The sequence below is a fragment of the Anomaloglossus baeobatrachus genome, chromosome 7, assembly GCF_048569485.1.
Source record: "Anomaloglossus baeobatrachus isolate aAnoBae1 chromosome 7, aAnoBae1.hap1, whole genome shotgun sequence".
Lineage (NCBI taxonomy): Eukaryota > Metazoa > Chordata > Amphibia > Anura > Aromobatidae > Anomaloglossus > Anomaloglossus baeobatrachus.
The window spans coordinates 156,330,392-156,402,480 of NC_134359.1; positions in this window are offsets into that span (position 1 = coordinate 156,330,392).

Consider the following 72,089-nt stretch of genomic DNA (forward strand, 5'->3'; position numbering starts at 1 on the left):
AAAAAAATTTGGAGAAGAAAGGGAACGGCACATGATCCAAGGCACACCACATCCTCTGTAAAACATGGTGGAGGCAACGTGATGGCATGGGCATGCATGGCTTTCAATGGCACTGGGTCACTTGTGTTTATTGATGACATAACAGCAGACAAGAGTAGCCGGATGAATTCTGAAGTGTACCGATATATACTTTCAGCCCAGATTCAGCCAAATGCCGCAAAGTTGATTGGACGGCGCTTCATAGTACAGATGGACAATTACCCCAAGCATACACTCAAAGCTACCCAGGAGTTCATGAGTGCAAAAAAGTGGAACATTCTGCAATGGCCAAGTCAATCACCAGATCTTAACCCAATTGAGCATGCATTTCACTTGCTCAAATCCAGACTTAAGACGGAAAGACCCACAAACAAGCAAGACCTGAAGGCTGCGGCTGTAAAGGCCTGGCAAAGCATTAAGAAGGAGGAAACCCAGCATTTGGTGATGTCCATGGGTTCCAGACTTAAGGCAGTGATTGCCTCCAAAGGATTCGCAACAAAATATTGAAAATAAAAATATTTTGTTTGGGTTTGGTTTATTTGTCCAATTACTTTTGACCTCCTAAAATGTGGAGTGTTTGTAAAGAAATGTCTACAATTCCTACAATTTCTATCAGATATTTTTGTTCAAACCTTCAAATTAAACGTTACAATCTGCAATTAAATTCTGTTGTAGAGGTTTCATTTCAAATCCAATGTGGTGGCATGCAGAGCCCAACTCGCGAAAATTGTGTCACTGTCCAAATATTTCTGGACCTAACTGTATAATAATTGCAAAAAATGCTGTAACTTAGTGGCATCCAATAAGTGGCTGTTGTACTCCATTTGTGCCCCACTGGTGCCAAGCTATTTCCAGCACCTCTGCATTACACCCTCCTGCACATTTTTACAAAGCCATTTTAATTTTAAAAAGTGCTGGCAGTTAGTGACATCCCAAAAAGTGGCTGTTTTACTCCATTTGTGCCCCACTGGTGCCAAGCTGTTTCTAGCACCTCTGCATTACACCCTCCTGCTCTGTTTTTAATAAGCTATAATAATAGCAAAAAATGCTGCAATTTAGTGGCATCCCAAAAGTGGCTGTTGTACTCCATTTGTGCCCCACTGGTGCCAAGCTATTTCTAGCACCTCTGCATTACACCTTCCTGCTCTGTTTTTAATAAGCTATAATAATAGCAAAAAATGCTGCAACTTAGTGGCATCCAAAAAGTGGCTGTTGTACTCCATTTGTGCCTCACTGATGCCAAGCTATTTCTTGCACCTGTGCATTACACTTTCCTTCTCTGTTTTTAGTAAGCTATAATAATAGCAAAACTGCTGCAACTTAGTGGCATTCAAAAAGTGGCTGTTGTACTCCATTTGAGCCCCACTGGTGCCAAGCTATTTCTGGCATCTCTGCATTACACCTTCCTGCTCTGTTTTTAATAAGCTATAATATAAGCAAAAAATGCTGTATCTTAGTGGCATCCAAAAAGTGGCTGTTGTACTCCATTTGTGCCCCACTGGTGCCAAGCTATTTCTAGCACCTCTGCATTACACCCTCCTGCTCTGTTTTTAATAAGCTATAATAATAGCAAAAAATGCTGCAACTTAGTGGCATCCAAAAAGTGGCTGTTGTACTCCATTGTGCCTCACTGCTGCCAAGCTATTTCTTGCAACTCTGCATTACACCTTCCTGCTCTGTTTTTAATAAGCTATAATAATAGCAAAAAATGCTGCAACTTAGTGGTATCCAAAAAGTGGCTGTTGTACTCCATTTGTGCCCCACTGGTGCCAAGCTATTTCCAGCACCTCTGCATTACACCCTCCTGCACATTTTTGCAAAGCCATTTTAATTTTAAAGAGTGCTGCCAGTTAGTGACATCCCAAAAAGGGGCTGTTTTCCTCCATTTGTGCCCCACTGGTGCCAAGCTGTTTCTAGCACCTCTGCATTACACCCTCCTGCTCTGTTTTTAATAAGCTATAATAATAGCAAAAAATGCTGCAACTTAACCCCTTCACGACCTTGGACGGATCTATCCATCATGGATCGTGTCCCGTTAAGCCCCGCCCCCTGCCGCGGGCAGGCGGCGGGGGTCGGCACACCTATCAGCTGTTTTCAACAGCTGACGTGTGTGCCTGCTAGCCGCGGGTGGAATCGCTTCCACCCGCGGCCATTAACCCCTTAAATCTTGCTGCCAAATCTGGCAGCAAGATCTAAATGCGCGCGGCCATGTTTTTTACTTACCGCTGCCCTCACCGGAAGTCACGTGCGTGATCACATGACTATCGGTGGTTGCTATCGTAGCACAGGGTCATGTGACGACGCCTGCAGCTTCGAAGTTTTACTTTCGTTTTTCCACGGCCGGGAGCAGAGGGAAATAGAAAGTGACTATTTCTGCTGTTTATAGCTGTATAGCTGTGATCAGCAGATAGCGATCAGCGATCGGATTGCTGATCGCTATAGCCCCCTAGGGGGACTAGTAAAATAAAAAAAAAAAATACTAAAAGTTCAAATCACCCCCCTTTCACACCATTGAAAATTACAGGGTTAAAAAATAAATAAATATACACATATTTGGTATTGCCGCGTTCAGAAATGCCCGTTCTATCAAAATATAAAATCAATTAATCTGATTGGTAAACGGCGTAGTGGCAAAAAAATTACGCAAAATGCAATAACAGGCGATCAAAACGTAGCATCTGCGCGTAAATGGTACCATTAAAATTGTTAGCGCAAGACGCAAAAAATAAGCCATCATTGAGCCATAGATCCCAAAAAATGAGAACTCTAAGTGTTTCGGAAAATGGCGCAAAACGTACGCCACTTTTATTGGACAAACTTGTGATTTTTTTTTAACCCCTTAGATACAAGTAAACGTTTACATTAGAGATGAGCGAACCGGTCGCGGTTCGGCTCGAGGTCGCTTCGCCGAACGGAGCTCCCGTTCGAGTTCGGTTCGTCGAACGTTCGACGAACCGAACTAGAACCAATAGGCTATAATGGGAGGCAAACACAAACACATAAATATGCATTATAAATGTACACAAACAGTTAATAAACATTGCCATAACACTTACCGGTCCCCGCGATTCCTTCTGCACTCTGTCTCCTGCCGCTATTCCATCCGATGATCGCTGAATCCTCACGGTGACCGGCACTGCCAGCAGGGATGCAGGACCTATCGTGACGTCAAAATAGCCATGTGACCAGTCACGTGGCTATTATCTCATTGGCTACAGACTGGTCACATGACTATGACGCGTCATGTAGGACCTGCGAGTGCATCTCTCCGGTACACGATGCACATTTGTGTATCACTGTGTACCGGCAACGTGCTTTAGCACACGGTCGACTCCCCGTTCCGTTAGGGACCGGCTGACACAGCCGGTCATTAACGGAGATCACCGTTGCCATAGCAATGCAGTTAGCGGTGACGTCACCGCTAACTGCGGCTCCGGGAGCACCGTTGCTATGGTAACGCGTCTGTTAGCGTTACCGCTAGCAGCACTGATCACTCACGGAGTGAAGGCTGCACGCTGCTTCTCGTGCAGCTTTCACGGAGTGAATGCTCCACGGGAAGCAGCGTCTTCCCCCATGCAGCAGTGATGTAGCAGAGCTGCATTTGTTGAACGAGAAAGACAGAAGAGCAGGATCGTGGAGGGCTGACAGGGGGTAATAAAGATGGAATCTCTAATGTGTCTGTGTATTTATTTCTATTAAAGTATTTTTTCTCTGTGTGGTGTCTTTTTTTTAACCAATTATTGGAGATTCTTAATGGCCGGGTCAAACGTGCCTGACATTAAGAATCTCTGGCTTAATACTGGCTAGTAAAACAAAGCCAGTATTAACTCATTATTACCCAACAAGCCACCCGGCTCCAGGGCTGTTGGAAGAGTTGGATACAGTGCCAGATGATGGCGCTTCTATGAAAGCACCATTTTCTGGGACGGCTGCGGACTGCAATTCGCAGCAGAGGCGCCCAGAAACCTCGGGCTAACCTGTGCTGCGGATTCCAATCCCCAGCTGCCTAGTTGTACCCGGCTGGACACAAAAATGGGGCGAAGCTCACGTCGTTTTTTTTTTTAATTATTTCATGAAATAAGTGAAATAATTAAAAAAAACGGGCTTTTCTATATTTTTGGTTCCCAGCCGGGTACAAATAGGCAACTGGGGGTTGGAGGCAGCCCGTGGCTGCCTGCTGTACCTGGCTAGCATATAAAAATATGGCGAAGCCCACGTCATTTTTTTGGTGGGCAAAAAACTTCTGCATACAGTCCTGGATGGAGTATGCTGAGCCTTGTAGTTCTGTAGCTGCTGTCTGCTCTTCTCCATACAGACAGACAGCAGCTGCAGAACTACAAGGCTCAGCATACTCCATCCAGGACTGTATGTAGAAGTTTTTTGCCCCCTGAAAAGATTATGTGGGCTTCGCCATATATTTGTATGCTAGCCGGGTACAGCAGGCAGGTACGGCTGCCCCCAACCCCCAGTTGCCTATTTGTACCCGGCTGGGAACCAAAAATAAAGGGAAGCCCTTTTTTTATTATTTCATGAATTTCATGAAATAATTAGAAAACAAATGACGTAGGCTTCGCCCCATTTTTGTGTCCAGCCAGGTACAACTAGGCAGCTGGGGATTGGAATCCGCAGCACAGGTTGGCCTGAGCTTTCTGGGCCCCACTGCTGTCTGCAGTCCGCAGCCGCCTCAGAAAATGGCATTTTCATAGAAGCGCCATCTTCTGGCGCTGTATCCAACTCTTCCAGCACCTGCCTGCTATACCTGGCTAGCATACAAAAATATGGCGAAGCTCACGTCCTTTTTTTATAGTTTTTTGGCAAAAAAAATAAAAAATGCTTCCTTGGATTTTCCATTGCCAGTGAAAGTAACACCAAGCAGTGGGGGTAGCAGCCAGTAGCTGCTTGGATTACCCTTAGCTAGCAATACAAAAAATGCAGCGGGAGCCCATATATATTTTTTAAATTATTTATTTAAATAACTAAAAATAAAATGGGCTTCCCTGTATTTTGATTGCTGGACATCACAGTGCTTTAAAAATAAATCTTTAAAAAAATGACGTAGCGCTCCGCGGTATTTTTGATTCTCAGCGCAGATAAAGCAGACAGCTATGGGTTGCCACCCCCATCAGCCTGCCGTTACCTTGGTTGGCAATCAAAATACAGGGAAGCCCATTCACTTTTTCTATTTAAAAAATAGTTAAAAAAAAAGACGTTGGGTCCCCCCATTTTTGATAGCCAGCTAGGGTAAAGCAGACGGCTGTAGCCTGAAAACCACAGCTGGCAGCTTTACCGTGGTTGGGGATCCAATGTGGAGGTCCCCTCAGGCTTTTTTTTATAATTATTTTATAAATATTAATAATTACACAATAAAAGTAGGGTCCCCCCCAAATTGGATCACCAGCCAAGGTAAAGCGGACAGCTGTGGTCTGGTATTCTCAGGGTGGGAAGGTCCATAGTTATTGGGCCTTCACAGCCTAAAAATAGCAGTCCGCAGGCACCCCAGACATGGCGCATCCACTAGATGCGCCAATCCTGGCGCTTCACCCCAGCTCATCCCGTGCCCTGGTGCAGTGGCAAACGGGGTAATAAATCGGGTTGATACTAGCTGTAAAGTCACCTGAGATCAAGCCCAGCAGTTTGTGATGTCATGGCGTCTATTAGATACCCAACATCATAAACTGTCAGTACTAACAAAAAAAAAATCGACAAAAGAAATTTATTTGAAAAAACAGTCCCCAAAACATTTCCTCTTTCACCAATTTATTGTAAGAAAAAAAATAAAGGGGTCCCACGACGACTCTGGACCGTCTAGAATATGGGGGGGGGACACTCAGGGAACGTATCCCCCATTTTCTAGGAGTGCAGACTCTTCATGTGAGGAGTGTGGGTGCAATGAATCTGCACTCACTCTTCTCGGGTCCACAGCAGCAGAGTCCATGTCGTAATGGTTGCTACCAAAGCTGCAATGTCCTGCTCATGAGGTAAGGGCATGCCTAATCAGGAGAACTACTGTAGAGGAAGCTCTGCTCACTGGTATATAGGTGCTCAGAGGTAATAATAGATAAAATTAGTGAGTAACCTCGGCACTCTAAATCTCCCAGACTAAGTCAGTATGTCACAACGGATAGTAATGCAAAATCACTCTTTATTGGTCCGTATTAAGAAAAAAACATTTTTTCATAAGCATATATGTTTTTGTCCAAAACAAGTTACAAATGACGTTTCGGCCTGAGCCTTCGTCAGATTGGACTTATCTGCATGTAATCATGAAAAATGACAATAATCAGTATCACATAAGAGTGAGAGAACAATAACATAAACTCGAACAATGTAGAGGTACAATTGGGATGCAGCAAAAAAATTGCAACACAGCAAGAAATGAAACACATGATACAAATGTCATAATACAGTACAAGGACAATATAGTAATGACAAATATGGGGTCAGAGTAGGCTTAGACAGCTCTGGTACGAAAGAGATGTCAATCATAAAGTAACATGTGCAGTAGGTGTAGAGCTACACTATGCATGGCAGAGCTAATGGGTAGACCGACCATAGAAAAAGAACGGCGAAAAAGTGGAGAAAAAGTGGAGAAAAAGTGGAGAAACAGTGGAGAAAAAGTGGAGAATAAGTGGAGAAAAAGTGCAGAAAAAGTGTTGAAAAAGTGTAGAAATAGTGTAGAAAAAGTGGAGAAAAAAATGGAGAAAAAGTGGAGAAAAAGTGGAGAAAAAATGGATAAAAAATGGATAAAAAGTGGAGAAAAAAGTGGAGAAAAAGTGGAGAAAAAGTGGAGAAAAAGTGGAGAAAAAGTGGAGAAAAAGTGGAGAAAAAGTGGAGCACCCTTTGGTGCCTTTCATGTGGCACTAAGGGGTGCTTAGCTTTGTATTTAGCCAAAAAAATGAAGAAAAAAAAATGACGTAGGGTTCCCCCTAGTTTTGTAGCCAGCTAGGGTAAAGCAGACGGCTGCAGCCTGCAGACCACAGCTGGCAACCTCACCTTGGCTGGTAATCCAAAACTGAGGGCACCCCACGCTGTTATTTTAAATTAAATAAATAATTAAAAAAAAAACACGTAGGGGTCCACCCAAAATTGGATCACCAATCAAGGTAAAGCAGACAGCTGGGGTCTGATATTCTCAGACTAGGAAGGTCCATGGTTATTGGACTCTCCCCAGCCTAAAAATAGCAGGCCGCAGCCGCCCCAGAAGTGGCGCATCCATTAGATGCGCCAATCCTGGTGCTTCACCCCAGCTCATCCCGCGCCCTGGTGCGGTGGCAAACGGGGTAATATATGGGGTTAATACCAGATGTGTAATGTCACCTGGCATCAAGCCCTGGGGTTGGTGAGGTCAGGCGTCTATCAGATACCCGACATCACCAACCCAGTCAGTAATAAAAAAAAATAAACGACAAACACATTTTTATTTGAAAAAACACTCCCCAAAACATTCCCTCTTTAACCAATTTATTAGAAAGAAAAACAAATCCAGGTCTGGTGTAATCCAAGAGGTTGCCATGACGATCCACACTGTCCCAGTCAATGAAGAGCAGAATGTTCCCCATTGGCTGGGAGAGCAGTTCAGTGACCTGAGCTAACATCAATGGGTCAGCCCAGGTCACTGCAGGGCATGACAAGTGCTGCTGTCAGCGAGGTACATTACCTTCGCTGATCTCCAGCACACTGACAGCACCTGTCACTGAGTTCAATGACCGCCGCCTTCACAGCCAAGTATCGCGAGAGGCCCGTGACGTCACTGCTAGTCAGTCTCGGGTCGGAAGCGAGAGAAGGTGATGTGACAAGCGGCGGCCATGGAGGACAGTGACAGCGCTGAGGTCGGGATGGCGGGACTTCATCACCGCAGGTAAGCCGAGCAGGGCCATGTGTGTGTGTGTGTGTGTATGTGTGTGTGTGTGTACGTGTGTACATGCCGCGGGCAGGAGGGGGCGGAGCGAGGTGAGTGGGGAAGTGTGGGCTTCCTGCACGTAACTAGGATAAACATCGGGTTACTAACCAAAGCGCTTTGCTTGGATACCCGATGTTTATCTTGGTTACCAGCTTATGGCAGGCTGCCAGGATTGCTCCCTGCATACTGTAGCTGTAAAAAGCCCTGCTTTTTGCTGCTAGAACCGTTCTCGAACGTATCTAGAACTATCGAGCTTTTGCAAAAAGCTCGAGTTCTAGTTCGATCTAGAACAGCCCCCAAAATCACTCGAGCCTAGAACTGGAGAACCTCGAACCTCGAACCGCGCTCAACTCTAGTATACATGTTTGATGTCTGCAAACTCGCACCGACCTGAGGCATCACATAGATACATCAGTTTTACCATAAACTTAACACTGTGAATAAAACATCCCAAAAACTATTGTGCGATCACAATTTTTTTGCAGTTTTTAGACACTTGGAATTTTTTTGCTCTTTTCCAGTACACTATATGGTAAAACCTATGGATTCATTTAAAAGTACAACTCTTCCCGCAAAAAACAAGCCCTCTTTTGGCAAGATTGACGGAATAATAAAAAAGTTACGGCTCTCGGAAGAAAAGGAGCTAAAAACAAAAACGAAAAACGGAAAGTGCCCGGGGCTGAAGGGGTTAATGGCATCCAAAAAGTGGCTGTTGTACTCCATTTGTGTCCCACTGGTGCCAAGCTATTTCTAGCACCTCTGCATTACACCCTCCTGCTCTGTTTTTAATAAGCTATAATAATAGCAAAAAATGCTGCAACTTAGTGGCATCCAAAAAGTGGCTGTTGTACTCCACTTGTGCCCCACTGGTGCCAAGCTATTTCTAACACCTCTGCATTACACCATCCTGCTCTGTTTGTCTTAGGCTATAATAATAGCAAAAAATGCTGCAACTTAGTGGCATCCCAAAATAGGCTGTTTTACTCCATTTGTGCCCCACTGGTGCCAAGCTATTTCTAGCACCTCTGCATTACACCCTCCTGCTCATTTAGCTACTCTATTTTTATAGAAAACTAATGGAATTCCTTGCTGCATTTCATCATTAGGAGGGATAGAAAGTGAGGCTTCCTTTACTGTCCTGGTACCCACAGAACACGGCCACTGTACCCACCAGCCCACTTTTTCAACGCTATTTTTTTTGCCCAAAGAGCTGATTCTTTTTCTGCCATCATAAAATTGTTTGGAATACTAAGTTATTGTTCCTTTGCTGCCAAGCAAGGTGCAACACATGTGCATTCTACTCTCCTTTCCATTTGTGGAACTCAATAATTAACTGCAGGTAGTCCAGCCAATCTTTGACGAAGGTGCAGGCGTTGATATAAAGTTTCCTTCATCCAATGGTGGTTCTCTCAATGTCTCACAGCTCAACAATACCATCTGTTTGCACTTAAAAAACAAGTGACAACCTGCCAATCACACTCCCGCTTACGGGTAACGGGGTGGAAGTTCAGTGTGAAAAAGCATGTGTGACTGCTGTCCCCACAGTCACAGAGGATGAAGAGCATGCAGATGCACGTGATGGGGCAGGCGGTGGTTGCACAGCCCCGCTGGGCCGCATTGTAGCACAGTGAAATTCCCATTGCGACTTATGCTTCATTTTAAGTCTTGTATTTGTTGGGATCCACAGTATGCAGCAAAACCACGCAACATGAAAAGCACTGTTTGCAGTTGGGTTCATAAATGATTTTTCCACTTTCCCAAAACAAACAATAAGAACCATGCATTAAATTGAAATAATAGAACAATCTATTCAGTTGCCTACTGCTTGCTAAGCCCTCTGCGTAGCAGCAGTAATTGTTTGTGTGTGTGTGTGTGTGTGTGTGTGTGTGTGTGTGTGCGAAGACAACTTACTAGTGGTGCATCACAAGAGCTTCCCAGTTACCTACCTAAACATAGACAAAACACATCACCCACCCTGAATACTCTTGTTAGCTGAAGCCTCACAGATAAGGCAGATGATAACAGTGTGAATGCAAACCACACAGCTCTGCAACACAGTCATGTAAATCTTGAAAATCAACATTCAATGCAAACATGTGTCGCTGTCCCTCTATGATTTAAACTGTACGTGACAATTTGACAGTGCAGAGGCAGCAAGTGTGATAGTCTATATAGTTGTCCTTCCTAGAACAGATATGTGTTTTCATAATAAAACAAAGTGTTGCGTGCACGTATTACTGTCTGGGCACAGCCTACCGTACCCGGGTTCTGTGATGTCCAGTTGCCATAAATACAGACTTTACGCTCCTATCATGGTTAACAGTATAGACAGCACCGGTAGAATGTTGGTCTGTGGCACAGGATGCTGCTCACTGGCGCTACGGTGCTCCTCACCAAACTCAAAAATGACTCCCCTCACAATTGAACGAAGTGTTTCCGTGGTTGCTCCTTGCTGTAACACACACCTTTATTTTTCATTCTGTTCATAGACAGCATCTCAAAGTCTACACCCGAAGATCGTTTTGCTATTGCTATAGTGAACAAACAGACAAAAGCAGCTCCAAAAAAACTGCAGCCCTTTGTGTGTAGTCTGCAACAATGCATGCAATGAACGGCAAATAAGCATGTTGCATTGACAGTGGCTAAAGCTGAGCAATACATCCTCACGCTATCAATTCATATCCATGGGACACTTCACAGTGGTAGTACTCAAAGTTGAAATTTTTTGACTTCTACTTATTGATTGTTACAGATTACATGACTTGCGTGATCCTTTGCTATGTCCAAAAAATTACCAGGCTAGACAAGGCTTACAGCCCATGCGAACTGCATAGCCAACATGACTTATTCACATAGGCAGAGTTGTGGCCGAGGATTCAGTTGTTGACTTGCTTCCAGTACTTTGTCTTTGTCCATGAAGACACAATGTAAACTCGTCGTCAGTAGCATCCTCCTCCACCTCCACTGTTGACGTCATGGATTGGCTCACTTTGGTTTGACAGTAAGTGGTGTCTTCAACCTCATCATCACGTGTGTGTTTTCATTCCCCTCGTCCTGAGTCCTCCATGACAACCTCTTCCTGCCCTGACCCAATAGTAAAGTTGACGTTACAATAAGGTATCTGATTCTCGTCATCATGTTACCCATTGTCTCCACCAGGATGATGTACGGTTTGGAAATGAGGGTGTACATTATGATCAGCACCTTCTTCATCAGGTCCTGGATCTAACTCACAAACCTTCTGGCCATCTGTGCAGATCATATCCCCTGTCTCCTATAACTCGCTGCCTCAACACGTCAGATTATCTGCTACAACCGCAAGCTTCAAACGGAACCTGCAAAATAATCTGTTCATAAATTACTAGAACCATTAAATGACACCACCACGGTGCGGAGCTTCTGCCCAACCTCCACCCCACCTACTGTCTACTTCACAAAATACTTTACAATGTAATCCTGCAAGGGCTGAGTCCTCTGCCCTCTGTACCAGTCTGTCTATTGTTACTTGTATATGTATTCTGTATGTAACCCCCTTGTCATGTACAGCACCATGGAATCAATGGTGCTCTATAAATAAATATTACTCATAATAATAATACTAATAATAAGAACTTCTTTGTCTGTACTCACTGGAGCTTTATAGCAGACCTCTGATTCCCAGGCTACAGTGTGACTGAACGGCTCTGCAGACTCAACCATCTCTGTTACCCCTTATTCAGCAGTGCTGGTAGAAACTTGAGAGCAGTTATGAAGCAAGTGCGATTGGGTTTCCAGCACTGTGGAATGTAGTATTTGTGATATTGAACTTGTGGTGGAGGAGAGCCCACTTTATTACGCACTTCACATCCATTGAAGCAGCTGCTGTTTGGGTGCCTCCTCTACTTTTGTTAACGATGGTCATGTCCGTGAAAAAAAGATAATATCACATTATCTACGGGAAGAAGTACACCTATTATTTTAGCTGTTATTTGTTGTTACGAATTGGTGCCGCCGTAAACGCAAGCAACCTGCTGCGGTTCCAGTTGCGCCCAGGCGTCAGCTGCCATTTAGGGCTGTGCCTCAGGTTGTCCAGCTGGCTGCTTTCTCAACCACAAGTAAGTGTGGAGAGGCGACCAGTGCGCATACGTGTGCCGATTTACCTGTTGTGAATGTTAATTATGTTGTGGCTGCTGGGAGGCTCCCTCTGGTGGCCAGGAATGGTTTGGACTTGGACCAGGTGTGTTGTGCAATGGGTGTTTCCTTTGCTAACTCTCTGCTTATTTAAATCCTGGTCTGATTGCAGGCTGTTGCCGGATGTCAGTTGTTCTTTGTATCTCCAGCCTGCTTCATCCTGCTCTACACCACATCTATCCCAGATAAGTGCTTGCTCTTTATTTATTGTCTGGTTCTTTTGCTTATCTGGGTTTGTCTTTTGCTGTGGTTGTTTTCAATTTATTTGCATGCAGGGATTTTCCCCCTCAGTGGTTTTTTGTTGAACTCCCTGCAGTTCTGTGTGGAGTATAGCTCCTTTGAGTCCATGTGTTTGTGCCTTGTTGAAACTTATGATTCCTGTTTTCTGTTCATTGGTATGACAAGGGCACCTGGTATAGGACGGAGTTCAGATTGTGCGATCTGAGGGCCTTTTTGTACTACCAGGAAGTTGGTATTTTGCAGGGTTTTTCTCTGGCCACCATCAGTCCCTGTCCTGTCCTTTCCTATTTTAGTCAGCGGGGGCCTCACCTTTTGCTAATCCTGTCATCTACCTGTGTATTGTGTTTTTCCTATATCACCGCAGTCTTTGAATATGGGGGGCTTGTTATTCTTGTCTATTTTCTGAGGCAGAGAGTTATTCATCTTTCCTACCTTTAGGATAGTTAGTAGTGATGAGCGAGTACTAAAAAGCTCGGGTGCTCGAAGCTCGGGCCGAGCCTCCCAAGATACTCGTGTACTCGGCCCGAGCAACGAGCCCAATGTTATCCTATGGGAGACCCGAGTATTTTTGTGAAATGACCTCCCGGCAGCATGGAGAAACCCTAAAAATGGCACAAAAGTCTCAGAAGAGTGCTCAAATGACATGGCAACAGCATGGGGAAGACCCCTTGAAGCATTTATCACTCAAAAGTCACAGCTGTGAACAATTTTGTCCGCGTTTTACGCCATTTTTACGGACTCACCAGAAAACCTTCCAAAATGACCCCAAAATGATTTTTCATGGCAGAAATGTTAAGGGCACATACCCAATAGTGAGATAGAGCTGGTGTATGTTACTTTTTGAGATTAATACATGAAAGATTTTACGTGAAAACATTGTGTGGCACTCCGATGTCCCTGAGAAGAGACGTACATGAAGGCCTCTTGAGTCTAATGTGCCCATTTTGAGGAAGTGAGTCTTTGTAGTATTTTCCTTTGCCAGGGCAGTCCAAAATTGTGAGGTTCACCAATGTCCCTGGATAGAGACGTGCATGATGGCCTGTAAACCTGAAGTGCCCATTGTAAGGAAGTGGGTCTATTTTAGTATAGCCCTTTGCCAGGGCAGCCAAAAATTGGGAGGCTCCACATTGTCCCTGGATAGAGACGTGCATGATGGCCTGTAAACCTGAAGTGCCCATTGTAAGGAAGTGGGTCTATTTCAGTATAGCCCTTTGCCAGGGCAGCCAAAAATTGGGAGGCTCCACATTGTCCCTGGATAGAGACGTGCATGATGGCCTGTAAACCTGAAGTGCCCATTGTAAGGAAGTGGGTCTATTTTAGTATAGCCCTTTGCCAGGGCAGCCAAAAATTGGGAGGCTCCACATTGTCCCTGGATAGAGACGTGCATGATGGCCTGTAAACCTGAAGTGCCCATTGTAAGGAAGTGGGTCTATTTTAGTATAGCCCTTTGCCAGGGCAGCCAAAAATTGGGAGGCTCCACATTGTCCCTGGATAGAGACGTGCATGATGGCCTGTAAACCTGAAGTGCCCATTGTAAGGAAGTGGGTGTATTTCAGTATAGCCCTTTGCCAGGGCAGCCAAAAATTGGGAGGCTCCACATTGTCCCTGGGTAGAGACGTGCATGATGGCCTCAAAACATTAAGTGTCCATTTTAAGGAAGTGGGTCTATTTCAGTATAGCCCTTTGCCAGGGCAGCCAAAAATTGGGAGGCTCCACATTGTCCCTGGATAGAGACGTGCATGATGGCCTGTAAACCTGAAGTGCCCATTGTAAGGAAGTGGGTCTATTTTAGTATAGCCCTTTGCCAGGGCAGCCAAAAATTGGGAGGCTCCACATTGTCCCTGGATAGAGACGTGCATGATGGCCTGTAAACCTGAAGTGCCCATTGTAAGGAAGTGGGTGTATTTCAGTATAGCCCTTTGCCAGGGCAGCCAAAAATTGGGAGGCTCCACATTGTCCCTGGGTAGAGACGTGCATGATGGCCTCAAAACATTAAGTGTCCATTTTAAGGAAGTGGGTCTATTTCAGTATAGCCCTTTGCCAGGGCAGCCAAAAATTGGGAGGCTCCACATTGTCCCTGGATAGAGACGTGCATGATGGCCTGTAAACCTGAAGTGCCCATTGTAAGGAAGTGGGTCTATTTTAGTATAGCCCTTTGCCAGGGCAGCCAAAAATTGGGAGGCTCCACATTGTCCCTGGATAGAGACGTGCATGATGGCCTGTAAACCTGAAGTGCCCATTGTAAGGAAGTGGGTGTATTTCAGTATAGCCCTTTGCCAGGGCAGCCAAAAATTGGGAGGCTCCACATTGTCCCTGGGTAGAGACGTGCATGATGGCCTCAAAACATTAAGTGTCCATTTTAAGGAAGTGGGTCTATTTCAGTATAGCCCTTTGCCAGGGCAGCCAAAAATTGGGAGGCTCCACATTGTCCCTGGATAGAGACGTGCATGATGGCCTGTAAACCTGAAGTGCCCATTGTAAGGAAGTGGGTGTATTTCAGTATAGCCCTTAGGCAGGGCAGCCAAAAATTGGGAGGCTCCACGTTGTCCCTGGGTAGAGACGTGCATGAGGGCCTCAAAACATTGTTCCCATTGCAAAGGAGCGGGTCTCCTGTCGTTGTAATGTCCATTCTGCAAAGAATGGGCGAAAAAATTTACCACTGGGGGTATACCTGAAACAAAGACCTAACTATTGTAACGGTCATCATGATGGCGCATGAGGAGAAGGAGGAGCAGTCCAGCGATTATTCAAAGTCGAGAAGTGTACCCATGGGTGAGTGGAGGTACATGGCAAACTTTAAACTCCGCTCTCATTTGCTGGTGGTGTGGTGAAGTCTGGCCCAATCCAACCCTTGTTCATCTTTATCAGAGTCAGCCTGTCAGCATTTTCAGTTGACAGGCGGGTGCGTTTATCTGTAATGATTCCACCTGCGGCACTAAAAACACGCTCTGACAAAACGCTAGCAGCAGGGCAGGCCAGGACTTCCAAGGCGTAGAGAGCCAATTCATGCCACGTGTCCAGCTTGGATACCCAATAATTGTAAGGCACAGAGGAATGTCGGAGTACAGTTGTTCGATCTGCAAGGTACTCCTTCAGCATCTGGGCAAACTTAGGATTTCTTGTGGCACTACCCCGCACCTCAGGGGCTGTGGTACGTGAGGGGCTGAGAAAACTGTCCCACATCTTAAAGACTGTTCCCCTACCTCTGGCGGATTGGACTTGTGCCTCTCTCGGCTGTACGCCTCGGTTGTCCACTGATTCCTGACCTATGCCGCTAGCGTTTTGTGAGGGGAATGCTTTGCCTACTTCCGTGAGTATGGCCTTCCGAAACTGCTGCATTTTGGTTGACCTCTCCTCCACGGGAATAAGAGACAAAAAGTTCTCCTTGTAGCGTGGGTCTAACAGTGTTACCAACCAGTAATGATTGTCGGCCAAGATGTTCTTAACGCGAGGGTCACGAGACAGGCAGCTTACCATAAAGTCAGCCATGTGCGCCAGACTCTTAACAGCCAGGACTTCAGTAGCCTGACCAACAAGATGACTGAACATGCTGTCCTCCTCCTCCTCCTCCTCCTCCTCCTCCTCCTCATCTACCCTGTCCTCTGGCCAGCCACGCTGAATCGAGGATATGACTGGTGTGCATGTCATATCCTCAATTTGGCCGGAGAGTTGCTCCATGTCTTCATCCTCCTCCTCGTCATAGTCCTCCACTGCACGTTGTGATGAGACGAGGCTGGGCTGTGTGTTATCACCCACACCCACTACTGTTTCTTGCTGCAACTCATCGCGCTCCGCCTGCAATGCATCATGTTTGTTTTTCAGCAGGGACCGTTTTAGAAGGCAGAGTAGCGGTATGGTGACGCTAATAATGGCGTCATCACCACTCACCATCTTGGTGGAGTCCTCAAAGTTTTGGAGGATGGTACATAGGTCTGACATCCATCTCCACTCCTCAGGTGTTATGTGTGGAGTTTGACCCATTTCCCGACGGCTTAGGTGATGCAGGTACTCAACAACTGACCTCTTCTGCTCACATATCCTGACCAACATGTGCAGAGTTGAATTCCAACGCGTGGGGACATCACACACCAGTCTGTGAGCCGGAAGATGCAAACGGCGCTGAAAGCCGGCAAGGCCGGCTGAAGCAGTAGGTGACTTTCGAAAATGTGCAGACAGGCGGCGAACTTTTACCAGCAGATCAGACAGCTCTGGGTATGACTTTATAAACCGCTGAACCACGAGGTTGAGCACATGGGCCACGCATGGAACATGTGTCAGCTGGCCTCGCCTCAAAGCCGCCACCAGGTTCCGGCCATTGTCACAAACGACCTTTCCTGGCTTTAGGTTCAGAGGTGTGAGCCAGTGATCTGCCTGCTGTTTCAGAGCTGTCCACAGCTCTTCTGCATTGTGGGGTTTGTCACCTATGCAGATTAGCTTCAGCACAGCCTGTTGCCGCTTCGCCGAGGCAGTGCTGCAGTGCTTCCAGCTTGTGACTGGTGTGGAGGGCACAGTGGATGAGGATGCGCAGGAGGAGGAGGAGGCTGAAGAGCATGACATTCCGGAGCTGTAGAGTGTGGGTGAAACACTGACTGAGGTAGGGCCTGCAAACCTTGGTGTGGGAAGGACGTGTTGCGTCCCTCGCTCAGACTGGGTCCCAGCTTCCACAATATTAACCCAGTGTGCCGTCAACGAGATGTAGCGGCCTTGCCCACAAGCACTTGTCCACGTGTCTGTGGTTAGGTGGACCTTGGGTGAAACAGCGTTGTTCAGGGCACGTGTGATGTTTTGTGACACGTGGTTATGCAACGCGGGGACGGCACACCGGGAGAAATAGTGGCGGCTGGGGACCGAGTAACGTGGGACAGCTGCCGCCATCAGGTCACGGAATGCTTCTGTCTCCACCAGCCTAAAAGGCAACATTTCCAGCGCAAGCAGTCGCGAAATGTTAGCATTTAGAACTGTGGCATGTGGGGTGTTGGCAGTGTATTTGCGCCTGCGTTCAAAGGTTTGCTGAATGGATAACTGAACGCTGCGCTGGGACAAGGACGTGCTTGATGATGGTGTTCTTTCTGCGTAGGCAACTGCAGGTGCAGGAGTGGAGGAGGCTTGTTCGCAGGCAGCATGGACAGAGGATTGGCTCGCATGCACAACCAGCGAAGACGTAGCAGTGACATCAGCAAGCACTGCTCCTCGACTCTGTTGTACTTCCCACAAAGTCGGGTGCTTGGCTGACATGTGCCTGATCATGCTGGTGGTGGTCAGGCTGCTAGTTTTGGTACCCCTGCTGATGCTGGCACGGCAGGTGTTGCAAATGGCCTTTTTTGAATCATCTGGATCCAACTTAAAAAACTGCCAGACTCGTGAAGACCTAACATTTGTACAGGCACCTTGTGTCGTCGTGTTGTTCCGGGGAACGGTTGCCTGACTTCTGCCTGGGGCCACCACCCTGCTTCTTACTGCCTGTTGTGATGCTACGCCTCCCTCCCCCTGTGCACTGCTGTCCTCGCTCTGCATATCCTCCTGCCAGGTTGGGTCAGTTACTGGATCATCCACCACGTCGTCTTCCTCTTCCGCACCCTGCTCCTCCTCCTGACTTGCTGACAATTGTGTCTCATCATCGTCCACCACTTGTTGAGACACGTTGCCAACTTCGTGAGAACGTGGCTGCTCAAATATTTGGCCATCTGTACAGACGATCTCCTCATGACCCACTTCAATATGAGCTGGCGAGAGGCCAGAATGTGTGAATGGAAACGTGAACAGCTCTTCCGAGTGTCCAAGTGTGGGATCATTAATGTCCGAGGAGGACGTGTACTCAGCCTGGTGGTAGGAAGGAGGATCAGGTTCAGAAATGTGCGGTGCAGTATCACGGCTACTGACACTTGACCGTGTGGAAGACAGAGTGTTTGTGGTGGTGCCAATCTGACTGGAAGCATTATCCGCTATCCAACTAACAACCTGTTGACACTGGTCTTGGTTCAAGAGCGGTGTACTGCTGCGGTCCCCAAGAATTTGGGACAGGACGTGCGAGCGACTAGATGTGGCCCTTTGTTGTGGCGAAATTAGAGCTTGCCCACGACCTCGGCCTCTGCCTGCACCACCATCACGTCCACTTCCTTGTTCCTTGCCAATGCCCTTGCGCATTTTGCAATGCTGTGCACTGCTGACGTGTATATTCACTACTTGTGCGTTATATCAAAGTTTCTGGAAATTGCACACAAGTGCACCTGTACGCTGCCACCGACAGGCACACACGTGCGGTTTTTAAATGCAAGCACGGACGCAATAATAACCTAACACAGGTTTTAGGAGCAAAAATTAAGAACTCTGACACTATCAGCCACTGCTGACTGACGTGTATTATACACTACACTTGTGCGTTATATAATAGTTTGGTAAACGCACACCAGTGCACCTGTACGCTGCCACCAACAGGCACACACGTGCGGTTTTAAAAACCAAGCACGGACGCAATAATAACCTAACACAGGTTTTAGGAGCAAAAATTAAGAACTCTGACACTATCAGCCACTGCTGACTGACGTGTATTATACACTACACTTGTGCGTTATATAATAGTTTGGTAAACGCACACCAGTGCACCTGTACGCTGCCACCAACAGGCACACACGTGCGGTTTTAAAAACCAAGCACGGACGCAATAATAACCTAACACAGGTTTTAGGAGCAAAAATTAAGAACTCTGACACTATCAGCCACTGCTGACTGACGTGTATTATACACTACACTTGTGCGTTATATAATAGTTTGGTAAACGCACACCAGTGCACCTGTACGCTGCCACCAACAGGCACACACGTGCGGTTTTAAAAACCAAGCACGGACGCAATAATAACCTAACAGGTTTTTTTGGGGAGCGACAATTACAGTACAGACAAGTCAGACACTATCTGGACTGTTTTACACTGTGTACACCAGCCCCAGATATGAAGGCTGGTATACGGTCACCACTACCCTGCCTGCCTGCCTGCCTGTATACTGCTACAATAGTCCTGACAAGGACTCTTTTGGTCACTAGCCTGTATTCAGACCTGGCTATACCCTGCCTGTATATAGCAACAATAGTCCTGAGAAGGACTCTGCTACTGTACTCCGACCTGGCTATACCCTGCCTGCCTGTATACAACTAGAATAGTCCTGAGAAGGACTTTTGGTCACACTGTTTGCAGCCCTGCAACTGAAAAAGCTATAAAGGGCCGCAAAGCTTTCCCTGAATCAGCGACACTCTCCCTACACTCACTGTCAGAATAGCTGTGAGCAGAGCACAGCGCGCCGGCCTATATAAAGGCTCGGTGACGCTGTGCAGGCCGGCCAATCACTGCAATTCCACAACTAACAGGGCTGTGGCATTGCAGTGGTCTGCCAGCCAATCCCTGCATGAGGGCTGGCTCTCAAAAGAGCGCCAACATGCAGAAATGAAGACCACGAGTAAAGCACGAGTATCGCGAGATTACTCGGTCCCCGCCGAGCAGCCCGAGTACAGTGATACTCGTGCGAGTACCGAGTAGTGACAAGCATGCTCGCTCATCACTAATAGTTAGTTCTCCGGCTGGGTTCGCAGTGCACAGGATGTTAGTTCACCCCTCGGCTACTTCTAGTTGTGATGGTTAGTAAGGGGATGGCGGTCAGATTAGTTGCCAATGTTCTTGTCACCTTTTGCCAATGATTTGTGGTGGTCTTCCATGGTTCCGGATTATAACAGTACATCCGGCAACAGTAAATTTAAAGGGTACTCTTAAGAAGGGAAAAAAAAAAAAAAGCGCTGCTGAGAATTTTTTTTGGTGTTTTTCCTCTTCTTCTTTGGGTTCTGTGGAAGATTTCTTTTGTCTAGCATGGATGAATTAGATGAGCGTGTTGCTCATCTTGATGCTAAGGTTCGTCGTATAGAGTCTTATCTTGCTCAGACTCCCCTTGCAGAGCCTAAGATTCCTGTTCCTGAATTTTTTTCAGGAGATAGGTCGAGATTTTTGAGCTTCAAAAATAATTGTAAATTATTTTTTGACCTGCGCCCTAAGTCCTCAGGGAATCCCGTACAGCAGGTTAAGATTGTCATCTCCTTGCTGCGTGGTGACCCCCAGGACTGGGCCTTCTCTTTAGCGTCTGATGATCCGATTCTCAGTGATGTGGACTCCTTTTTTCAGGCCTTGGATTTATTATATGACAAACCCAATATTGTGGACCAAGCAAAAAAATTTCTTGTTGTCCTTAACTCAGGGTTTGGATTCTGCAGAAATGTTTTATCAGAAATTTCGAAAATGGGCGGTCCTTACCAAATGGAATGATGATGCGCTTGCGGCTCTTTTTCGGAAGGGTGTTGCTGATTCTGTGAAGGATGTAATGGTAGGATTTCCCGTCCCTTCTGGTCTTGATGCCTCTATGACCTTGGCCATTCAGATTGATAGGCGTTTATGTGAGCGCAGGAAGATACCTGCTGGTTTTGTGCTTGTGGAACAGCCTTTGGGGCCTATGGAGTGTGATAGGCTCCTTTCTAATGCTAGTTGGCAGGGGTTCAGACGGAAGAATAGACTGTGTTTCCATTGTGGAGACGCTTCTCATAACATCTCTGTCTGCCCTAAACGTGAAAGGAGATTGGCTACTTCTGTTACTGTGGGTTTTTTGCAACCAAAGTTTCTTTTGTCTGTCACATTGATTTGCTCATTGTCTTCCTTTTCTGCATTTGCCTTTGTGGACTCAGGGGCAGCGCTCAATTTGATGGATTTTGGGTTTGCTAGGGATTGTGGTTTTCCCATGATTCCTTTGCAAACTACTATTCCTTTGAGGGGCATTGATGCTACCCCTTTGTCAGAACATAATCCCCAATTTTGGACCCAGGTGCCTATGAGAGTTGCACCAGCGCATCAGGAAACTTGTACATTTTTAGTATTGCATAATCTACAGGATACCTTGGTACTGGGATTTCCGTGGTTGCAGACCCATAATCCGGTTCTTGACTGGAGATCCTTGTCGGTAGCTAGTTGGGGTTGTCAAGGTGTGCATCAGGACCTTTCCGTGTTATCCACGTCTGCTCAGGCAGTTGATGTTCCGGCCTTCTTGTCTGATTTCCGTGATGTATTTAATGCCCAGGAATCTGATTCTCTGCCCCCACACCGGGACTGGGACTGTGCCATTGAGTTGGTGCCCAGTTGTAAATTTCCCAAGGGGCGGATTTTCAACTTGTGTGTGCCCGAACATGATGCCATGTGGTCATACATCAGGGAATCATTGGAGAAGGGGCACATTCGGCCCTCATCTTCTCCTTTGGGTGCCGGCTTCTTCTTTGTTGCTAAGAAAGATGGGTTGTTGAGGCCTTGTATTGATTACCGTCTTCTTAATAAAATTACGGTCAAATATCAGTACCCTTTGCCTCTGATGTCTGATCTGTTCTCTAGAGTGAAGAGTGCCAAATGGTTTACGAAACTGGATCTCAAGGGTGCTTATAATCTCATCCGTATTAAGGAGGGTGATGAATGGAAGACGGCTTTTAATACTCCTGAGGGGCATTTTGAGTACCTAGTGATGCCTTTTGGGCTCACTAATGCACCCTCCGTCATCCAGGCCTTCATGAATGATATTTTTCGGGACCTTATTGGTAAATTTTTGATTGTGTATTTGGATGACATCTTGATTTTTTCTGATGATTGGGACTCTCATGTTGGGCAAGTACGGGATGTTTTTCAGATACTTAAGGATAATGCACTGTACGTTAAGGGGTCAAAGTGCCTCTTTGGGGTGCAAAGGATTTCCTTTTTGGGCTTCATCCTGTCTCCCTCCGCTATCGAAATGGACCCGGTTAAGGTTCAGGCTATTTACGACTGGGTGCAACCGACTTCTCTAAAATCCCTGCAGCAGTTTTTGGGGTTTGCTAATTTTTACCGTAAATTTATAGCCAATTTTTCTGCCATTGTCAAACCTCTGACAGATTTGACAAAGAAGAGAGCTGATGCTGAGCATTGGACCCCCGAGGCAATTGTGGCCTTCCAGGAGCTTAAAAGGCGATTCACTTCTGCCCCAGTTCTGCAGCAACCTGATGTGTCTCGCCCATTTCAAGTTGAGATCGATGCCTCAGAGATCGGAGCAGGTGCTGTTCTGTCTCAACGAGACGCTACTTCGGGTAAACTTAAGCCCTGTGCCTTTTTCTCTCGGAAGTTTGCTCCTTCTGAACGGAATTATGATGTGGGGAACCAGGAATTATTGGCTATGAAGTGGGCATTTGAAGAGTGGAGGCATTGGTTGGAGGGGGCTAGGCATCAAGTTGTGGTGCATACGGACCACAAGAATCTCATCTATCTGGAATCGGCCAAGAGGTTGAATCCTCGGCAGGCCAGGTGGGCTTTGTTTTTTACCCGGTTTAATTTTGTGGTCTCTTTTTGCCGGGCACGAGGAATGTTAAGGCCGATGCCCTTTCCAGGAATTTCTGCACTGACTCTTTGGAGGTTGTCGAACCGTCTACTTTCCTTAATGATGGTGTAGTTTTCTCGGCTATTTCGCCTGATTTGCAGTTGGCACTGGCGGAATTTCAGGGGGATAAACCTGAGAGATGTCCTACAGGGAAACTGTTTGTCCCAGACCAATGGAGAGACCAAGTTGTCTCTGAGGTTCATTGCTCTGTTTTGGCGGGTCATCCTAGCATATTTGGTACTCAGGATCTTGTGAGACGCTCTTTTTGGTGGCCTTCCCTGTCCCGAGATGTCCGTCGTTTTGTGCAGTCGTGTGGAGTTTGTTCTAGGTCCAAGCCCTGTTGTTCACGTTCTAGTGGGCTATTATTGCCTTTGCCTGTACCTAAGAAACCTTGGACGCACATCTCTATGGATTTTATTTCAGAGCTTCCCGTCTCTCAGAAAATGACTGTGATTTGGGTGATCTGTGACAGATTCTCCAAGATGGTCCACTTGGTTCCCCTATCTAAGTTGCCGTCTTCATCAGAGTTGGTGCCTTTGTTTTTCCAACATGTTGTTCGTTTGCATGGTATTCCCGAAAACATTGTTTCTGACAGAGGGGTGCAGTTTGTATCCAGGTTTTGGAGGATTTTTTGCTCCAAATTGGGTGCTCAGCTGTCTTTCTCATCGGCGTTTCATCCTCAGACCAACAGTCAGACTGAAAGGGCTAACCAGACCCTGGAGACCTATTTACGGTGTTTTGTTTCTGCGGATCAGGATGACTGGGTTTCAATTTTGCCTTTGGCTGAATTTGCCCTTAACAATAGAGCTAGCTCTACCACATTGGTGTCCCCCTTTTTCTGCAATTTTGGGTATCACCATAGGTTCCCCTCAGGGCAGCTTGAGGCGTCTGACTGTCCGGGGGTGAATTCGGTGGTCAACAGAATGCAGCAGATTTGGGGGCAGGTAGTGGATAAATTGTTTCAATCCCAAGAAACTGCCCAAAAGTTTGCCAACCGGCGTCAGACTGTTGGTCCCCGGTTTAAAGTAGGGGACATGGTGTGGTTGTCCTCTAAAATTATTCCTATGAGAGTTCCATCTCCTAAATTTAAGCCCAGATTTATTGGACCTTATAGGATTTCAGAGATTATTAACCCTGTATCTTTCTGTTTGACTCTGCCTGCGTCATTTAAGGGTCACAATGTCTGCCATAAGTCCTTGTTGAAGAAACATGTGGAGCCAGCAGTTCCTGCAGCAGCACCTCCTGACCCTGTTTTGGTACTTTGGTAAGGGGGGGTACTGTTGTGAATGTTAGTTATGTTTTGGCTGCTGGGAGGCTCCCTCTGGTGGCCAGGAATGGTTTGGACTTGGACCAGGTGTGTTGTGCAATGGGTGTTTCCTTTGCTAACTCTCTACTTATTTAAATCCTGGTCTGATTGCAGGCTGTTGCCGGATGTCAGTTGTTCTTTGTATCTCTAGCCTGCTTCATCCTGCTCTATACCACATCTATCCCAGATAAGTGCTTGCTCTTTATTTATTGTCTGGTTCTTTTGCTTATCTGGGTTTGTCTTTTGCTGTGGTTGTTTTCAGTATATTTGCATGCAGGGATTTTCCCCCTCAGTGGTTTGTTGGGGAACTCCCTGCAGTTCTGTGTGGAGTATAGCTCCTTTGAGTCCATGTGTTTGTGCCTTGTTGAAACTGTTATGATTCTTGTTTTCTGTTCATTGGTATGACAAGGGCACCTGGTATAGGACGGAGTTCAGATCGTGCGATCTGAGGGCCTTTTTGTACTACCAGGAAGTTGGTATTTTGCAGGGTTTTTCTCTGGCCACCATCAGTCCCTGTCCTGTCTTTTCCTATTTTAGTCAGCAGGGGCCTCACCTTTTGCTAATCCTGTCATCTATCTGTGTATTGTGTTTTTCCTATATCACCGCAGTCTTTTAATGTGGGGGGCTTGCTATTCTTGTCTATTTTCTGAGGCAGAGAGTTATTCATCTTTCCTACCTTTAGGATAGTTAGTTCTCCGGCTGGGTTCGCGGTGCACAGGATGTTAGTTCACACCTTGGCTACTTCTAGTTGTGATGGTTAGTAAGGGAATGGCGGCCAGATTAGTTGCCAATGCTCCTGTCACCTTTTGCCAATGATTTGTGGTGGTCTTCCATGGTTCCGGATCATAACATTTACCCCAGCCGCAGCTTAACTCCAGGGTTTCGCCTACTGAGTATGCTCAGTCTGACTGTGTTATTCCTGAGGCAAAGTCTTAATTTTGGGCTACAGCGCATGCTCGTTTGGACGGTGCCTGAGTCATTCTGTGACCTGCGGCTCAACACACTTACACAGGGCCCTGGGGATTGACTCACTCTCGGGAGGCCACTAAAACTAACTGCACCCAACATCAGCCCCAGGTGTCCCCTTACACTGCAGTGGCAGTCCCCACTGACCGCAGTACCGAGAGTGGCATCACGAAAATACATATAAAGATGCAACCTAAGTGTGACCAGAATCTTCCTCCACGTGGAGTCCCTGAAGGTAATGCATCAACACAACACCTGTGGAGCTTCACACAGACTGAGAAAAGCCTCATTGCACAGGTACTTGCACTCCGTGCCGGGTCTAAGTCCTGTGTTGTGCCTAGAGAGCATGCTGAAGCGGATAGTCTTTTTTTCATAAACTGTATTTCATGCTACTGAGCATGCTCAGGCACTTACTGCATCAGAGGCTAGGTCGGGTAATGAACTCTCTGGCCCTGCCCCTGATGTGGGGGGCCCATATAGACCACAGGGCATCAGGTGTCCTGACAATTTGGCCAGGCCACTCCCAACAGGCTTGCAGAGGCCCGCCCCTATGACTTGTCACCTCATTGTTGTTGGTCAGACAATGACTGTTGAGGTGTTTTGGTTGTGGCAGCCATCAGGTCATCATACAAGTGGCAGTTCAAAATATGACGCTAGTTATGCCACTCATGACGTGTCACTCTGCTTTTGTCTCCAGGAGGTGCATTGTGGTCCACCCTGGTTTGGGGTAGACCTAGGTTATAAAAGGGGCTGGAGCCAACAAGAAGGTGACCAGTCTTCTATTATGCTACGAAACAGCACATCTCCATATGTTGAACACATTGCGGTTTTAGGCCAGAGGTAGGCAGGGATAGGTCATCGATGCAGGCCGCCACCACAGTTGGTAACGCAGAACGTTTAGGAACAGCTCCTGTCCTACCAGTCCTGCTAGTGCAGCCCAAAGGCATAAACAGACCTGCACCTGCTGATGCACCTGCTGTCCACAGGTGTGTCCCCTACGCACACGGACAGCGTACCCAATGGCCCCTGTGTTGTTAACAGGGAGTTCCGGGGCTGGGTGGTCGTGTGAACCCTGTCACGCTAACAGGGCTCCCAGCCTCCAGATCCGAGTGGCGTCTAACTCGGTTCAGGCTACTATTTGTTTGAGAGTCAACGTGCTCTGTATTCTCCACCTAACCTTCCAGTTGCCAACCTCTCCTTTTCCATCTGTGAGGACGGTGGACACCGAATGGCGATTGGGATATCTACCTTTCTCTTTCTTTCCTTCTTAATATTTTTTATATAGCGGTAACATAGTATATACCACCTTATCCAAATCTGCCAGTCCCACCATACCAGATGTTGTTTCTTCAGCAAATTTTAATGTTGCTTAACCACCAAACCCACGGACACAAACTTTTTTACCCTTTCCAACACACCTGTTCCCCTTTCCACCAGCATCTATCCTTTTTCAACTCAGTTTGTATATGACCAAAAATGCAACTCTGCAGAGACACCGTACTCAACGCCGTCTCAGCACAGCAGCCAGCACTCGGTCCCTCAGATGTGGACAAGTAAGACCATTTCCTCCTATCGATGAAAAAGTGTTGAGATTCATTCTGTGCACCATTGGTGTTTAGTGGAAAAGCAGATGTAAGATTGCGTAACAACTTCTGCTGATACTCCTGCATACGTGCGTCCCTTTCTATGGCAGGAGTTATTTCGCAAAATTTTGTGTTCTACTGGGGATCTAACAGTGTGGAAACCCAGTAGTCAGCATGACTTGGAATTCGTACAATCCGAGGGTCATGTTGTAGGTAGTGCAGCAAGAAGGCGCTCATGTGTCTTGTGCATCCAGGAGGAACAAGTCCTTGGTGTGTTGGTGGCGGAGAGGTGAGAATCGTGCCTCCTTCCTCTGCCCTCTCCCCACAACCTCGCAGAACCGAAATGTGAGTAAGCTCTCACTAATCTGCTGAGTCTTCCATGCCCATCGCCAGTTCGTCCTCCATTTCTTCCTGGGCTCCTGCACCTTCCTCAACTGTTTTGCTGATACTATGGGCCCTTGATAATCCCTCTCCCCCACCATACCATGACTGCCGCCAAGGTGCCACTGACCGTCTGGACCTTGTAGATCTTGTTATCCCTTCCGCATATGACTCCTCCAGTACTTCCTCCCTTCCTCTTGGACCAACACCTGACTCCAAATAATGCTTCCAGTGTGCTCCATCACGTAGATGACCAAAATTGTCACGCTGAAAATGTCATCGCCAGTGTTAAACATCTGCGTCGACATTTGTAAACTGTGTAGAACGGTGCATATGTCCTTGATCTGACACCACTCCAGCAGTGTGATCTGCACTACCTCTGGATCAAGTTAGCCCACATTATAACGTATTTCAGCAGGGCTCTGCGGTTCTGCCATGTGCAGATTCAAATTCCTGTGTGTCGGAACATCGCATTTCAGACGTTTAACCGCCAGACCTTAAGATTTCAGGAGCGATGAAAGTTGTTGAGCTACTGGGTGCGAACGATGGAAGTGAGCACATAGCGAGCGTGACCGCTGTACAAGGCCATGTAGGCCGGGATGGTGTTTTAAAATTGCTGGAGAATCAGATTAAACACGTGAGCCATACAAGTCACGTGTGTCACATTGCCCTGACGAAGGCATGCTGCCATGTTTGCATCATTGCCGCACACGGCTGTTAAGTCATCACCGGAGTCCGCTACATCAATTTATACTCCTGTCGCAAGGTGACAACGTGTTCCTTTCGTGCATAGTGCTGATGATGGGAGAGGCGTCGACGCCAGCGGCGCAGGTGGACGCAGGTTATGCTCACCCACTGGGCTGCGTTACCTTGACATATGCAGAACCAATGGCTGAATGCAGGTGGTGGGTATCTCACAGATGAAGTACCATCATTCAGCTACAACCAATGGGAAGACACAACACCCTTTTTTAGGCCCCTCCTGTCTGAAGACCACTGCCAGACTTAGCTATAAACCTCTGGTTACTGTTACTCCCAGTTTAGTTTTATGAGTTTGTGTGCTTGTTACCTGACTATTTTCCTGCTTGCTGTTTAGGTACCTCGTTGGCCAATTTGCATTTCACCTCTGCTTGTTTTCTGATTAAGTCCTGTCCCTCCCATTCTGTTCCTCTTCCTCAATTAATGTTTTGACCCTGCATGACTACTATTCTCTGGAACTGCAGCCTTCCACAGGTATTGATCAACTAGGGCCCTGTGTCATTCAAAATCACTGTATAGGGGTTAAAGGGTTTCAGGGTTCTGGGGGTCCAGCTTGGTGAGTGGGTTCCCTCTAGCCTATCCTTTACAGCCGTCTGAGTGTGTCGATCCAGGCAGGCATTACACCATGCCCTCGACAGAAGGACATGTAGGACGGGATAGTGTTTTAAAAACTGCTGGAGATTCAGATTCAACACGTGAGCCATACAAGGCACGTGTGTCACATTGCCCTGAAGAAGGGCCGCAGACTGTTTTTCATCATTGTCGCACCCGGCATTCCCTGGCTGCTGGTTGAGTGGAGACAACCATTAATGAAACTCGGTCTCACTCTACAGAGCTAACCGTCCACAACTCCTCAGCGGTGTCTCACATTTCCCCTACATTTCAAAGCAAACATTTGACCGCCTGATGGCCTTGAGCTCTGCTGCCAGCATAGTAAGGAGGTGTGTGGGATTCCTTGGGTGCAGTTACAAGGAAGGGTGGCCTGACCACACAGGGTTTGGGCTGAGGTGCAGGAACACGAGGTTGATGAGGCAGAAGCAGTGGAGGAACTTGTACATACAGAGGAAGGATTGAAACACACAACTCGTGGGGATGGAAAGACTTGTACAGCAGACCTTTCTCCATCTCTCACTATAGTTACCCAGTGCCCAGTCAGTGACATGTAACGCCCCTGTCCATGCTTACTCTTCCAAGTATCTGTGGTGAAATGCACCCTGTCACACAGAGTTTCTCAAGGAAGCGGTGATGTTGTGTGCGACCTGCTGTGTTAGCGCGGGCACCCCTTTCTTGGAGAAGGAGTGGCAAATAGCCATCGGCTCTTGGGGCACTGCAATGGGCATAAGGTCTCAAAAATCCTCGGTGACAAAAGCGTGTAAAGGCAGCCTTTCTTTAGCCAACAAGTTTGAGATGCTGAAACTAAACCTCTCAGGCATGTCATGCACTTCGAAAATCATGTAAAAAACAGCGAGGGGACTGCAACCACAGTCTCCCTCGTTTCCACTAATTGGGCCACACACACCCCACTTGACTGGCATCAGTTGACCCCCATTTTTAAGATGAAAAAGATGCTTTGCATGAAGCACTCTCAAAAATACACGTGCCTTTCGCCTCCCCTGGATGACACAGGGGAAGAAAAGTCCTCCGAGAGCCATGACTTGTTCATCTTGGTTCTTTTATCAAAAGCGAGGGGACTCCAACCACAGTCTCCCTTGTTTCCACTAAATGGGCCACACATACCCCACTTGACTGGCATCAGTTGACCCTCATTTTCAAGATGAAAAAGATGCTTTGCATGAAGCACTCTCAAAAATACGCGTGCCTTTCGCCTCCCCTGGCTGAGCCAGGGGAAGAAAAGCCCTCTGAGAGCCATGACTTCCTCATCTTGGTGAACGTTAGTATGTCCACATTGTCACTGGACAGACACGTGTGCTTATCTGTCAGCACCCCCCCAGCAGCACTGAGGACACGTTCTGAGAGAACGCTGGCTGCAGGACACGACAAGATCCCCAAGGCGTACATGGTGAGCTCAGGCAATTTATCCAGATTGGAAGCCTAAAATGAGCAGGGCTCAAGTTGAACAGTAATGGCATCGATGTCCCCTTGCATATACTCATATATCTGTGTCTCCTCTTCTTTTTCCTTGTCCAGCGGTTTTGTTTTTGCATGAGTATATGTTCTTGTCACTTTCCCATGTGTTTGTGTTGTGTTGTGAGTTTTTTGTCACCTTTGGGACACCTTTGAGGGTGTTTTTATGTGTTTGTGATTGCCTCCCATTGTTTCCTATGGTGTTTGAGTGGCGAACCGAGCTCGAGCCGAACTGCGACTGGTTCGCTCATCTCTAATAAAGAGTATTGGCTCAAGAGAAATTGCACAAAAAAATGTACAGGACATCATCTCCGGTTACCCATGTGAAAATAAAAGATTTTGGGGCTCACCTACCATCTAATATATATTCCTTGAGGGGTCTAGTTTCCAAAATGGGGTCACTTACAGTATGCTGGTGTCGCGGGCGGAGGAGTGGACGCTGCGCTCACCCAATGCTCGGGTCCGGCTGCTGCTGCTGCTCGGTGGTGGCTCGAGCGGTGGGCCGGATCCCGGGGACTCGAGCGGCGTCCCTCACCCATGAGTGAAAGGGGGGGTGGTGTGTCGTTTAGGGATATTGTCCGTGACGCCACCCACGGTTGTGGTGAGGTTGTGACACCAACGCTGCTCTGGAGGGGATCCCGGGAGCGATGACAGGGAGCAGCTTGGATGTTGGTTCTCCCCTCCATGGGTAGGGGGGTTGGTTGTCCCGGGGCTCAGTGAGGGTTAGGGATGGCAGGCGGGTTACGGGGCCTGGTGAGGTGCAGGGTCGCGGGGGCAGCGCTGTGCCGCACGGCACGGTTGTACTCACTCAGCCAGTAATTTACACGGAGTCTCTGGTCAAACAAACGGCTGGATGGACGGGTCCCACAGGCGGCTGCGGTTGTTCTCCTCCCGGTAGGTTGATGGTGACTGCCTTTCCCTGCACCTGTGTTGTGTTACGGTTCCAATGGCTTCCCACCGGTAACCCGCTCCCCAGCTTGGATGGATGCTGAGGGAGCCCCTTTTGCCCGCAGGCTCTGGCCCTGGGAACTGTAGCCTTGGCGGTGACTGTTTCCCTTCACGGTGTGAGCTGTTGCCTTCAATCGGGTCTTGACTGCTGGGAAACCCCGGAGTTTCCCTTCGCTAACGGATTTGACCAGTTTTACGGCGACTCCTAGCCTGGTCGGGGTCCATAGGCCCTGCCGAATGGTGCTGGCTTCTCTTCACTCCCCGATCCGGTACCGGCGGGCCACCGCCCGTCCCCGGTCCGTACGGTTCACTCCAATCAGCCTCTCCTGCAGACTGTCACCACCGTCTAATTGGTTACAACCTTGCTGTATGTGCCCGGGCCACACACCCGGACACAATCAGGCTGCTCCTCTACCACTTCACTCCTCTAACTCTAAAACTCATCTCTAACTGACTCCTTTTCCCGCCTCAAGGACTGTGAACTCCTTAGTGGTCGGGACCAACCGCCTGGCCCACCCCCTGGTGTGGACATAAGCCCCTGGAGGAAGGCAACAAGGATTTGTGTTTGACTTCGGTGTGGGTTGTGTTGGTGTAGTTCTGTGACGACCTGGCTTGTCCAGGGCGCCACATTGGAGCACCCTATTTAGGCACCTCAGGGTCTCTTCAAACTTGAAGAGGCATTTGCTAACGATTCCAGCCAATTTTGCAGTCAAATGGCACTCCTTCCCTTCCGAGCCCTGCCGTGCACCTAAACAGTAGACTTCCACCCCACATGAGGTATCGTCGTACTCAGGAGAAATTGCACAACAAACTGTATGGTGCATTGTCTCGTGTTACCCTTTTGAAAATAAAAGATTTGGGATGAAAGCAACAATTTGTGGTAAAAATGTGTTTTTTATTTTCATGGCTCAACATTATAAAATTCAGTGAAGCACCTGTGGGTTAGAGGTGCTCATCAAACATCTACAGAAATTATATGAGGAGTCTAGCCTTCAAAATGAGGTCATTTGTGGGGGAGCTACACTATTTAGGCACATCAAGGGCTCTCCAATCGCGACATGATGTGGCTGCCAACGACTCCAGCTAATTCTGTGGTCTAAAATTCAAATGGCACTCTTTCACTTCCAAGCACTGCTGTGCACCCAAACAGTAGATTTCCACCACGTATGATGTATCAACGTATTTAGGATAAATTTCACAACATATTATATGGTATATTTCTTCTTGCTACCCTTGTGAAAATACAACATTTGGGACTAAATTAATATTTTTGTGGGAAAAGTTAAAATGTTCATATTTTTCTTCGACATTGCTTAACCTCTTAACGACCGCCGATACGCCATTTAATGGCGACAAATTAGGGTACTTTTTCCGATCCGCCGCTTTTTAACGGCGGTCGGAATAAAGGGTCTAGTGCCTCCCAGAGTCGGAAAATTTCCGGGGTCTCAGCTGACGGGGGAAGCTGAGACCCTGGAGATCATGATTCAGGCTGGTTTTTCCGGTCCCCATCTACGTGATGACCGGTATACACCGTATACTGATGATCACCTTACAGTAAATGACAGCGCCGGCAAAAAATGATTTATCTCCCATCTGGCATAAACAAACATGTCAGAAGGGAGATAAATCTCCTCCCCGGTCACCTCCAGTCCCCCAGTGTCGCCAAAGTGTCCCCCCCAACCCCTCCTCCCGAAAATCCAAGATGGCCTCGCGCACACCGGCGCACACAGCAGCGCGCCGGCCGCATTTATCCTTTTCCTCTGGTTTCTGTCGCATGTGCTATGACACATACGACAGAAAACTGCTCCCCAGGTCCTGCCAGGTCACCCCCTATATCCCCCCGGTGTCCCCCGTACCTTTTCTAGCCTACATCCACCGCGATCCCCCCTCATTCACAGCAGATGCTTGTCACACGTGCAGAGCAGCTGACAGCTCAGCTTCCTGTGTTCAGAGACACTGGCTGCTGCTGCTCGGCACACTTCAGCTGTGACCCGGGGAGGGTGGGTGCAAATTCTTTGCACCCACTCTCCTCAAATGGAGGGTCTGCACTCCTAGAAAATTGGGGATGCGTTCCCTGAACATGCCCCCCATATTCTAGAAGGTCCAGAATCATCGTGGGACATCCAAAATGGATTACAGGGGACCCGATTTTTTTTTTTCTTCTTTTCAATAAATTGGTGAAAGAGGGAATGGTTGGGGAGTGTTTTTTCAAATATTTTTTTTTTGTTGTCAATTTTTCATTTTATTACTGTCAATTAGTTATGTCTGGTATCAGATAGACGCTGTGACATCACTAATTGCTGGGCTTGATGCCAGGTGACAGGCACCAGGGCAACGAGATGAGTTGGGGCGAAGCGCCAGAATTGGCACATCTAATGGATGCGCCACTTTTGGGGCAGCTGCGGCCTGCTATTTTTAGGCTGGGAAGAGTCCAATAACCATGGCTCTTCCCACCATGAGAATACCAGACCCCAGCTGTCAGCTTCACCTTGGCTGGTGATCTAATTTGGGGGGAACCCACGTTTGTTTTTATTTTTAATTTATTTTTAATTATTTATTTATAAATAATTTAAAAAAAAAACAGCTTGGGGAGCCCTCCAAATTGATCACCAGACAAGGTGAAGCTGTCAGCTGGGGTTTGCAGGCTACAGCTGTCTGCTTTACCCTAGCTGGCTATCAAAAATAGGGGGGACCCCTTGTCATTTATTTTAATTATTTTTTTCTTTTTGAGCTAAATACAAGGCTAGGCACCATTTAGCGGCACATGAAAGGCACTAAAGGGCGCCAGCTTAGAATATGCAGGGGGTGGGATGTTGTATATATGTTTGACATCTATCCATTCATCCATTGTAGCATTATAAGCTGTGTGCCCACAATCAGGGTTTGCAGCGTTTTGGACGCAGAGTGTTTTGCCTGCTTCCATAACGCTGCGTTGTGCAGTAGAAGCACAGTGGAAGGATTTTTAGAAATCCCGTGCCCACTGTGCTTCTTTTCTCCGCAGCATAAACCGACCTGTGGCGCAGCTTCCCGAGCCTCAGCATGTCAATTTATGCTGTGGAGATGAGTGTTCTCTGCAGGTAGAATAGAACTAAAGTCCACAGCGGCCTGAATCCAAATCCTGGGCATGGACAGCCGCGTTCTCCCGTGGACAACACTCACATCTCTGCAGGAAGGCTGTAACTGTGTACTAGATGCCGTGTCGCTGGATCATGGCCACATAGCCTAACAGTGAGACTATTGTTGCTACAGCAACATTTTTGTGAAGTACCTGTGGATTCAAAATGCTTACTATACTCCTGAATAAAATCCTTGAGAGGTCCAATTTCCAAAATGGGGTCACTTGTGGGGGGTTTCTGATGTATAGGTACCCAAGAGGCCCTGCTAATGTGATATGGTGCGCGCAATTTATTTCAACTTTTCCAAAATTCAAATGGTGCTCCTTCCATTCCAAGCCCTTCCATTTATCCAAACAGAGGTTTTTGGCCACATATGGGGTATCCCTGCGCTCACAAGAAATTGGATAACAACCTGTGGGGTCCACGTTTTGTTGTTGCCTCTTTAAAAAGTGAGAAATGTGATGCTAAAGAAACATTTTTGTGAAAAAAATGAAAATTTTCAATATGGCAACCTAAGCTTATCAAATTCTGTGAAGTATTCGTGGATTCAAAATGCTCACTATACACATAGATAAAAGCCTTGAGGTGTCTTGTTTCCAGAATTGGGTCACTTGTGGGGGATCTCCACGGTTTAGGCACCTTAGGGGCTTTCCAAATGCGACATAGCGTCCACTAATTATTCCTGCCAAATGTTCAGTCAAATGGCACTTTTTCCCTTCCGAGCCTTGCTGTGCACCCAAACAGTTGATTTCCACCACATATAAGATATCACCAAACTCAGGAGAAATTGCACAATAAATTTCATGGTGATTTTTTTCCTGTTACCCTTGTGAAAAAAAGCTATCTGGTTGAAGTAACAATTTTGTGGTAAAATTTAATGTTTTTATTTTCATGGCTCAACGTTATAAACTTCTGTGAAGCACCTGGGGGTTCAGGGTACTCACCAAACATCTAGATAAATTCTTTGAGAGGCCTAGTTTCCAATATGGGGTCATGTTACGGGGGGACCGGCAGATTAGGACCAGGGGTATATATCCCAATCGCCAGTCGGGGCCCACCGTGCTCCAGATGGTAATGGAGCTGCTGGCACCCTGTGGGTTAGGCGGAGACTATAGAGCTGGATGGCTCTGAGATAACTCAAGGAACCGGTCACGTGTGTAGGGACACGTCAGACCGGACGACAACCCAGTTAGCATTTCGGTGGAGCGGACGCTACTCCGACCACGTGTGTAACAACACGTCAGGCTGGATGGTAACCAGTTAGCGTTGACCGAGAAGACTGTCTGCCACGTGTGTAAGACATGTCAGGCCGAGCGGTCCTTTGATTAGCGTTTCTGGCCACCACTCGACTGGCCACGTGTGTAAAGGACACGTCAGACCAGGTAGTCACACCAGTAGCATTTGACTGGGAAGCCGAGGAGGATAATAGGGTTCACACACCCAATCCAGGAACACCCTGTTAACTTCACAGGGGTTCTGGGGTGCGCTGTCCGTGCACGTAGAGGGCACAACCAGACAGGTGGCGCAGCAGGTACACTGTCCGTGTGCATAGAGGGCACTCTCGGACAGGTGACGCAACAGGTATTCTGTCCATGTGCGTAGGAGGCACAACTGAACAGGTGACGCAGCAGCCCCAGCCCAGTTAACGCCACTGGGCTGCTCTAGCACAACAGGAACGGTAGCAAGGAAGCACGGCGCCTGACCCTCATGTGCTGAGCCACGAATCTTGGCGTGGCAGGCACCGTTCGCCTAGCCCTACCTACCGCTTCTAACAAGGCTTATGCCACCAAGAACTCTAAATGAAGACTGCGCACCTCCATGTTGTCTCCAGCCCCTTTTATAACCTGGGTCCGCCCCAAAAGGGTGGAACCACCAAGGTCCAATAGCAGAGTGCCATGTCATCAGTGACGTCACATGCGACCTATCCGGAACCGCCACGTCATTGATGACCTCATGGCAGCCACGCCTAAAAACACTTCACCAGTCATCGTCTGACGACAAATGGTGAGGTGCCAGATCATAGGGGCGGGCCTCTGCGAGCCAGTCCGGAGTTACCACGTCATCAGGACACCTGACATGCTCTGCCGTATCAGGGCCTGCCACCTCACGGACATGCTCAGTGAGGTCCTTACCGGACCCAGCCTCTGATGCAATAAGTGCCTGAGCATGCTCAGTAGCCTGAGCAACAGGCTCAGAAAGCAGACTATCAGTTTGAGCATGCTCAGTAGGCACATACCAGAACTTAGACACAGCACGAAGTCCAAGTACCTGTGCAAAGAGGCTGTTAGGGTTAATTGTGGGAGCATACTCAGTAGCCTGAACTGAGGACTTAGTCTCAGACATAACACAATCAGGTTGAGCATGCTCACTAGGCAAAACACTGGGCTTAGACTCTGGCTGGGGTAAATCGGCGCACACATGCGCACTAGCCACCTCTCCACACTTAGACGTGGTGGAAGGAGCAGCCAACTGGACGACCCGAGGCACGGCCAAGAACGGCAGCCGGCGCCTGAGCGCAACAGGAACCGCAGCAGGCTGCTTGCGGCTATGGCGGCGCCGGTTCATAACAGGTCACTTGTGGTGGTTTTTTTCTGTTTACGTACCTTAGGGGTCCTCCAAATGTGACATGGTGCCCGCAATCTTTTTTAGCCAAATTTCCTTTCCAAAATTCAAATATTGCTCCTTTTCGTTCCAAGCCCTCCTATTTACCCAAACAAAGGTTTCTGACCACATGTGGGGTATCGGCGCGCTCATAAGAAAGTGGGTAACAAAGTGTGAGGTCCAATTTTTGGTGTTACCTCTTGAAAAAGTAAGAAAATTAGTGCTAAAGCAACATTTTTAGGTAAAATGTTAATTTTTATTTTTTTTCATTCCACATTACTTTAGTTCCTGTGAAGCACCTGAAGGGTTAATAAATTTCTTGGATGTGGTTTTGAGTATCTTGAGGAGTGCAGTTTTTAGAATGATGTCACTTTGGGTATTTTCTTTCACCCAGGCCTCTCAAAGTCACTTCAAATGGGATGTGATCCCTAAAAAAATGGTTTTGTAAATTTTGTTGAAAAAATGGGAAATTGCTGATGAACTTTGAACCCTTCTAACTTTCTAACCCAAAAAAATTTTGTTTCAAAAATTGCGCTGATCTAAAGTAGACATGTGGGAAATGTTATTTATTAACTATTTTGTGTGACATAGCTCTCTGGTTTATGGGCATAAAAATTAAAAGTTTGAAAATTGCAAAATTTTACATTTTTTTCTCAAATTTTAGATTTTTTCACAAATAAAATAAAAAAATATCATCCTAAATTTACCTCTAATATGAAGTCCAATATGTCATGAAAAAACAGTCTCAGAACAACCAGGATCCATTGAAGCATTCCAGAGTTATAACCTTATAAGTGACACTGGTCAAAATTACAAAAAAATGGCCTGGGCATTAAGTACAAAATTGGCTTCCTCCTTAAGGGGTTAAAGTTCCTATGAAGCACATAAAGGGTTAACTTCTTAAATGTGACTTTGAATACTTTGAGTGGTGCAGTTTTTATAATAGTATTACTTTGGCATATTTTCTGTAAACTTAGGTCTGTCAAAGTCACTTTAAATGTGATGTGATCTCTAAAAAAAAATTGTTTTGTACATTTTATTGGAAAAATGAGAAATTGCTGATATACTTTTAACTAGAGTTGAGCGCGGTTCGAGGTTCTCCAGTTCTAGGCTCGAGTGATTTTGGGGCCTGTTCTAGATCGAACTAGAACTCGAGCTTTTTGCAAAAGCTCGATAGTTCTAGAAACGTTCGAGAACGGTTCTAGCAGCAAAGAAACAGCTAATTCCTAGCTGGCTTTCCACTGTAATAGTGTAAGTCACTCTGTGACTCACACTATTATGACATTTCAGTGTATAGTGTGCGTGAACAGCGCCTTCAGATCACTCCTGTTTCGCCATGTGATCGTTATTTTTTTTTTTTCCTTGTCTTCCTTCCCTAAGCGCGCGCGTGTAGTGGGGAGGGCCATTATGTCAGCCAATCCCAGACACACACACAGCTAAGTGGACTTTTAGCCAGAGAAGAAACGGCATGTGGGATAGGATGTCCATGTCACATGTCCCTGCATTATAAAACCGGACATTTTCCTCCAGCACGCCATTATCTGCCTTCTGTGTCCTTGGTGTCAGACATCACTGGCGCAGCTCCGTCCTAAATCCTATCGCCGATACAGCTGTATGCGCTCCATCCACAGCGCTGGACAGCTTAGGGAGAGCACTTTCTATCAGTCCTTTTAAGGGCTCGTACCGGCAGGCTCAGAGCCATAGGTGACAGGTCCTGCGAACAGAGACAGCGTCTGTGTAGCTAAGGTCAGGGATTTCGTCACTGCACAATACTGGCACTGTACCTTCCTGTCCTCTACACACTCCAACTCATTATAACTAAGCCATTATACTAGCAAACACTCAGTGTACCTAGTGGCATCCTAAACGTGGCTATTGGACTTTGCTATAGTCCCACTAGTGCAAAGATATTTGCAGCACCTCTGCCTGCATTGCACACTCCAACTCATTATAACTAAGCCATTATACTAGCAAACACTCAGTGTTCCTAGTGGCATCCTAAACGTGGCTATTGGACTTTGCTATAGTCCCACTAGTGCAAAGATATTTGCAGCACGTCTGCCTGCATTGCACACTCAAACTGATTGTTACTAAGCCATTATACTAGCAAACACTCAGTGTACCTAGTGGCATCCTAAACGTGGCTATTGGACTTTTGTCTAGTCCCACTAGTGCAAAGATATTAGCAGCACGTCTGCCTGCATTGCACACTCAAACTCATTGTTACTAAGCCATTATACTAGCAAACACTCAGTGTACCTAGTGGCATTCTAAACGTGGCTATTGGACTTTTGTCTAGTCCCACTAGTGCAAAGATATTTGCAGCACGTCTGCCTGCATTGCACACTCAAACTCATTGTTACTCAGCCATTATACTAGCAAACACTCAGTGTACCTAGTGGCATCCTATACGTGGCTATTGGACTTTGCTATAGTCCCACTAGTGCAAAGATATTTGCAGCACCTCTGCCTGCATTGCACACTCCAACTCATTATAACTAAGCCATTATACTAGCAAACACTCAGTGTACCTAGTGGCATCCTAAATGTGGCTATTGGACTTTTGTCTAGTCCCACTAGTGCAAAGATATTTGCAGCACGTCTGCCTGCATTGCACACTCAAACTCATTGTTACTAAGCCATTATACTAGCAAACACTCAGTGTACCTAGTGGCATTCTAAACGTGGCTATTGGACTTTTGTCTAGTCCCACTAGTGCAAAGATATTTGCAGCACCTCTGCCTGCATTGCACACTCCAACTCATTATAACTAAGCCATTATACTAGCAAACACTAAGTGTACCTAGTGGCATCCTAATCGTGGCTATTGGACTTTTGTCTAGTCCCACTAGTGCAAAGATATTTGCAGCACGTCTGCCTGCATTGCACACTCAAACTCATTGTTACTAAACCTTTATACTAGCAAACACTCAGTGTACCTAGTGGCATTCTAAACGTGGCTATTGGACTTTGCTATAGTCCCACTAGTTCAAAGATATTTGCAGCACCTCTGCCTGCATTGCACACTCCAACTCATTATAACTAAGCCATTATACTAGCAAACACTCAGTGTACCTAGTGGCATCCTAAACGTGGCTATTGGACTTTGCTATAGTCCCACTAGTGCAAAGATATTTGCAGCACCTCTGCCTGCATTGCACACTCCAACTCATTATAACTAAGCCATTATAATAGCAAACACTCAGTGTACCTAGTGGCATCCTAAACGTGGCTACTGGACTTTGCTATAGTCCCACTAGTGCAAAGATATTTGCAGCACGTCTGCCTGCATTGCACACTCAAACTCATTGTTACTAAGCCATTATACTAGCAAACACTCAGTGTACCTAGTGGCATCCTAAACGTGGCTATTGGACTTTGCTATAGTCCCACTAGTGCAAAGATATTTGCAGCACCTCTGCCTGCATTGCACACTCCAACTCATTATAACTAAGCCATTATAATAGCAAACACTCAGTGTACCTAGTGGCATCCTAAACGTGGCTACTGGACTTTGCTATAGTCCCACTAGTGCAAAGATATTTGCAGCACGTCTGCCTGCATTGCACACTCAAACTCATTGTTACTAAGCCATTATAATAGCAAACACTCAGTGTACCTAGTGGCATTCTAAACATGGCTATTGGACTTTGCTATAGTCCCACTAGTGCAAAGATATTTGCAGCACCTCTGCCTGCATTGCACACTCCAACTCATTATAACTAAGCCAGTATACTAGCAAACACTCAGTGTACCTAGTGGCATCCTAAACGTGGCTATTGGACCTTTGTCTAGTCCCACTAGTGCAAAGATATTTGCAGCACCTCTGCCTGCATTGCACACTCCAACTCATTATAACTAAGCCATTATACTAGCAAACACTCAGTGTACCTAGTGGCATCCTAAACGTGGCTATTGGACTTTGCTATAGTCCCACTAGTGCAAAGATATTTGCAGCACCTCTGCCTGCATTGCACACTCCAACTCATTATAACTAAGCCATTATACTAGCAAACACTCAGTGTACCTAGTGGCATCCTAAACGTGGCTATTGGACTTTGCTATAGTCCCACTAGTGCAAAGATATTTGCAGCACCTCTGCCTGCATTGCACACTCCAACTCATTATAACTAAGCCATTATACTAGCAAACACTCAGTGTACCTAGTGGCATCCTAAACGTGGCTATTGGACTTTGCTCTAGTCCCTCTAGTGCAAAGATATTTGCAGCACCTCTGCCTGCATTGCACACTCCAACTCATTATAAATAAGCCATTATACTAGCAAACACTCAGTGTACCTAGTGGCATCCTAAACGTGGCTATTGGACTTTTGTCTAGTCCCACTAGTGCAAAGATATTTGCAGCACGTCTGCCTGCATTGCACACTCAAACTCATTGTTACTAAGCCATTATACTAGCAAACACTCAGTGTACCTAGTGGCATCCTAAACGTGGCTATTGGACTTTGCTATAGTCCCACTAGTGCAAAGATATTTGCAGCACCTCTGACTGCATTGCACACTCCAACTCATTATAACTAAGCCATTATACTAGCAAACACTCAGTGTACCTAGTGGCATCCTAAACGTGGCTATTGGACTTTTGCCTAGTCCCACTAGTGCAAAGATATTTGCAGCACGTCTGCCTGCATTGCACACTTAAACTCATTGTTACTAAGCCATTATACTAGCAAACACTCAGTGTACCTAGTGGCATCCTAAACGTGGCTATTGGACTTTGCTATAGTCCCACTAGTGCAAAGATATTTGCAGCACCTCTGCCTGCATTGCACACTCCAACTCATTATAACTAAGCCATTATACTAGCAAACACTCAGTGTACCTAGTGGCATCCTAAACGTGGCTATTGGACTTTGCTATAGTCCCTCTAGTGCAAAGATATTTGCAGCACCTCTGCCTGCATTGCACACTCCAACTCATCATAACTAAGCCATTATACTAGCAAACACTCAGTGTACCTAGTGGCATCCTAAACGTGGCTATTGGACTTTTGTCTAGTCCCACTAATGCAAAGATATTTGCAGCACGTCTGCCTGCATTGCACACTCAAACTCATTGTTACTAAGCCATTATACTAGCAAACACTCAGTGTACCTAGTGGCATCCTAAACGTGGCTATTCGATTTTGCTATAGTCCCACTAGTGCAAAGATATTTGCAGCACCTCTGCCTGCATTGCACACTCCAACTCATTATAACTAAGCCATTATACTAGCAAACACTCAGTGTACCTAGTGGCATCCTAAACGTGGCTATTGGACTTTTGCCTAGTCCCACTAGTGCAAAGATATTTGCAGCACGTCTGCCTGCATTGCACACTCAAACTCATTGTTACTAAGCCATTATACTAGCAAACACTCAGTGTACCTAGTGGCATCCTAAACGTGGCTATTGGACTTTGCTATAGTCCCACTAGTGCAAAGATATTTGCAGCACCTCTGCCTGCATTGCACACTCCAACTCATTATAACTAAGCCATTATACTAGCAAACACTCAGTGTACCTAGTGGCATACAAGAAGTGGCTGTTGTACTCCATTAGTGCCCCACTGGTGCAAATCTATGTGCAGCACCTCTGCATGACACCCTCCTGCTCTGTTTTTAATAAGCTATAATGATAGCAAAAAATGCTGCCATTTAGTGGCATCATAGAACTGGCTGTTTTATTTCATTAGTGCCCCACTGGTGCCAAGCTATTTCTAGCACCTCTGCATGACACCCTCCTGCTCTGTTTTTATTAAGCTATAATGATAGCAAAAAAATACTGCCGTTTAGTGGCATCATAGAACTGGCTGTTGTATTCCATTAGTGCCCCACTGGTGCCAAGCTATTTCTAGCACCTCTGCATGACACCCTCCTGCTGTTTTTAATAAGCTATAATGATAGCAAAAAATACTGCCATTTAGTGGCATCATAGAACTGGCTGTTGTATTCCATTAGTGCCCCACTGGTGCCAAGCTATTTCTAGCACCTCTGCATGACACCCTCCTGCTCTGTTTTTAATAAGCTATAATGATAGCAAAAAATTCTGCCATTTAGTGGCATCATAGAACTGGCTGTTGTATTCCATTAGTGCCCCACTGGTGCCAAGCTATTTCTAGCACCTCTGCATGACACCCTCCTGCTCTGTTTTTAATAAGCTATAATGATAGCAAAAAATACTGCCATTTAGTGGCATCATAGAACTTTTCTGTTTTATTCCATTAGTGCCCCACTGGTGCCAAGCTATTTCTAGCACCTCTGCATGACACCCTCCTGCTCTGTTTTTAATAAGCTATAATGATAGCAAAAAATACTGCCATTTAGTGGCATCATAGAACTGGCTGTTGTATTCCATTAGTGCCCCACTGGTGCCAAGCTATTTCTAGCACCTCTGCATGACACCCTCCTGCTCTGTTTTTAATAAGCTATAATGATAGCAAAAAATACTGCCATTTAGTGGCATTATAGAACTGGCTGTTGTATTCCATTAGTGGCCCACTGGTGCCAAGCTATTTCTAGCACCTCTTCTTGACACCCTCCTGCACATTTAGCTATGCTAATTTTATAGCAAACTCAGGGAATTCCTTGCTGCATTTGATCATTAGGAGGGATAGAAAGTGAGGCTTCTTTTACTGTCAACACGGCCACTGTACCCATCTGTCCACTTTTGCCACGCTATTTAATTTGCACAAAGAGCTGACTCTTTTTCTGCCTTCCTAAAATTGTCTGGAATACTAAGTTAGTGTTCCTTTGCTGCCAAGCAAGGTACAACACATGAGCATTCTACACTCCTTTCCATTTCTGGAATGCAATTATTAACTGCAGGTAGTCCAGGCAATCTGTGACGAAGGTGCAGGCGTGGATATAATGTAGCCTGCATCCAATGTCTGACAGCTCAACAATACATTCTGTTTTCACTTCCAACACAAGTGATGACCTGCCAATCACACTCCCTGTTGCGGGTTAAGGAGTGGAAGTTCAGTGTGAAAAACCATGTGTGACTGCTGTCCCCACAGTCACAGAGGATGAAGAGCATGCAGATGCACTTGATGGGGCAGGCGGTGGTTGCACAGGCACGCTAGGCCGCATTGTAGCACAGTGAAATTCACATTGCGACTTATGCTTCATTTTAAGTCGTGTACAGGGTGGGCTCCCCAGTATGCAGCAAAACCAGGCAAAAGGAAAAGGACTCTAGGCAGTTGGGTTGATAAATGATTGTTTAACTTTACCAAAACAAACAATAAGAACCATGCATACAATTAAAATAATTGAACAATCTATTCTGTTGCCTACTACCTGCTAATCCCTCTGTGTAGCAGTAATTGTGTGTTTGTGCGTGTGTGTGTGTGTGTGCGAACACGACTTACCAGTGGCGCATCACAAGAGCTTACAATTTATCTACCTAAACATAGACAAAACACATGACCCCCCTGAATACCCTTGTTAGCTGAAGCCTCACAGATATTGCAGATGATAACAGTGTGAATGCAAACCACACAGCTCTGCAACACAGTCATGGAAATCTTGAAAAGCAACAGTCAATGTAAACATGTGTTGCTGTCCCTCTATGATTTAAACTGTACGTGACAATTTGACAGTGCAGAGGCAGCAAGTCTTATTGTCTATATAGTCGGCCTACCCAGAACAGATATGTGTTTTGCTAATAAAACAAAGTGTTGCGTGCCCGCATTATTGTCTGGGCACAGCCTACCGTACCCGGGTTCTGTGATGTCCAGTTGCCAGAAATACAGACTTTACGCTCCTCTCACGGTAAACAGTATAGACAGCACCGTAAGAATGTTGGTCTGTGGCACAGGATGCTGCTCACTGACGTTACAGTGCTCATCATCAAAGTACAACACAACTCCCCTCACAATTGAACGAAGTGTTTCCGCGGTGGCTCCTTGCTGTAACACACACCTTTAGCTTTTCCTTCTGTTCATAGACAGCATCTCCAAGTCCACACCCGAAGAGCAATTTTATATTGCTATAGTGACCAAAGGCAGATCCAAAAAAACAGCAGCCCCTTGTGTGTAGTCTGCAACAATGCATGCAATGAACGGCAAATAAGCATATTGCATTGACAGTTGCTAAAGCTGAGCAATACACCTTCACGCTGTCAATTCATATCTATGTGATACTTCATGGAGGAAGTACTCAAAAGTGTGAGTTTTTGCCTTCTACTTACAGATTGTTGACAAATCTTAGAGATTACATGACTTTGGTGATACTTTGTGATGTCCAAAAATTTACAGGCTAGGCAAGGCTTACAGCCCATGCGACCTGCATAGCCAACACGACATCTGCTCAGAGTCAAAGTTGTGGTCCAGGATTCAGTTGTTGACGTGCTTCCAGTACTTTGTCTCTGGCCAGGAAGACGCAACGTAACCTCGTCGTCAGTAGCATCCTCCTCCACCTCCTCTGCTGACCTCATAGACTGGCTGACTTTGGTTTGACAGTAAGTGTGGTCTCCAACCTCATCAATAACCCTGTGTGTTTTCATTCCCCTCGTCCTGAGTCCTCCGAGACAACCTCTTCCTGCCCTGACCGAATAGTAAAGTTGTCCTTCCAATCAGGTATCTGTGCTCCTCATCATGTTCCCCATTGTCTCCACCAGGAGGATTTAATTTTTGGAAATGAGGGTGTAGATTAGGCACAGCACCTTCTTCATCGGGGCCTGGATCCCAGTCACAAAGCTTCAGGCTATCTGCGCAGATCATTTCCCCTGTCTCATGGAACTCGCTACCTCAACACGTTAGATTATATGCTACACACGCAAGCTTCAAACTGAATCTGAAAACTCATCTGTTCAGAAATGACTATAACCTTCAATGACACCACCACCATACGTACTTGACGCTCAACCTAAACAACTCCTACTGTCTCCTCCCAAAAATCCTTTAGAATGTAATCCCGCAAGGGCAGGGCCCTCTTCCCACTGTACCAGTCTGTCTATAGTTACTTGTATATGTATTCTGTATGTAACCCCCTTCTCATGTACAGCACCATGGAATCAATGGTACTCTATAAATCAATAATAATAAAAATAATAATAACTTCCTTGTCTGTACTCATTGCAGCTTTGGAGCAGACCTCTGATTCCCAGGCTATAGTGCGACTGAACAGCTATGCAAACTCAACCATCTCTGTCACCCCATACTCAGCAGGGCTGGTGGAAACTTGAGAGCTGTTAGGAAGCAAGTGCGATTGGATTGACACCACAGAGGAATGGAGTATTTGGGATCTTGAAATTGGGGTGGAGGAGAGGCCACTTTATGGAGCAATTCAGATCCATTGAAGCAGCTGCTGATTTGGCCTCATCTACATTTGTTAGCGATGCTCGTGTCCATGAAAAAAGGGATCATATCAGATTATCCATGGGAAGAAGTACACCTGTTCTTTTTGATGTTATTTATTGTTACAAAACGGTGACGCCTTAAACGCAAGCAGCCTGCTGCGGTTTCAGTTGCGCCCAGGCATCAGCTGCCATTTAGGCCTGTGCCTCGGGTTGTCCAGCTGGCTGCTTTCTCCTCCACGTCTAAGTGTGGAGAGGCAGCTAGTGCGCATGCGTGTGCCGATTTACCCCAGCCGCAGCCTAACTCCAGTGTTTCGCCTAGTGAGTATGCTCAGCCTGACTGTGCCATTCCTGAGGCTAAGTCTTCATTTCGGGCTACAGCGCATGCTCCCACACTTAGTGCGAAAAGCCTCTTTGCACAGGTACTTGCACTCCGTGCTGGGTCTAAGTCCTGTGTTGTGCCTAGACACCATGCTAAAGCTGATAGTCTTTTTTCAGAGACTGTATTTCATGCAACTGACCATGGTCAGGCACTTACTGCATCAGAAACTAGATCCGGTAATGAACTCTTTGGCCCTGCCCCTGATGTGGGGGGCCCATTTAGACCACAGGGCATCAGGTGTCCTGACGATGTGGCCAGGCCACTCCCAAATGGCTTGCAGAGGCCCGCCCCTATGACTTGTCACCTCATTATTGATGGTCAGACGATGACTGGTGAGGTGTTTGGGTCATGACAGCCATGAGGTCATCATTGAAGTTGCAGTTCCAAATAGGATGCTAGTTATGCCGCTCATGACGTATCACTGCTTTTGTCTCCAGGAGGTGCATTGTGTTCCACCCTGGTTTGTGGCGGGCTCAGGTTATAAAAGGGGCTGGAGACAACAAGGAGGTGCGCAGTCTTCTATTATGCTCCGAAAGAGCACACCTCCATGTGTTGAACCCATTGCGGCTCTAGGCCAGAGGTAGGCAGGGATAGGGCGTCGATGCAGGCCGCCACCACAGTTGGTAACGCAGAACGGTTAAGACCAGCTCCTGTCCTACAAGTCCTGCTTGTGCAGCCCAGTGGCATTAACAGGCCTGCTGCTGCTGATGCGCCTGCTGTTCACAGGTGTGGCCCCAATGCACACAGTCAGCGTCCTGAATGGCCCCTGTGATGTTAACAGGGAGTTCCTGGGCTGGGTGGGCGTGTGGACCCTGTTACGCTAACAGGGCTCCCAGTCTCAAGATCTGAGTGGCGTCTAACTTGGTTCAGGCTACTATTAGTTTCATAGCCACACTATTCTGTATCCTCCACCAAACCTTCCAGTTGCCCACCTCTCCTTTTCCATCTGGGAGCACGGTGGACACTGACTGCTGATGGGGATATATACCTTTCTCTTTCTTTTCTTATTAATTTTCGTTATATAGCGGTAACATAGTATATACCACCTTATCCAAATCTGCCAGTCCCACCATAACAGATGGTGTTTCTTCATCAAATGTTACTTTTGCTTAACCACCAAACCCACGGACCAAAACTTTTTTCCCCTTTCCAACACACCTGTTCCCCTTTTCACCCGCATGTGTCCTTTTTCAACTCATTTTGTATATGACCAAAAGTGCAACTCTGCAGGGACACCGTACTCAATGGCATCTCAGCACAACAGCCAGCCCTCGGTCCCTCAGATGTGGACAAGTAAAAGACCATTTCCTCCTATCCATGACAAACCGTTGAGATTCACTCTGTGCAGCACTGGTGTTTAGTGGAAAAGCAGATCGAAGATTGCGTACCACCTTCTGAAGATACTCCTGTACACGTGCGTCCCTTTATATGGCAGGAATTATTTCACCAAATTTTGTCTTGTACCGGGGATCTAACAGTGTGGCAACCCAGTAGTTAGCATTACTTCGAATTCCTACAATCCGAGGGTCATGTAGGTAGTGCAGCAAGAAGACGCTCATGTGTCTTGTGCATCCAGGAGGACCAAGTCCTTGGTGTGTTGGTGGCAGAGAGGTGAGAATCGTGCCTCCTTCCTCTGCCCTCTCCCCCCAACCTCGCACAACCGAAATGTGAGCAAGCTCTCACTCATCTGCTGAGTCTTCCATGCCCATCGCAAGTTCGTCCTCCATTTCTTCATGGCTCCTGCACCTTCCTCAACAATTTTTGCTGATACTATGCGCCCTTGTTAATCCCTATCCCCCACCATAACTGCTGCCTAGGTGCCGCTTACCGTATGGACCTTGTAGATCTTATTATCCCTTCTGCATATGACTCCTCCTGTACTTCCTCACCTTCCTCTTGGACCAATACCTGACTCCGAATAATGCTTACAGTGTGCTCCATCATGTAGATGACCAGAATTGTCACGCTGAGAATGGCATTGCCAGTGCTAAACATCTTCGTCGACATTTGGAAACTGTGTAGAAGGGTGCATAGGTCCTTGATCTGACACCACTCCAGCAGCGTGATCTGCACCACCTCTGGATCAAGTTAGCCCAGGGTATACGTCATACCGTATTTCAGCAGGGCTCTGCGGTGCTGCCACACACGCTGCAACATGTGCAGATTCCAATTCCTGCGTGTCGGAACATCGCATTTCCGGCGTTTAACTGCCAGACCCTAAGACTTCCGGAGCGATGACGGTTGTTGAGCTGCTGGGTGCGAAGGATGAAAGTGAGCACACAGCAGCATGCCCGCTGCACAAGGCCATGTAGGCCGGGATGGTATTTTAAAAATTGCTGGACAACCAGGTTCAACATGTGAGCCATACAAGGCACGTGTGTCACATTGCCCTGAAGAAGGGTCGCAGACTGGTTTGCATCATTGTCGCACCCGACCTTCCCTGACTGCTGGTTGACTGTAGACAACCATTGATGAAACTCGGTCTCACTCTCCAGAGCTAACCGTCCACAATTCCTCAGCGGTGTCTCACATTTCCCCTACATTTCAAAGTAAACATTTGACCGCCTGATGGCCTTGAGCTCTGCTGCCAGCATAGTAAGGAGGTGTGTGGGATTCCTTGGGCGCAGTTACAAGGAAGGGTGGCCTGACCACACAGGGTTTGGGCCGAGGTGGAGGACCCACACGAGGTTGAGGAGGCAGAAGCAGTTGAGGAACTTGTACATACAGAGGAAGGATTGACACACAAGTCGTGGGGATGGCAAGACTTGTACAGCAAACCCTTCTCCATCTCTCACCATAGTTACCCAGTGCCCAGTCAGCAACATGTAACTCCCCTGTCCATGCTTACTGGTCCAAGTATCTGTGTTGAAATGCACCCTGTCACACACAGAGTTTCTCAAGGAATTGGTGAGGTTGTGTGCGACCTACTGTGGTAGCGCGGGCACGCCTTTCTTGGAGAAGGAGTGACGACTGGCCATCGGCTCTTGGGGCACTGCAATGGGCATAATCCTCCATCTCAAAAGGGTGTAAAGGCAGCCTTTCTGTTGCCAACAAGTTGCAGATGATGAAACTCAACCTCTTAGGCATGTCATGTCCTTCAAAAATCATGTAAAACATAGCGAGGGGACTCCAACCACAGTCTCCCTCATTGCCACTAATTGGGCCACACACACCCCACTTGACTGGCATCAGTTGACTCCCCCCTTTTGAAAAAGAAAAAGATGCTTTGCATGAAGCACTCTCAAAAATACGCGTGCCTTTCCCGTCCCCTGGCTGACCCAGGGGAAGAAAAGTCCTCTGAGAGCCATGACTTGTTCATCTTGGTTCTTTTAGAAACACAGCGAGGGGACTCCAACCACAGTCTCCCTCGTTGCCACTAATTGGGCCACACACACCCCACTTGACTGGCATCAGTTGACCCCCCCTTTTGAAAAAGAAAAAGATGCTTTGCATGAAGCACTCTCAAAAATACGTGTGCCTTTCCCGTCCCCTGGCTGACCCAGGGGAAGAAAAGTCCTCTGAGAGCCATGACTTGTTCATCTTGGTTCTTTTAGAAACACAGCGAGGGGACTCCAACAACAGTCTCCCTCGTTGCCACTAATTGGGCCACACACACCCCACTTGACTGGCATCAGTTGACCCCCCCTTTTGAAAAAGAAAAAGATGCTTGGCATGAAGCACTCTCAAAAATACGCGTGCCTTTCCCGTCCCCTGGATGACCCAGGGGAAGAAAAGTCCTCTGAGAGCCATGACTTGTTCATCTTGGTTCTTTTAGAAACACAGCGAGGGGACTCCAACCACAGTCTCTCTCGTTGCCACTAATTGGGCCACACACACCCCACTTGACTGGCATCAGTTGACCCCCCTTTTGAAAAAGAAAAAGATGCTTTGCATGAAGCACTCTCAAAAATATGCGTGCCTTTCCCGTCCCCTGGCTGACCCAGGGGAAGAAAAGTCCTCTGAGAGCCATGACTTGTTCATCTTGGTTCTTTTCGGAAACACAGCGAGGGGACTCCAACCACAGTCTCCCTCGTTGCCACTAATTGGGCCACACACACCCCACTTGACTGGCATCAGTTGACCCCCCCTTTTGAAAAAGAAAAAGATGCTTGGCATGAAGCACTCTCAAAAATACGCATGCCTTTCCCGTCCCCTGGATGACCCAGAGGAAGAAAAGTCCTCTGATAGCCATGACTTGTTCATCTTGGTTCTTTTAGAAACACAGCGAGGGGACTCCAACCGCAGTCTCTCTCATTGCCACTAATTGGGCCACACACACCCCACTTGACTGGCATCAGTTGACCCCCCTTTTGAAAAAGAAAAAGATGCTTTGCATGAAGCACTCTCAAAAATACGCGTGCCTTTCCCGTCCCCTGGCTGACCCAGGGGAAGAAAAGTCCTCTGAGAGCCATGACTTGTTCATCTTGGTTCTTTTCGGAAACACAGCGAGGGGACTCCAACCACAGTCTCCCTCGTTGCCACTAATTGGGCCACACACACCCCACTTGACTGGCATCAGTTGACCCCCCTTTTGAAAAAGAAAAAGATGCTTTGCATGAAGCACTCTCAAAAATACGGGTGCCTTTCCCGTCCCCTGGCTGACCCAGGGGAAGAAAAGTCCTCTGAGAGCCATGACTTGTTCATCTTGGTTCTTTTCGGAAACACAGCGAGGGGACTCCAACCACAGTCTCCCTCATTGCCACTAATTGGGCCACACACACCCCACTTGACTGGCATCAGTTGGCTCCCCTTTTGAAAAAGAAAAAGATGCTTTGAATGAAGCACTCTCAAAAATACGCGTGCCTTTCCCGTCCCCTGGCTGACCCAGGGGAAGAAAAGTCCTCTGAGAGCCATGTCCACATTGTCAGTGGACATTGTCAGTGGACGTGTGCTTATCTGCCAGCAGACCCCCAGCAGCACTGAAGACAGGTTCCGAGAGAACGCTGGCTGCAGGACACGACAAGATCCCCAAGGCGTACGTGACGAGCTCAGGCAATTTATCCAGATTGGAAGCCTAAAATGAGCAGGGCTCAAGTTGCACAATAATGGCATCGATGTTTCCTTGCATATACTCATATATCTGTGTGTCCTCCTCTTTTTCCTTGTCCAGCTCTTTTGTTTTCGCATGAGTATATGTCCTTGTCACTTTCCCATGTGTTTGTGTTGTGTTGTGAGTTGTTTGTCACCTTTTGGACACCTTTGAGGGTGTTTTCTAGGTGTTTTTATGTGTTTGTGAATGCCTGCCATTGTTTCCTATGCGGTTCGAGTTCGGTTCGTCGAACGTTCGACGAACCGAACTCGAACGGGACCTCCGTTCGGCGAACCGACCTCGAGCCGAACCGGGACCGGTTCGCTCATCTCTACTTTTAACCCTTGTAGCTTCCAAACAAAAAAAAATTATGTTTCAAAAACTGTGCTGATGTAAAGTAGACACATGGAAAATGTTGCATTTTAACTATTTTGTGTGACATAAGTCTCTGGTTTAAGAGCATAAAAATTTTAGCCAACTTTCTAATATTTTCAAAGATTAACGCAAGAAATTTTGTAATTTTGTCCTCAATTTACCACTATCATGAAGTAAAATATGTTTCAAAAAACAAACTCAGAATTACTGAGATCCGTTGAAACATTCTAAAGTTATTATACCATAAATAGGGATAAGTGAGCATGCTCACCGCTACTCGGTGCTCGCCCGAGCATCTCAGTGCTCGGTATACTCGGCGAGCTCAGAGTACCGGCGAGATGCTCAGGAAGATGCTCTGCTCCCCCTCCCTGCATGGGGGCGGTATTTACAGAGTCAGCCCACATGCCGGGATTGACTGTCACACACTGTAATGCCACAACTATCATGGCTGTGGCATTACAGTGATTGGATGGCCGCACAGCGTCATCAGCTCTTTATGACACCTGACGAGGCTGTGTTCGGCAGTGTGATCCACAGTCAGCTAGTGTATAGCAAAGGTGTTGCTGAGCTAGGGACAGACTTTAGTGTGTGTCTTAGGTAGTGTAGGTACTAGGAGACATAACGTCACCGCTGCCACAGTTGCCATAGTAACCTACCAAGTGGGTTACTGTAGCATCGGTGATCTCCGATTACCTGATTACAGGGGACATTATGCACTGGATCCTGCAGTAGCCACAGGAGTTAACTCCCTGTTTACCAGCGCTGCTATTCTGCGGCTTATGCAGGAGCCATTGGATAGCGGCGCTGGGAATCAGCTGATCAGAGATCACCGTTGCTGTACTAACCCGATGAGTAGGTTACTATGGCAACGGTGGCAGCGGTAACGTCACCGCCTACCAGCCCGCTGCAGCCTCTGTTTGATTACACCGCACGGGGAGGAGCAGTGTTCTTCCTCCTTGTGCTGTGTGATATAGCAGAGCTGCATGGGTTGAAGAAAACAGAAGACCACGATCGTGGAGAGGTGAGAGGGAGTAATAAAGATGGAGTCTCTAAGTGTGTCTGTGTATTTATAATAAAAGTATTTTTTCTCTGTGTGGTGTCTTTTTTTAACCCTTTATTGGAGATTCTTATTAGCCGGGTTAAACTTAGACTGACATTAAGAATCTCAGGCTTAATACCAGCTGGTAAAACAAAGCTGGTATTAACTCCTTATTACCCATTACCTTATTAACCAGGGCCACTAGAGAAGGTGGATACAGCGCCAGAAGATCTCTATGAAAGCGCCATTTTGTGTGGTGGCTGCGGACTGCAATTCCCGGGGGGGGGGGGGGGGGGCAGAAATCTTGGGCCAAATTGCGCTGAGGATTCCAATCCCAAGCTGTCTAGTTGTACCTGGCTGGACACAAAAATTGGGCAAAGCACACATCATTTTTTTTAATTATTTCATGAAATTCATGAAATAATTTGACAAAGGGCTTCCCTATATTTTTGGTGTCGAGCTGAGTACAAATAGGCAGCTGGGGGTTGGGGGCAGCCCGTTCCTGCCTGCTGTACCTGGCTAGTATACAAAAATATGGCAAAGCCCACATCATTTTTTCTTTTAGTTTTTTGGAAAAAAACTTAAAAAAAGGGCTTCCCTGGATTTTCCATTGCCAGTGGCAGTGGGGGTTAACAGCCAGTAGCTGCTTCGGTTACCCTTAGCTAGCAATAGAAAATTCAGCGATAGCCCACACATGTTTTTTACCCCTAACCCTTGGGTTAGGTTTAGATGTTTGTTTTTTTTTCTTTTATTTGTTAATAGTTTAAAAAAAAAAAATCGACATGGGCTTTGCCATTTTTTTGTATGCCAGCCAGGTACAGCAGGCATGTACGGACTGCCCCCAACCCCCAGCTGCCTATTTGTACCCAACTGGGGACCAAAAATATAGGAAAGCCCTTTTTTTAACTTATTTCATGAATTTCATGAAATAATTAAAAAAAAAATTATGTGAGCTTCGCCCAATTTTTGTGTCCAGCCAGGTACAACTAGGCAGCTGGGGACTGGAATCTTCAGTGCAGGTTGGCCCAAGCTTTCTGGCCCCCCTGTTGCGAATTGCAGTCCGCAGCCACCCCAAATATGGAGCGTTCATAGAAGCACCATCTTCCGGCGCTGTTTCCAACTCTACCAGTGGCCCTGGTGCCGGGTGGCTCGCTGGGTAACAATGGGGTTAGGGATAGCTGGGTATTATCAGCTGGCCCTATACCCAAAATTCATGGTGTCACGTCTATTTTAGGCATGGCCACCATGAATTTTTAGTAAAGATAAAAAAACACAACAAAGAGAAAAATATTTTTATTAGAAATAAAACACAGCACAATTAGTGACTCCATCTTAATTGAACTAAAGAACCCCCCCTCCACCGTAGTCCTAGGTTGAGGGTCCCACGATGTCCAATCCGGATCCAATATCATCTGATCGGTTTACCAGAAGGCAAAGCGATCAGATGATGTGTCAGGTTCAAGTACATGAATCACATGACACATCAGCTGATTGTTTAAAAGCTGTTTACACAATCATCTGATGCATCAGTAGAAAAAAAAACTATACTCCTCTGTGCAGACTCCCGTCTGATCACTCGAGGTCCTGCCGGTAATCGGCTGATGCGGTCACCTGACGGCATCAGCTGATCGTTTAAACCGGCTGGGCGGTAAAAAGCTGGCCTCACCGCTGGACTTCTACAATCAGATGATGCTGTCAGGTGACCGCATCAGCTGATCACCGGCAGGTCCTGGAGTGATAGGACGTATCCCGGGAGACTGCAGACAGGTGAATATGATATTATTTTTTTTCTTCTTCTACTGTTCACTTTTGGTTTCATTGCTCTCAACAGTGACATGGGAGTCAGAAATGCTTACAGGGGTCTTCCATATGCTGCTCCCATGTCATTTGAGCACTGTTGTTGTACATTTGTGACATTTTTAGGCATTCTCCAGACCGCCGGGGGAGCCGCCAGAAAAATGCTCTAGTTTCCCATAGGCTAATGTGATGCCCCTGAACTAGTCAGGTCGTCACAGGGTACTGCATGCTCTTTATCCTTAGTGCAGTATTCGACCCCCATGGTTCTGGGTTCCTAACTTGTAGTACTGCCTCCACCAGCATCCAAAAATCCCAATCACACCTCACACCACACCCTGCCAGACACACCAGTGGACTGCTAATCTAGAATAGGGCTGCCCACCTAGGGGTCAGACAGATTGGTGGGAGGGAAGTAGTCAGAGAAGTGGTAGCCCTCGAGCAGTGAGCAGCTAAGGGAGTGTGTGGCTCCTGGGAAGTTGAAGATTGTGTTGCAGATGGTGGTCTGGGCCCGGAGGAGTCAGTTATCCTGTCACGGGATATTGCGACTGGGTGCCTGGACCTAGTCTTGTAGGATGGTCAGCAGCTCGAGTACGATAGCCGGTCTGGGATCGAAATCACGGCGGGGTACTGGACCCTAGGTCGGGGAGTAGCTTCACGCAACCCAGCAATTAACGTGCAGAGGATATTGACTTTATGGACTGTCCCCACGAAGCTCAGAGATCAGGGGCATTAGCGCAACGAGGGGAATAGGGCTTTCCAACCCATGCAGCCCATAGAAATCCCAAGCGTGAGCCCGTGATAGCACAGGTCCACTATTAACGGTAGGGAGCGGGGCCTGGACAGCTTTATGCCTACGGGACACTTGAACAATTCCAAATTGTGCACGGAGTCAGGCTCCGGATCACCCGGCAGTACTACAGGGGATGGATATCCGGACGGGCTCCTCCAAGAGAGCAGCGGCACCCAGAGACTTGGTTTACCCAGTTGTAAGAGTCTGCTTTCACTGTCGATGCTGCCTGAGTGAGAACGTGATTCCCCTGTGCCCAACGAGCCTGTACCCCCCCCCCTTCATCCCACTAACCCAGAGTCCCGGGGCCTTCCCTATCCATGGAGGGAAACGTCATCTGGCTTCCCCCATTCCATCTGCCCAAGGGGACTTCCATCGGCAGCGGCGTTAATCCCTGTTACTGCACACCACGGGTGGCGTCACGAACTATACCTCCCCTGTAAATAGCCCCCTTCTTCATTTGAGAGTGGCCCCTGGCCCCCGGGTCCGGAGACTCTCGAGCCACGAGTAAGCATCCCGGACCCGAGCTGTTCAACCCCTACAGGGGTGGCACACTAACTTTGGGCTCGGAGCTCGGGTCGAGCACCCGAGCATTTCAATATGCTCGACCCGAGCATCGAGCACCCGAGCATTTTACTGGTCGCTCATCTCTAACCATAAAATTACACTGGTCAGAATTGGAAAAAAATATGCCGGTCATTAAGGTGAAAACAGGCTGGGGGGCATGAAGGGGTAACTTTGCACTGACACCCTTTGGTAGCCTTACACCTCTCCTTACCTGTCTGATTAGAACTTCAGAACACCGGAGTGGCCATTGCTTTGACTGCTGCCACTTCACTTCACAAGCACAACACATGCTCACCTCAGCATCTCCGTTCTGCAATATCTCTTAGATCACCAGTAACAGGTTCTTGAAACCTACAGCTGCACTGTAGCATCTGTGTACAGATGACATATCAAGTACTCAGTTGCAAAAGCCTCTGCCAGACACAGTCCTGTTTTCTGTCAGTCTGACATCTCAGGGAAGATGAAAGGCAGCCATATGAGATAAATAGTGAGGGTATATGTGCAGAAAATACTGGAGAGGAGAAAGCAAGTTTGAGACTCTATGGTGAAAACTTCTAAGGAGAGAATAAGTGCTTCTATGCACAATTAAAGCTCCAGCCCATATTCCTGCTCTTTGTTATCAACTCCTTTAGCAGTGGGACCCATTCAGTTCCAGAGTGCAATTGTACCGCCCCGTGCTCGGATGCAGCCGAGCTGCTTGGATCCGGGCTCGTCGGTGGGTGGCTCGATCGTCTCCGGACCCGGGGGTCACTTCGCTCTGAAAGAGATTTGCTGGCGCTACTTAGGGGGGTGGTAGGTTGGGGGACGGCCGGAGCCGTGTTTAAGTTCGTGACGCCACCCACTTGATGTGGTGAAGGTGTAGACACCACAGCTGCAGTTACGGGGCACCCGGGGGAGATGGTGATGCAGCAAGATGTTAAGCCCTCCGTGGGCAGGGATGATGGCAACAGGTACCCGTTGGGGAGAGTAGCTTGGCGGTGCAGGGCGGCGCGCTGCCAGATGGCACTGTTGTACTCACAGTTACTGACACACACAGGTCTCATGTAAACAAAGTTGATGGTGGTCGGTGCCCACAGCTGGCGGCGTCTGGTCCCCCACCCGGTTTGGTGGTCTTTGCCTTTCTCCTGCACTGTGTTGTGAATGTGTTGACTGCCTGTGCTTCAGCAACGGGAGTCTGCTTCCTGGCTTTGTGCATGTCAGAGGAGCCCGTTTGCCCGCAGACGCTGGCCCGTGGGATCTCTCTGCCTGTGTGGTGGCTTTCTATCCCCCTCGGTGGACTGTTGTCTTCAGTCGGGACTCGTGTGGTAAAGGACCTATAGTCCAGACCGCAATCAGTAGATTTGACTTGGCCCAGTGGCTTCTGGACCTCGTTCAGGGTCTAAGTACCCCCTTGTGCTCCGGTTTCCGAGCCGGTACCCCGGGTCGGTACCGGCAGGCTACTACCCTGTCCTGGTCCACCACGGTTCCACCGAGCCATCTTCCCGACTCCTGCAGGCTAGGCCACCGTCTGCCTCCTAGCCGAGGTACCAGGGCACCTGTCAGACTGCCACCGGCCTGTACCACAAGCCTGACCTCCTCTCACTTTCCCTTCCAAAACTAATCTGACTACTGGTTTCCTGGCTCAGGCTTTCTGAACTCCTCGGTGGGCGTGGCCAACTGCCTGGCTCCGCCCCCTGGTGTGTCCATTAAGCCCTAAGGGAGGTGACTAGGTTTTTAAAGGGTTGGCTGCTGTCACCTTATTGGGGGAAGGTGTTGTGCGGGGCACTATCTGTGACTACCTGGCTAGTCCAGGGCGTCACACTCCCCCTTGGTTAACTACAGACCATCCGCGGGCTGTCCGACCACCACCGTTTATTTTCTGAACTGAAAAGATATGAAAACACGTATAGAAGTATACTAACAGATGTACAATTATGGTTACTTTGTTTTCTTCCCTTACGGGAGGCATGTTACTTTAAACGTTGCAAACATTAAAAACATTTTTATTAATAACCGGTAACGGGACGGGAACGGGTCCTCTCAGTTGCCCACTCAAATAAACCTGAACCTTGATGCTGCCTCTAAAAATAGGTCAGCACCCCTTTTCCCTAGTCCAGGAAACAGGAACGGGTCCGGGTATTGCCCAAACTAGAGATGAGCGAACCGGTCCCGGTTCGGCTCGAGGCCGGTTCGCCGAACGGGGGTCCCGTTCGAGTTCGGCTCGTCGAACGTTCGACGAACCGAACTCGAACGTATAGGCTATAATGGGAGGCAATCACAAAAACATAAAAATGCATTATAAATGTACACAAACAGTTAATAAACATTGCCATAACACTTACCGGTCCTCGCGATCCCATCTGCACTCTGTCTCCTGCCGCTATTCCATCCGATGATCGCTGAATCCTCCCGGTGATGGCACTGCCAGCAGAGATGCAGGACCTATCGTGACGTCAAAATAGCCATGTGACCAGTCACGTGGCTATTATCTCATTGGCTACAGACTGGTCACATGACTATGACACGTCATGTAGGACCTGCGAGTGCATCTCTCCGGTACACGGTGCACATATGTGTATCGCCGTGTACCGGCGACATGCTCTAGCACACGGTCGACTCCCCGTTCCGTTAGGGACCGGCTGACACAGCCGGTCATTAACGGAGATCACCGTTGCCATAGCAACGCAGTTAGCGGTGATGTCACCGCTAACCGCGGCTCCGAGAGCACCGTTGCTATGGTAACGCGTCTGTCAGCGTTACCGCTGTTATCGCTGACAGCCAGCACTGATCACTCACGGAGTGAAGGCTGCACGCTGCTTCCCGATTGTAGTGATGATTGTAGTGAGGATGGAGGTTCCCCAGCCCCAAGTGATGAGCTGGTGAATCTCATTCTTCCTCACTACAATCGTCACTACTACTACACTAGTGAGGATTGTAGTGAGGATGGAGGTTCCCCAGCCCCAAGTGATGAGCTGGTGAATCTCATCCTCACTACAATCGTCACTACTACTACACTAGAAAGAAAGAAGACAGAAGAGCAGGATCGTGGAGGGGTGACAGGGGGTAATAAAGATGGAGTCTCTAATGTGTCTGTGCATTTATTTCTATTAAAGTATTTTTTCTCTGTGTGGTGTTTTTTTTTAACCCTTTATTGGAGATTCTTAATGGCCGGGTCAAACGTGCCTGACATTAAGAATCTCTGGCTTAATACTGGCTAGTAAAACAAAGCCAGTATTAACTCATGATTACCCAACAAGCCACCCGGCTCCAGGGCTGTTGGAAGAGTTGGATACAGCGCCAGATGATGGCGCTTCTATGAGAGCGCCATTTTCTGGGACGGCTGCGGACTGAAATCCGCAGCAGAGGCGCCCAGAAACCTCGGGCTAACCTGTGCTGCGGATTCCAATCCCCAGCTGCCTAGTTGTACCCGGCTGGACACAAAAATGGACACACGTCATTTGTTTTTTAATTATTTCATGAAATAAGTGAAATTAAAAAAAAACGGGCTTCCCTATATTTTTGGTTCCCAGCCGGGTACAAATAGGCAACTGGGGGTTGGAGGCAGCCCGTGGCTGCCTACTGTACCTGGCTAGCATACAAAAATATGGCGAAGCTCACGTCCTTTTTTTTGTAGTTTTTTGGCAAAAAAAATAAAAAATGCTTCCCTGGATTTTCCATTGCCAGTGAAGGTAACACCAAGCAGTGGGGGTTAGCAGCCAGTAGCTGCTTGGATTACCCTTAGCTAGCAATACAAAAAATGCAGCGGGAGCCCATATATATTTTTTTTAATTATTTATTTAAATAACTAAAAATAAAATGGGCTTCCCTGTATTTTGATTGCTGGACATCACAGTGCTGTAAAAATAAATCTTTAAAAAAATGACGTAGCGCTCCGCGGTATTTTTGATTCTCAGCGCAGATAAAGCAGACAGCTATGGGTTGCCACCCCCATCTGCCTGCCGTTACCTTGGTTGGCAATCAAAATACAGGGAAGCCCATTAATTTTTTCTATTTAAAAAATAGTTAACAAAAAAAAATGACGTTGGGTCCCCCCATTTTTGATAGCCAGCTAGGGTAAAGCAGACGGCTGTAGCCTGAAAACCACAGCTGGCAGCTTTACCGTGGTTGGGGATCCAATGTGGAGGTCCCCTCAGGCTCTTTTTTATAATTATTTTATAAATATTAATAATTACACAATAAAAGTAGGGTCCCCCCGAAATTGGATCACCAGCCAAGGTAAAGCGGACAGCTGTGGTCTGGTATTCTCAGGGTGGAAAGGTCCATAGTTATTGGGCCTTCACAGCCTAAAAATAGCAGGCCGCAGGCACCCCAGACGTGGCGCATCCACTAGATGCGCCAATCCTGGCGCTTCACCCCAGCTCATCCCGTGCCCTGGTGCAGTGGCAAACGGGGTAATAAATCGGGTTGATACTAGCTGTAAAGTCACCTGAGATCAAGCCCAGCAGTTTGTGATGTCATGGCGTCTATTAGATACCCAACATCATAAACTGTCAGTACTAACAAAAACAAAAAATCGACAAAAGAAATTTATTTGAAAAAACAGTCCCCAAAACATTTCCTCTTTCACCAATTTATTGTAAGAAAAAAAATAAAGGGGTCCCACGACGACTCTGGACCGTCTAGAATATGGGGGAGAGACACTCAGGGAACGTATCCCCCATTTTCTAGGAGTGCGGACCCTTCATGTGAGGAGTGTGGGTGCAATGAATCTGCACTCACTCTCCCCGGGTCCACAGCAGCAGAGTCCATGTCGTAATGGTTGCTACCAAAGCTGCAATGCCCTGCTCATGAGGTAAGGGCATGCCTAATCAGGAGAACTACTGTAGAGGAAGCTCTGCTCACTGGTATATAGGTGCTCAGAGGTAATAATAGATATAATTAGTGAGTAACCTCGGCACTCTAAATCTCCCAGACTAAGTCAGTAAGTCACAACGGATAGTAATGCAAAATCACTCTTTATTGGTCCGTATTAAGAAAAAAAAATTTTTCATAAGCATATATGTTTTTGTCCAAAACAAGTTACAAATGATGTTTCGGCCTGAGCCTTCGTCAGATTGGACTTATCTGCATGTAATCATGAAAAATGACAATAATCAGTATCACATAAGAGTGAGAGAACAATAACATAAACTAGAACAATGTAGAGGTACAATTGGGATGCAGCAAAAAAATTGCAACACAGCAAGAAATGAAACACATGATACAAATGTCATAATACAGTACAAGGACAATATAGTAATGACAAATATGGGGTCAGAGTAGACTTAGACAGCTCTGGTACGAAAGAGATGTCAATCATAAAGTAACATGTGCAGTAGGTGTAGAGCTACAGTATGCATGGCAGAGCTAATGGGTAGACCGACCATAGAAAAAGAACAGAGAAAAAGTGGAGAAAAAGTGGAGAAAAAGTGGAGAAAAAGTGGAGAAAAAGTGGAGCAAAAGTGGAGAAAAAAATGGAAAAAAAGTGGAGAAAAAGTGGAGAAAAAATGGAGAAAAAGTGGAGCAAAAATGGAGAAAAAGTGGAGAAAAAGTGGAGAAAAAAATGGAGAAAAAGTGGAGAAAAATGGACAAAAAGTGGAGCAAAAGTGGAGAAAAAAATGGAGAAAAAGTGGAGAAAAAAATCGAAAAAAAAGTGGAGAAAAAGTGGAGAAAAAGTGGAGAAAAAGTGGAGAAAAAGTGGAGAAAAAGTGGAGCAAAAGTGGAGAAAAAAAAGGAAAAAAAAGGAAAAAAAGTGGAGAAAAAGTGGAGAAAAAGTGGAGAAAAAGTGGAGAAAAAATGGAGAAAAAGTGGAGCAAAAGTGGAGAAAAAAATGGAGAAAAAGTGGAGAAAAAAATGGAAAAAAAGTGGAGAAAAAGTGGAGAAAAAGTGGAGAAAAAGTGGAGAAAAAGTGGAGAAAAAATGGAGAAAAAGTGGAGCAAAAGTGGAGAAAAAAATGGAAAAAAAGTGGAGAAAAAGTGGAGAAAAAGTGGAGAAAAAATGGAGAAAAAGGGGAGCAAAAGTGGAGAAAAAGTGGAGAAAAAGTGGAGAAAAAATGGAGAAAAAGTGGAGAAAAAATGGAGAAAAAGTGGAGAAAAAAATGGAGAAAAAGTGGAGAAAAAAAATGGAAAAAAAGTGGAGAAAAAGTGGAGAAAAAGTGGAGAAAAAGTGGAGAAAAAAATGGAAAAAAAGTGGAGAAAAAGTGGAAAAAAAATGGAGAAAAAGTGGAGCAAAAGTGGAGCAAAAGTGGAGAAAAAATGGAAAAAAAGTGGAGAAAAAGTGGAGAAAAAGTGGAGAAAAAGTGGAGCAAAAGTGGAGAAAAAATGGAGAAAAAGTGGAGCAAAAGTGGAGAAAAAAATGGAAAAAAAGTGGAGAAAAAGTGGAGAAAAAGTGGAGAAAAAATGGAGAAAAAGTGGAGCAAAAGTGGAGCAAAAGTGGAGAAAAAGTGGAGAAAAAGTGGAGAAAAAGTGGAGAAAAAATGGAGAAAAAGTGGAGCAAAAGTGGAGAAAAAAATGGAGAAAAAGTGGAGAAAAAAATGGAAAAAAAGTGGAGAAAAAGTGGAGAAAAAGTGGAGAAAAAATGGAGAAAAAGTGGAGAAAAAGTGGAGAAAAAATGGAAAAAATGGAGAAAAAAATGTAGAAAAAGTGGAGAAAAAGTGGAGAAAAAGTGGAGAAATAGTGGAGAAAAAAATGGAGAAAAAGTGGAGAAAAAGTGGAGAAAAAGTGGAGAAAAAGTGGAGCACCCTTTGTTGCCTTTCATATGGCACTAAGGGGTGCTTAGCTTTGTATTTAGCCAAAAAATGAAAAAAAAAATGACGTAGGGTTCCCCCTAGTTTTGTAGCCAGCTAGGGTAAAGCAGACGGCTGCAGCCTGCAGACCACAGCTGGCAACCTCACCTTGGCTGGTAATCCAAAACTGAGGGCACCCCACGCTGTTATTTTAAATTAAATAAATAATTTAAAAAAAAAAAACACGTAGGGGTCCCCCAAAACTGGATCACCAGCCAAGGTAAAGCAGACAGCTGGGGCCTGATATTCTTAGACTAGGGAGGTCCATGGTTATTGGACTCTCCCCAGCCTAAAAATAGCAGGCCGCAGCCGCCCCAGAAGTGGCGAATCCATTAGATGCGCCAATCCTGGTGCTTCGCCCCAGCTCATCCCGCGCCCTGGTGCGGTGGCAAACGGGGTAATATATGGGGTTAATACCAGATGTGTAATGTCACCTGGCATCAAGCCCTGGGGTTGGTGAGGTCAGGCGTCTATCAGATACCCGACATCACCAACCCAGTCAGTAATAAAAAAAAATAGACGACAAACACATTTTTATTTGAAAAAACACTCCCCAAAACATTCCCTCTTTAACCAATTTATTAGATTGAAAAACAAATCCAGGTCTGCTGTAATCCAAGGGGTTGCCATGACGATCCACACTGTCCCAGTCAATTAAGAGCAGGATGTTCCCCATTGGCTGGGAGAGCAGTGCAGTGACCTGAGCTAACATCAATGGGTCAGCCCAGGTCACTGCAGGGGGGTGACAAGTGCTGCTGTCAGCGAGGTACGTTACCTGCACTGATCTCCTGCATTGCTGACAGCACCTGTCACTGAGTTCAATGACCTTCACAGCCAAGTATCGCGAGAGGCCCGTGACGTCACCGCTAGTCAGTCTCGGGTCGGAAGCGAGAGAAGGTGATGTGACAAGCGGCGGCCATGGAGGACAGTGACAGTGCTGAGGTCTGGACTTCATCACCGCAGGTAAGCTGAGCGGGACCATGTGTGCAGAGTGCCAGGAGGATGTCAGTATCGTGTACTGCATGGCTGCGGACGTGTGTGTGTGTGTGTGTGTGTATGTATGTGTACATGCCGCGTGCAGGAGGGGGCGGAGTGAGCTGAGCGGGGAAGTGTGGGCTTCCTGCACGTAACTAGGATAAACATCGGGTTACTAACCAAAGCGCTTTGCTTGGATACCCGATGTTTATCTTGGTTACCAGCTTCTGGCAGGCTGCCAGCGATGGCTCCTGCACACTGTAGCTGTAAAAAGCCCTGCTTTTTGCTGCTAGAACCGTTCTCAAACGTATCTAGAACTATCGAGCTTTAGCAAAAAGCTCGAATTCTAGTTCGATCTAGAACAGCCCCCAAAATCACTCAAGCCGCGAACTGGAGAACCTCGAACCGCGAACCGCGCTCAACTCTATTCAACACGTGAGCCATACAAGGCACGTGTGTCACATTGCCCTGAAGAAGGGCCGCAGACTGTTTAGCATCATTGTCGCACCCGGCATTCCCTGGCTGCTGGTTGAGTGGAGACAACCATTGATGAAACTCTGTCTCACTCTACAGAGCTAACCGTCCACAACTCCTCAGCGGTGTCTCACATTTCCCCTACATTTCAAAGTAAACATTTGACCGCCTGATGGCCTTGAGCTCTGCTGCCAGCATAGTAAGGAGGTGTGTGGGTTTCCTTGGGCGCAGTTACAAGGAAGGGTGGCCTGACCACACAGGGTTTGGGCTGAGGTGCAGGAACAACACGAGGTTGATGAGGCAGAAGCAGTGGAGGAACTTCTACATACAGAGGAAGGATTTAAACACACAACTCGTGGGGACGGAAAGACTTGTACAGCAGACACTTCTCCGTCTGTCACCATAGTTACCCAGTGCCCATTCAGCGACATGTAACGCCCCTGTCCATGCTTACTGTTCCAAGTATCTTTAGTGAAATGCACCCTGTCACACACAGAGTTTCTCAAGGAAGCGGTGATGTTGTGTGCCACCTGCTGTGTTAGCGCCGGAAACACCTCTCTTGGAGAAGGAGTGGCAAATGGCCATCGGCTCTTGGGGTACTGCAATGGGCATAAGGTCTCGAAAATCCTCGGTGACAAAAGGGTGTAAAGGCAGCCTTTCTGTATCCAACAAGTTTGAGATGCCGAAACAAAACCTCTTAGGCATGTCATGCACTTCGAAAATCATGTAAAAAACAGCGAGGAGACTCCAACCACAGTCTCCCTCGTTGCCACTAATTGGGCCACACACACCCCACTTGACTGGCATCACTTGATCCCCATTTTCAAAATGAAAAAGATGCTTTGCATCAAGCACTCTCAAAAATACGCGTGCCTTTCGCCTCCCCTAGATGACCCAGGGGAAGAAAAGTCCTCTGAGAGCCATGTCCACATTGTCAGTGGACAGACGCGTGTGCTTATCTGCCAGCAGACCCCAGCAGCAATGAAGACAGGTTCTGAGAGAACACTGGCTGCAGGACACGACAAGATCCCCAAGGCGTACGTGGCAAGCTCAGGCAATTTATCCAGATTGGAAGCCTAAAATGAGCAGGGCTCAAGTTGCACAGTAATGGCATCGATGTTTCCTTGCATATACTCATATATCTGTGTCTCCTCCTCTTTTTTTCCTTGTCCAGCTCTTTTGTTTTCGCATGAGTATATGTCCTTGTCACTTTCCCATGTGTTTGTGTTGTGTTGTGAGTTGTTTGTCACCTTTTGGACACCTTTGAGGGTGTTTTTATGTGTTTGTGATTGCCTGCCATTGTTTCCTATGTGGTTCGAGTGGTTCGCCGAACCGGTTCGCCGAACCGAACTTGAACGAGACCTCCGTTTGGTGAACCGAACTCGAGCCAAACCGCGACCGGTTCGCTCATCTCTACTTATTACCCCGATTTCCACCGCACCAGGGCAATTTGGGATGAGCCGGGTAGAGTCCCGGGACTGTCGCATCTAATGGATGCGGCAATTCCAGGCGGCTACTGGCTGATATTGTTAGGGTGGTGGGCTCCCCACAACGTGGGGCTCCCCATCCTGACAATACCAGCCTCCATCATCCCCGTACACAACGGCCCCCATCATCCCCGCACACAATGCCCCCGTCATCCCTACACACCGGCCTTCATCATCCCCGCACACAACGCCCCTGTCATCCTCGCACACACCGACCCTGTCATCTGCGCACACACCGGCCTCCATCATCCCTGGACATAAAGCACCATCATCCCCGCACACTCCGGCCTCCATCATCCCGCACACAATGCCCCTGTTATCGCCGCACACACCGACCCCGTCATCCCCACACACACCGGCCTCCATCATCCCCGCACACACCGGCCCCGTCATCCCCGCACACACTAGCCCCGTCATCCCCGCACACACTGGCCTCCACAACGCCCCCGTCATCCCCGCACACACCGGCCTTCATCATCCCCGCACACAACGCCCCCGTCATCCCCGTACCCACCGACCTCCATAATCCCCACATACACTAGCCTCCATCATCCCTGAACACAACGCCCCTCTCATCGGCGCACACACCAGCCTCCATCATCCCCACACACACCGGCCTCCATCATCCCTGCACACAATGCCCCCGTCATCCCCGCACACACCGGCCCCATCATCCCCGCACACACCGGCCCCGTCATCCCCGCACACACCGGGCCCGTCATCCCCGCACACACCAGCCTCCATCATCCCCGCACACACCAAGCCCGTCATCCCCGCACACACCAGCCTCCATCATCCCCGCACACACCAGGCCTATCATCCCCGCACACACCGCCCCCATCATACCCACACACACTTGCCTCTATCATCCCTGCACACAATGCCCCCGTCATCCCCGCACACACCGGCCCCAAAATCCCCACACACACAAGCCTCCATCATCCCCGCACCGGCCCCGTGATCGCCACAAACACTGGCCTTCATCATCACCGCAAACACCAGCCTCCATCATCCCCACACACACCGGCCTCCATCATCCCCACACACACCTGCTCCCATCATCCCAGCACACACCGGCACTACCTGAGTGAAGTCTCCGGTGACAGTACGGCTCACTTTAATTGCTGTGTGGAGCTGACACAGAGCGGTCGTGTTCTATGGAGCTCCCTGTCAGCTTCATGTGGCAGAGCTGAAAGCATCATGTGGATTACTTAGGACCTGGATGTGTGCTTGGGGATTAATAAAGTTGTAAATGAGGGGGTTTTTTTGTCTTTTATTCCAAATAAAGGATTTTTCGTTGTTTGTGTTTATTTACTTACACTACAGATTAATTATGGAAGGTATCTCGGGGACACGCCTGCCATGATTAACCTAGGACTTAGTGGCAGCTATAAGCTGCCATTTAACTCCTTATTACCCCGATTGCCACCGCACCAGGGCAATTCAGGATGAGCCGGGTGGAGTCGCGGGACTGTCGCATCTAATGGATGCGGCAATTCCAGGAGGCTACTGGCTGATATTGTTAGGGTGGTGGGCTCCCCATAACATGGGGCTCCCCATCCTGACAATACCAGCCTCCAGCCGTGTGGCTTTATCTTGGCTGGTATCAAAATTGGGGGGACCACACGTCTTTTGTTTTTAATTATTTATTTATTTATTTTACTGCACGATATAGACCCGCCCACCGGCAGCTGTGATTGGTTGCAGTGAGACAGTCACTCAGTCACTTAGCGTGGGGGCGTGTCTGACTGCAACCAATCATGGGCTCCAGTGGGCGGGGAAAGCAGAGAATACGAGATAGAATAATGAGCGGCAGCCATTTTCAAAAGAGGAAAAGCCGCCGGAGCTTTGTGACAGCCGTGCAGCTGATCGGTGAGTAGGAAAAAGAGTGGGATTGTGCTGGTGATGCAGGACGCATTCAAATACGCAACGTGCGCACATAGCCTTACTGTGAAAAGTCACGCTTTTGATGATTGAACCGTTATCGAACGTTAACTCGAACTGTCGAACGTGAAGCAAATCGTTCGAGTTTGTCGAACGATTCGAAAATCGCCCAAAACAACTCGAATTTGAAATTGGTGAACGGTTCGATTCGAACACCGCTCATCTCTAATCCTCACATACAAGAAACCAAACACAGAACAAAATGGAATATGCAGAAAAACTCTTAAGTGCAAATCCAGCAATTAAGCACAGAAACAGGAAACTTATCTGGTGTAAAACTCCCAGCCATCTTCAGAAGCAGACAGGAACATCTATCACCGGCGACCGCCAGGCACACAATGCTCTTCTAAATAAACTAGGCTGATCTGCAATAGGATTTCCTGGATTCACAATTAATTCCATCACCTGTCTGAATCACAGATTCCAACTGAGCTAGGGAGGGAGGGAGGGACCGATGGACGGACCGATGGATGGACCGACGGACGGACCGACGGACGGACCGACCGACCGTCCGACTGACCCCAGGCTCTTTTTTATAATTATTTATAAATAAATAATAATAATAAAAAAAATAAGGTTCCCCCAAATTGGTACACCAGCCAAGGTAAAGCGTAAAGCTGTGGTCTGGTATTCTCAGGGTGGGAAGGTCCATAGTTATTGGCCATTCCCAGCCTAAAAATAGCAGGCCGCAGCCGCCCCAGAAGTGGCGCATCCGTTAGAGGCGCCAATCCGGGCGCTTCGCCCCAGCTCATCCCATGCCCTTGTGCGATGGAAAACAAGGTAATAAATGGTGTTGATACCAGATGTGTAATGTCACCTGACATCAAGCCCAGCAGTTGGTGATATAATGGCGTTTATCAGATACTCGACATCACTAACTGTCAGTAATAAAAGTAGAAAAAAAATAGACAACAAAAAAATTTTTTTTTTAAAATACACTACCCAAAACATTCCCTCTTTCACCAATTTATTGTAAAGAAAAAAAAATCTCCTGTAATCCATTTTGGAAGTTCCACGACGACTCTGGACCTTCTAGAATACAGGAGGCACGCTCAGGGAACATGTCCCCCCATTTTCTAGGAGTGCATACCCTCCATGTGAGATGTATGGGTGCAAAGAATCTGCACCAACCCTCCCCGAGTCACAGCAGCAGGGTACGTGCAGTCAACGCAGCTCCACAGCTCACACTGAACACAGGAAGCTGAGCTGAGTCTGACAGCCACGCTCTGCGCATGTGCCCAGCGTTCATTGTGAAGGAGGAGGGATGCGGGGGATCAGCGCTGCAAAAAGGTAAAATCAGTGGGGGAACATCGGGAGACCCCGGGGGGGTATGGGGTGGGACTTAGCTGGACTCGGGGAGTAGTTTTCTGTTGCATGTGTCATGGCACATGCAACAGAAATCAGAGGAAGAGGGTGAATGCGGGCGACGCGTTAGTGTGCATCCTGTTACCTTGGATGAATCAGGAGGGGGCAGAAATGCAGTGAAGCACCTTCTACAGGCTGTGCCCATACTGTTTCTGTCTTTTCCCATCCTTTTCATCACAGGTCACCGACGGGTGCAACAAAAAATTATTCTGTTTTCCCATAGACTTGCATTGGGCGTCGGATATTCGCGAATACTCAAATAGTTGCGAGGTATTCGTCGGATATCCACCGAAGCGAATAATAGGGTATTCGATCATTCCTAATCATTACCATTCCTGGCCACAAGAGGGAGCTCCAGACCAGTACCCACTCGGATGACATTCACAACAGTAACCCCCTTGAGGAGGGGGTCACTAAAAATTCACCACATCCACTGGGTCTGTCAGGATGGGCATGATGAAAATCACAAACCAATCTGTCAAGCGTGAATGTCAGAAGCAAAAACCTAGGAATTGTCCTCCTTACTATAACCCTTCCACTTAACAAGGTACTGAAGCTTACGTCTATTAAGGTGGGAATCCAAAATTTTCTCTACTTCATACTCTAGATCCCCATCTACCAACACAGGATAAGGAGGCACCGCCAAGGGAACTGCTGGTTCCACATGTTTCTTCAACAAAAACTTATGAAAACCATTGTCAATTTTAAAAGACTCAGGGGGAGCCAAACAAAAAGATACAGGATTAATAATCTCCGAAATCTTATAAGGCCCATTAAATCTTGGCTTAAATTTAGGAGAAGAAACTCTCATAGGAATATTTTTGGAGGACAACCAAACCATGTCCCCACTTTAAAACGGGGACTAACAATCCTATGACGGTTGGGAAACCTTTGGGTATTCTCCTGGGACTGAAACAATTTGTCCACTACCTGACCCCAAATCTGCTGCATTCTATCCACCACAGAATCAACTCCTGGACAGGCCGATGCCTCAACCTGCCCTGAAGAAAACCTGAGATGAAATCCAAAATTACATAAATACTGAGGCATCAAAAGTAGCAGAGCTAGCCCTATTATTGAGCGCAAACTCTGCTAATGGCAAAAACGAAACTCAGTCATCCTGATCCGCAGATACAAAACACCTCAAATAGGTTTCCAAGGTCTGGTTTTCTCTCTTAGACTGACCATTTTTCTGAGGATGAAACGCTGAAGAGAAAGACAACTCAATTCCTAATTTAGAATAAAATGGTCTCCAAATCTGTACACAAACTGAACTCCTCTGTCTGACACAATATTCTCAGGAATACCATGTAAACAAACCACCTGTTGAAAAAACAAGGCCACTAACTCTGATGAAGACGGCAACTTAGGCAATGGTACCAAATGGACTATCGTATAAAATCGATCCCAAATAACCCAAATAACTGTCATCTTCTGAGAGACAGGAAGGTCAGCAATAAAGTCCATAGCAATATGAGTCCAAGGTTTCTTAGGTACAGGCAATGGCAATAACAACCCACTAGAACGTTGACAACAAGGCTTTGATCTAGAACAAACCCCACAAGATTGCACAAAACTCCTGACATCCCGAGACAAAGAAGGCCACCAAAAATAGTACCTAGTAAAAAAAATCCCAGGATGACCAGCCAAAACAGAACAATGAATCTCGGACATAACTCTACTCCTCCATTGCTCAGGAACATAGAGTTTCCCCACAGAACATCTCTCAGGTTTGTCCCCCAGAAATCTCTCAAGTGCTAATCTCAAATCCAGCGAAATGGCACATAGGACCACACCGTCATTCAGGATGGTAGAGGGCTCAGCAACATCAAGAGAATCAGCAAAGAAACTTCTAGAGAGGGCATCTGATTTAATATTCATGGTGCAATGCAGAAAAGAGACCACAAAATTGAAATGCGTAAAAAATAAAGCCCACCTGGCCTGCCTAGGATTCAATCTCTTGGCAGATTCAATGTAGGTCAGATTCTTATGATCAGTAAGCACCACAATTTGATGTCAAGCCCTCTCCAACCAATCTCTTCTTCAAAAGCCCACTTCATAGCCAATAATTCCTGATTACCCACATCATAGTTTTGATCAGATGGAGAAAATTTCCAAGAGAAGATGGCACAAGGCTTCAGTTTGGAAATTATAGGATCTCTTTGAGACAAAACAGCTCCTGGTCCAATCTCTGAGGCATCTATCTCCACCTGAAATGGAAGAGAAACATCAGGTTGCTGCAGGACTGGGGCAGAAGTGAACCTCTTTTTAAGCTCCTGGAAGGCAATAATGGCCTCTGGGGTCCAATTCTTAACATCAGCTCCCTTTTTGGTCAAATCCATCAAAAGCTTAACAATACTAGAGAAATTGCCTATAAAATTACGGGAGCAATTTGCGAAACCCAAACATTTCTGAAGTGATTTCAAAGAAGTAGACTGAACCCAGTCATAAATGGCCTGAACCTTGACCGGAACCATTTCAATAGACGACGAGGACAAAATAAACCCCACAAAGGAAATTTTTTGTACTCCAAAGAGACATTTTCACCCCTTAACGTACAATGCATTATTCTTAAGAACCTGAAAAACAGTCCAAACATGCTCCACATGAGAGTCCCAATCATCCGAAAAAATCAAAATATCATCCAAATAGACGATCAGAAATTTACCAATCAGTTCACGGAATATCATTCATGAATGACTGGAAGACGGAGGGGGCATTAGTGAGCCCAAAAGCCATCACTAGGTACTCAAAATGCCCCTCACATAAGATGTGCCAATTCTGGTGCTTTACAGGACTGATCCCAATTGCCCTTAAGTGGTGGCAATCGGAGTAATATAGGAGGTTAATGACAGCTGTAATTTGTCTCAAAATGACTGCTGCCATTGTGACGCCCTGGCCTATCAGGTCGTCACAGGGTATTGTGAAAGCTGCCCTTCTGCACAGTATCCAAACCTTCTTGGTTATGGGTCATGGTCCTTTGGTGTAGCTAAGAGCTTAACCAGTCAAAACGCTAGAAACACACCATACCCACCAGACACACATTGGGGCCTGAAGGGAATAGGGCCGCCCACTTGGGGGGTTGGAGGGGATGGTGAAAAGGTGAAAAGAGAACTGAAAAGGAGTGGAAGGAGTAGGAGGTAGAGTGGTGACTCTCTGAGAGGGAGAGGTCACCGGGTTGGAGCAGGGCTCCTTGAGTACTAGGTGGCAGACATTGGTCTGGGCCTGGTAGGAGCTGGAACCCCGGTCAAGGGCAGGGGCGAGGGCACGACAGGGTACGTGGACCCTAGGCCGGG